General features: G+C 36.7%; 5 protein-coding genes across 6 annotated transcripts; 3 read left to right on the plus strand and 2 right to left on the minus strand.

The window, feature by feature from the left end:
* Positions 1-1784: 1784 nt before the first annotated feature.
* Positions 1785-16008, plus strand: pip5k1ab (phosphatidylinositol-4-phosphate 5-kinase, type I, alpha, b). Its single transcript, XM_046847549.1, has 16 exons — positions 1785-1889; positions 6393-6421; positions 6806-6886; positions 7173-7303; positions 8917-9034; positions 9152-9304; positions 9467-9766; positions 9992-10218; positions 10607-10690; positions 10987-11035; positions 11136-11217; positions 11320-11487; positions 11597-11699; positions 11822-11881; positions 11975-12059; positions 12450-16008. Exons 1-16 carry the CDS (start codon positions 1844-1846, stop codon positions 12450-12452), a joined length of 1719 nt encoding a protein of 572 aa, XP_046703505.1. The 5' UTR covers positions 1785-1843; the 3' UTR covers positions 12453-16008.
* Positions 16009-17863: 1855 nt separating this feature from the next.
* vamp1b (vesicle associated membrane protein 1b) lies at positions 17864-23456 on the plus strand. The gene is made up of 5 exons (XM_046847948.1): positions 17864-18475; positions 19271-19418; positions 19983-20141; positions 21929-21980; positions 22566-23456. Coding segments are annotated over exons 1-5 (378 nt in total). The 5' UTR covers positions 17864-18473; the 3' UTR covers positions 22583-23456.
* Positions 23457-24158: 702 nt separating this feature from the next.
* On the minus strand, positions 24159-29014 carry tapbpl (TAP binding protein like). Its single transcript, XM_046847947.1, has 9 exons — positions 28737-29014; positions 28367-28567; positions 27988-28266; positions 27234-27422; positions 26488-26655; positions 26251-26354; positions 25470-25716; positions 25183-25253; positions 24159-25018 (listed from the first exon to the last, which is right to left on the minus strand). The coding sequence occupies exons 1-8, from the start codon at positions 28780-28782 to the stop codon at positions 25183-25185; spliced, it is 1305 nt and encodes a 434-aa protein (XP_046703903.1). The 5' UTR covers positions 28783-29014; the 3' UTR covers positions 24159-25018.
* Positions 29015-30590: 1576 nt separating this feature from the next.
* Positions 30591-46960, minus strand: LOC124383792 (mannan-binding lectin serine protease 2-like). The gene is made up of 20 exons (XM_046846097.1): positions 46865-46960; positions 45894-46104; positions 45558-45738; positions 44796-44918; positions 42887-43021; positions 42713-42784; positions 42402-42604; positions 38757-38959; positions 38008-38357; positions 37193-37280; positions 36325-36538; positions 36012-36192; positions 35745-35864; positions 35510-35625; positions 35353-35428; positions 35130-35261; positions 34830-34910; positions 34494-34693; positions 31641-31855; positions 30591-31433 (listed from the first exon to the last, which is right to left on the minus strand). Exons 1-20 carry the CDS (start codon positions 46879-46881, stop codon positions 31088-31090), a joined length of 3264 nt encoding a protein of 1087 aa, XP_046702053.1. The 5' UTR covers positions 46882-46960; the 3' UTR covers positions 30591-31087.
* Positions 46961-47295: 335 nt separating this feature from the next.
* Positions 47296-56947, plus strand: LOC124383771 (holocytochrome c-type synthase). Of its 2 annotated transcripts, none has more exons than XM_046846066.1 (9): positions 47296-47397; positions 47707-47876; positions 50301-50419; positions 50498-50646; positions 50747-50895; positions 51974-52093; positions 55820-55906; positions 56024-56231; positions 56276-56947. In XM_046846066.1, exons 3-8 carry the CDS (start codon positions 50317-50319, stop codon positions 56220-56222), a joined length of 807 nt encoding a protein of 268 aa, XP_046702022.1. In that variant the 5' UTR covers positions 47296-47397; positions 47707-47876; positions 50301-50316; the 3' UTR covers positions 56223-56231; positions 56276-56947. The 2 variants fall into 2 exon arrangements, with proteins under 2 accessions (XP_046702022.1, XP_046702023.1); XM_046846067.1 differs by having other exon boundaries at positions 47325-47543.
* The last annotated feature ends 15142 nt before the right edge of the window (positions 56948-72089 follow it).

Genomic DNA, 72089 nt, shown 5'->3' on the forward strand with positions numbered 1-72089 from the left:
AATGAATAATCTGACACTTTTATTTTTATTTAACATACTTTCATTATTGATAGTTAAATGAAGGGAAATCTTAATACTACAGCATAGACAGACTACTATACAATGCATGCTTTCAATTTTGTGGCAGAGTGGAAAGGAATCACCTCAGTATACTATTATAATCAGAAGTCCACAAATTCCTCGGCGAAGAGTGTGGTTGAAAAGAAATTCAGTTTATTTGGAAAAAGTAATGACTCAAAAATTACTATTTTAATGCAAAGCAGTTGTTAGCAATTACAGCTTCAAGTACTGTAAGAAAGAATTGACCTTTTATAGCAATGTAAAGTCAACATCTAACCCATAACTTATTACTGCACTAATGTTTTTGCTTTATTTCATGACCTTGCATTAATGGCTTCTCATGTAGAATATATGAATACTCTATTGACCAACCACAATGTGATATTATCTTAGTCACCTATCATACCATCAGTGTAACAAGGCTGGAGAAAGCATGTAGGCAGTCTGGTTTTTAGATGGTCATAGATTGTTATAAGCATTTTGCCACAGATTAAGACACTGAAAATATGGTCTATCCCAGATAAGAAAAAAAGAAAGCACAATTATAGAATCTGGGCAGAGAGAATGTCTTTTAAATGCAGTCATTGGTTATGTCAATAACCCACACACATGTAACAAAACAGAATGCACTAGTGTTCTTTGTTCATAATGTATGTGACTAAACCGGCTTCTCTATGTTTAGATCTCTCTACAAGATTTAGTTTGGGTTTCACCGAGCTTTAAAGCAACAGTCAGGGATTTCAGCAAAGTGCTGATATTAATCATTACACATATAGTTTTTTTTTAGGGAAAATAATGTTAAAAATTATTAATGGCAAATCATGCGAGATAATAATTGTTAGAATTCTTCAATGTATTTAAAAAAAATTTGACATTTTAATTCCATCTCTCTTTCATACATAAAAGGTGTATTTTTGTGAATTGCTAAATGATTTTATTTTGTTATTAAAACTACCAGACTATTGAGGTCACACATGGGAATCAACCAAATTAGTATTTTAATACTTCTGAATGAAGAATTCATATAAAAATATATAAAAGCATAAATGTTACTGGACGGTATGATCATATCCCCACTTCACAGCTCTGGGGGTCACCGTTTGATTAATGGCTTGGGTTGTATGTACAGACTTCAGTATGTAATTGAGGGTTCTACAGTTTTCTTGCACCACCCAAAAAACATTGCAGTGCAGCATATATGCTATAACCACAGCAAATAAAAGTTTGAAAGGTTGAAACAAGTGTTCCTTAAAAAAGTACAGGTGATGTATTTCAGTATATTAGTTTGTAAAAGGGTACTATTATATTAGCACCCATTTCATGCCAGTTTATCATGGCCTAATGTTTAACCTATAGTGGAACTGTTATTAGGAACAGTACTTTTGAGTTTACACTGTCTGATTTCTTTCTCTACACTGCTGGTTGGTTTCCTCCGGGTATATTTGAAAGCATTGAAATAAACCATGATGAACTAATTCAGTTTTCAGACAGTAGTCACAATTTCCTGTTGGGTGTTTCCACATTTAGTCTTTAGCAGGTCGTATTTTTAGCTTTAAAACGATCAATTTTTTCTTTCGTCTCGCCACTTAATTCTTTCTAGGGGTGTGTGTGCGTGTGTGTGTGTGTAAATAGTTTGCTCGGTGTCACTCGTGTTACGCGGTTCAAACAGGGTTAGTTTTGGGGTGTGGCCTAAATATGTGACTCCGCCCATCTACGTCACCAACAGGGAGCGCGAGCAAGATTCTCGAGCGGAACTGGAGGCTGTTGCTCGAGTCATAGGAAAATGGCGACCGCCGGTATTGCAGACCCGGGCTTCTCTGCCCCCCCAGGTAACCAAATAATAATCAAAACTCTGCTTATAACTGTCGAAATTGCCATCGCGTCTATAGATAACTTTTAAAGTGACACTATTTTGCTATTCAAAAAATATTTTAGGATTTATTTCTATACAACACGAACCCGTCCAGGATAAGAGCTGAACGCTTCGAGTTGTTTGTGTCTGAAGTACTGAGTGATGAAACGCTCACCCCGAGCGAACTCAGCTCTGCTTTCGAGCTCTTTTCACCACACCTCAACGACTACATAAATGCTAAACCACAGTATGTTAGGACTGTTAGGGATATCAAGTTATTAATAGGCTATTGAACAAAAAATGTTACCATGGGGAGGGGGAGACCATGTGTTTATGAGACTGAGCTAGCTGATAACTTGTGGAATAGCAAACCCAGGAGTGGCACGCTAGCCTAGACGATTTTACTGTTTATAACCTGGAAAACCGTTAAATAAATAAAGGCAGGTCAAGTGCGCCTTTGTTTTTATTTAATTCGCTCATCCAACCTAGATATAGTCGGAGAAATCACATCACATTTCCCAGAGACTCGACTGCTCGCTAGCGAGCTAACTGGTGCTTGAAAAACCTGTTCGCTAAATAACGCGATCATACATTATTTCCGCTTATACTATTATTCAAGGCATGTTAAATATTTGTCCCCAGCCTGTATATAGGCTGTTTAAAGATTTGGCTGGTTTAATGGGTTATACCCAGCTCTATTGTGTCTCTATTGTAGCTAGCTTTGTTGTGGCTGTGTTTGTTTGGCCTGTATAGTAGGAGCTTTCCATTATGTCCCAGTCAGTGTTCGGTATCTCATCTCAAACCACGATCAATAATAAATCAATAAATGTGCTACTTGGATCGGTTTTTCTTGCCTCTATCTCTCAGCATTGGAAAAATATCCCTGTATTCTTGCACGTGTTTGCTTGCATAACTTCAGCCATGACCAGTTCATAGTGTCTGAATTTCCAGAGCAATTGTTATGAGGTAGCTGGTGGTCAAGCAGATGCCACATGTATATAAAAATAATTTGGCTTAGTATAAGTTTTGTTTTGTTGTACTGTAGGAACTTTCATTTTCAGTAGGAGTACTAGAAGTATTGCTCTGTTTTCAAATCAAATAATCTTTAGTAGTAACTGATTAGACTTGGATTTAGACCACAAATACTGGATCAAGTCTTGTGATCTTTGTTGAGCCAAAAGGATTGTCCAGTAGCCATATTTCTGGAGCGTAACCAACAAATCTCTACAAAATTTCCATCTTCCTACCCAAACATGTCAAATGTGATTCTGTCCACCATCAGCAGACCTTTTGTAAAGCAGATTCCAAAAAGACAATGACTATTATAAATGAATGTGTCCTTTTAGTGTTACTTTTTGCACATTGTTGATGCATCCTAGTATGTATCAATCTTATCTGACTAGTAAACATCTTCATCTTGCAGTTTTTACTTCAAACTAAGTAGGCTTTTATTGTCATTCCATCCATTTCAGTACAGAAACAGCGTTCCCCATGAGCAAGGTGCTACGTAAAACAGCATAAATTCCACAAAACCATGGAACTACACCAACCTAACAGGGGCATGACATAAAGTGCACATGTGCAACATTTAGTGCAAAAAAAACCCAAAAACATAACAGTGAGATATTGGACACAGCATAACAGACCAGTACAGATTTATGTTGAAATCAGTTGTCTTTTATAATTATAAATACTGAACAGTTTGTGTAAACACATTTTTTCTAAAACACCTAAGATGTTCTTAAAGGTCACTTGCAAGGCTTTCCAGTCATATGTGGTAGGAAGCAGAGCAGGAAGTGTTCTTGGGTGGTTGGTAATGCTGTTTGGAAAATCAAAAATGTCCTGGAACACTGGCTTTTCATCATGCATTAGATGTAGTTTATCCTATCCTTTTTAAAGAGGTGTCTTACCCCTACAGACTTGAGGACTCCCTTCTGGAGGATGCTGGCCTCTCAGAGAAGTACCGTACATGCATGGTTGTGCTGTGGCAACGTTTGTGTTTGTGTGTGATATAAGTAGAGCTGTTGCTATCGACTATTTTAGTAATTGAGTATACTATTGACTATTTCAACGATTAAACAAGTAATCTGATATGGGTGCCTTTTGTTTACTGAAGAGCAATACTAAATATACAAGAGAAAATAAGATGCGTTTCTTAAAATGAACGAGTAATTTGTTTCGTTTTTGAGAAAAACAACATTTTGCTAAACATTGCTGAAATTGCATACAAGAATATCTGTGAAAACTAAACCCGTTTAATTGCCATATTACAACAAAATACAAGTATATACATTAAAAACAAAAAAAAAATTATTTCAGAAAAGGGTGGGTAAACACACTGTATGGTGTTTTTTTTGTTTTAGTTTAAAGTGATCCCAAACTTTAGAAACTTTATCTCTTTCTTTGGCCTAAATCCTATGGAATCCTAAGTTAGCCTAATTCTGACGTTTTTCTCTCTCGCAATTCTGACTTTTTTTCTCGCAATTCTGTAAACAGCCGACATTTCTGGCGCATCCACCGGTAACCGTGTTGTGGGCCTGAAGTTTGAAGCTGTTGGTGTATGAACGAGGCTCCTCTGCTTCATCTGTCTTGTTCCGTCTCCTCCAGAGCTGATTTTTAGACAGAGTTCTCTCCAGAGATCAGAGGCTCACTTTGATACCATGCGATTCTATTGATTGTAGCCGATATAATTTTCAATGTGTAAATCTTTCTGGCACTGGCATAGGGGGTGATGCTGCCCGATGGGCTAAAAAAAAACCTCAGAATGGCGAGAGAAAAAAGTCAGCTTTCCGATAGAAAAAAATTAGCCAGTATTAGGCGAACTTCCCCCTCTCTGTTTTCTCTCTGTTTTTCTATTTTTCATTCACAGCGCTCCAGAGTGTAGCGGGTGGTGTGTCAGTAATGATGGTCCGTGGGAAACTAAGCAGTGCTTAGTTAAATGGATTATACATAGAATTTTTGTAATTGAATTACGAGAAATTGTAACAACCGCAGATATAAGTAAAAAAAAAAAAAAATCCACATATTGATTGTAATGAATTTGGTATGAGGACATAATGGCTTTTTATACCAAGATTTTTGCTGATATTAGTTTTCACAAAAGTTTCTCTTATTACAAAAGGATGATCAGTGTTCCTGTAGTTAACCACACAATTTAATAAGCCAAATATATAAACCACAAACATTATATGTGAGCTTATTTGAGTAGTCAATAAGTTACAGTAAGCGAGTGTTAATCGAGACAGATTAGACGCTGTTTTGATGTAGAGTGTAATTAGTCAATTAGGCCACCATGTGGTGTTTTGGGCACCTGTGTGTGTGCACGCAAGGTGTAATTACAGATAAACAGCACTAAATGAGTATTTCTTGGTGTGCAGTTTAGCTTACAGACTGTTGTACACTAAAATAATCATGTCAGCTTTCTTTGATCAAGCACCTTTAATAATTCAGTTTGTCATAGCAAAAATGATCAGAAAGATGCTGATCTAAAATTCACTTAACATTTTTTTATGTTCTGGCCACATTTTAGTCAGTTGACCTGCTTTAATTTTGAGGGAAATACTATTTATAACCCACATGGAATTCTACTTTTTCCACATATATAAATGAGAGAAATCATTGCACATTGGGTGCAGAACAGGTTGAGTTGGATGACATGATATTAAACAAGTATGTTTCATAAAGATGATTATATAGGAGATATTACAGCTTATTGTCTGGCTATAATAACGTTCTCGGTCCCCTTTTTAATAACTAACAGGGGCATCCAGTCTGATTTACTTGTGGCCGGTATTACTAGAGGTTTTTGTTGCAGTAATTCAGCAGTCACAACTGTGATCTGCCTGTATCTTAGTCTTTAGTTGCCCACCAGGTGTGGCTCCTTCTTAGCTGGAATGAAAACCTGCAGGAATGAAAACCGGACCTTGTTTGTGTAAGATTAGACACCGATAATGTATCAGCTTAAAAGACTTGAATTTTCCTTGTGGTTGAAAACTGAGAATTTTCTAGCATGATACTGCATTGAGCAAGTGAGCCTACTCACTAGAGCTGCAACTAACGATTCTTTTCATAACCAATTAATCTGATAATTACTATTGTTATTTTGATTAATTGGATACAAAATTGTGATGTTTTGCCTATCATAACTGTAATTTAGGGTATAAAAGTGTACTTAAAAAAATGCAAAAGCCACATATTGAGATTAATTCTTAAATTTTATCCATCTTATAGTGTTGGCTTGTTGAGGAGTGCATGGGAGATTTCTCCTTAAATAAATTCACTCATGCTGGGAGAATAGTATGCAAGGCGAGGCAATTTTTGTAAATCAACATTTGTCTTGTTTTTAATGATAATTGCAGATTGCAAAGTCAGACTGCAGAAAGTATGCCAGGAAGCATGATAAATGCATCCTAAAAACCCTTTCTCAAAAGCTTTTTCTTCACAAATCCCGTGCCTATATTAATTTTTTACTACATTATAGGGTCCAGTCGGAAAACAGCTTCACCAGAGGTGAGTGTTTGTTATTTATGTGTAAGCTGTAAAATATTTCCATATTTTGAAACATGCTGACATTGACAGTTGTTCAAGAATATTTCGGGTTTACTGGTAGATGATATTAGATGTTTTTGGCAGTAGCGTCACTGACCTATATATAAGTTTTTGAAAATCAGTAATGCAATTTTCTTTCTACAAATAGAGAGGCTAACAGTAGGATGTGTGGATTATGACCATAAAAATAACAGTTTACTTCATGGAAACATTAATTAGGGAGGATCAACATTAAGGAAATTCCAGGCAATGAATGTGTCTGCCTTTCTAGACTGGATATATGGGTTTTATGTTTTTCGTTTATTCTTTTTGTCTCTCTCTCTTTGTTTAAATCCTACTCTGCAGGGTCCAGGTTCATCTCAGAGTATGAAGAAGATTATCGGCCATCGAGGGATAGACCCCACTGGAGAGACCACTTACAAAAAGGTCAGTTGAAGTTAGAAGGACCAAACCACGAGGAGTGAGGTTTGGAACAGAGTATTTAAGATAAAAATAGCTGTTCATTAAATTGATGTCACCACACTACCTCGCAAGTCATGCATCACTTTAGCCCCCAGCCTGGTGGGATGAGGTTTAGTCTTTCAAACCAGATTTCTAGCTGTTGCTAAAATGAGTCTGGGACTTAATGTAGGCAAGATCTGTTTACTTGCACAGAAGGATCCCATGCAGGCTGTTTAGACTCATTTTCTAATGTTAACATTTTTTCCACTAGACGACCTCTTCTGCCCTGAAAGGGGCCATTCAGCTTGGTATTACCCACACTGTTGGAAGCCTGAGCCAGAAAGCTGAGAGAGATGTTCTTATGCAGGACTTCTATGTGGTAGAAAGCATCTTTTTCCCTAGGTATGCGCTTTCTCCACTATATTGATTTTTGTCAGTTATTGTGTATTACCTGCATAATATCATATACAATTATTTTTAAACATTGGGCATTAATACTGATGGACATACTTGCAATTTTATAGTAAAAATGTATGAAACAACCAAGAATGTGTTTGATATTTTTTCTTTTTCTTTTCTAAAGTAGCCAACTTTTGCTTTGCAAACTCTTACCATTCTCCCAGGCAGCCTCACGGGGTAGTCACCTGCAATGTTTTGAGTTCCCAGAGGTGTTAAATGCTTGTTGGCTGCTTTTCTTTCACCCTCCGGTCCAACTCATCCCAAACCATTTCAGCTGTATTTACATTGGGTGATTGTGGAGGCCATGTTATCTGATGCAGCACTGCATCACATTTGGAATACAAACGATGGTCCTACCTAGTGCAAAACAGATGGGATGCCCTGTTGCTGCAAAATGTTCTGGTAGCCATGCTGGTTAAGTGGTCTATCAATTTTGACTAAATCATCAACAGTGTCACCAGCAAAGCACCCCCATACCATTACACATCCTTCTCCTCCATGCTTCTCCTAACAAAGACACAGTGATTAGAACCAAAAATAGCAAATTTGCACTCATCAGACCAAAGGACAGTTTTCCACTGAAAATCTGTTTATTCCTTGTGCTTCTTGGCCCAAGGAAGTCTATTCTGCTGAATACTTGTTCTTCTGAAGTAATGGTTTATTTGCTGCATTTCGATCATTAAGGAATGACTCGTGCTGTCTGAACTCCGAGAAGCATGCATGTAAATCGGCAGTTTCTGAGACTGAGGCAGTTCTTTCTAATAATCCTATCCTTTGCAGCCGAGGTAGATCTTGTTCTTTCTTTCCTTAGATGGTCCTCATGAGAACCTGTTTCATTATAGTGTTTGATCGTTTCCAGGCTGATACACATCAAGTTCTTGAGATTTTTTGGATTGACTGGACTTGGTTAAATAAAGAAAAGACATTCCATCATTATTTTAAGAAATTGAGTGTTTCTTGCCTTATAAGGATTTCTACAGTAGTTATAGTAGCCCCCATGGGGCTATTGACTCTGTACCCAACAATTCCTCTGCAGAAGACAACTGATGGTCTAAAGAACATTAAGAAGGCAAGAAATGTCACAAATTAACTCTTAGGTAGACACACCTGCGAACTCAAAACCATTCCAGGTGACTACCTCATGAATCTGATGAGAGAATGCCATGAGTCATCAAACTGTCATCAATGCTAAATGTTGCTACTTTGGACTATCTAAAATATAAAACATTCCGGTTTGTTTACCTTTTTTTGTTTCTGTTTATTACATAATTCAACTTCTTTAATAGCTTGTGCATGTTTGTGGGTGTCCAGTACTTGTATATCCTGCCTAAAACCTTTAAACAGTACTGTTTCTACATGCACACACATGTGATTGTTAAAGAATTTGCCAAAATCTATTTGCTTTAAAAGAAAATTCAGCTTTTAAAAGACTGTAACCTTCAAATGCTCTTTTCTGTTATTACATTTTGCCAATTATAGGATAGACATGGCACATTTTGTTTGTTGTTGTAAAGCATCGTGCTATTTATGCCATCTGTCATTTCTTTCTCTCTTAGCGAGGGCAGTAATCTAACGCCTGCACATCACCATGGTGACTTCCGGTTTAAGACTTACGCACCGATTGCCTTTCGTTACTTCAGAGAACTCTTTGGCATCCGACCTGATGACTACCTGGTCAGCTCAAACCCCTACACTTTTGCGCACACAACCATTCCAATATCATACATAATTGTTGGCCGGTTAAATTTGTGCTTGCTCATTGGTTGTATATGTTCTAATTTTTCTTTGCAGTACTCTCTGTGTAATGATCCTCTAATAGAACTGTCGAATCCTGGTGCGAGTGGCTCGATCTTCTACGTCTCCAGCGATGATGAATTTATTATTAAAACAGTCCAACACAAAGAAGCTGAGTTCTTACAAAAACTACTGCCAGGTTATTTCATGGTGCGTAATTTTATTCAAATTCTCCTGTGTAACTTTTTCATTTAGTATGTATTGTTGATGTCTGAAGAAAAGTGTGTGACTGGTGAGAGAAAGCTGGACTGTGCTTAAATATTAAAATATGGTCTCTGAAGGCGTTTTGTTATGTGCCCTTTTTCTTCTTAGAACCTAAACCAAAACAAACGGACACTGCTGCCCAAGTTTTATGGACTATACTGTGTGCAGTCCGGGGGGAAGAACATACGCATTGTGGTGATGAACAACCTTCTGCCATGTTCTGTACCAATGCACTTCAAATTTGACTTAAAAGGCTCCACTTACAAACGCCGTGCTTCTCCCAAAGAGCGGGAGAAAAATGTTCCCACCTACAAAGACCTTGACTTCATCCAGGACATGCCTGAAGGAATTCAACTTGAGCCAGACAACTACAATGCTCTCAGTAAGACTATCCAGCGAGACTGCCTGGTGAGTGCGTGTTCACTTGTGTTGTAGCTTGTTCACTGTAAATGCCAAGTGTACTCTGGACTTTGTTTGTTTGTTTGTTTATTTATTTATTTGCACAGACTAAACGTTGCATTCATTGTCTAGTATTTGTGTCTGTGAATAATCCCTGCAGTTTGTGATCATGTTTTAACATTGTTATTTACAATAGTAGTGCTGGTGTTGATGACTTGGGGATTTGTGTTTTAGCTGTTGCAGAGCTTTAAGATTATGGACTACAGTTTGCTGGTTGGAATCCACAATGTGGACCAGGCAAACCGTGAGCGTCTTGGTGTAGGGGAAAGCTGCAGGCCGGTGGAGGGGACAGTCACACCTGACCAGAAGAGGCCTCAAGCCCAGAAAGCTTTGTACAGTACAGCTATGGAGTCCATCCAGGGAGAGGCACGTGGGAAGGGCACAGTGGACAGCGAGGACCAGTTAGTCATTCGCTTCTTTACTTTAGCCATGTTTGTGTGAGTCAGTATGCTGCTATGAGATTTCACGTGTTTATTTGTACAGATGAGACAATCATTTTCCTCTTTTATTGAGTCTTTTTATAATTTTATTTATTTATTTATTTATATATATTTTTTATTTTTATTTGTATTCATAATTACATTTATAGGATTTGGCAGACATTCTTATCCAGAATAGCTTGCAATTGTCTAATTTATTCAACTGAGCAGTTGTGGGTTAAGGGCCTGGGACCCAAAACATGGTACAGGGCAGTACTTTGGAGCTTCCCCTTGAATGGTGGGCCAGTTAATACATTTATTATTAGTCCCTGCACAAATAAGGCTCTTTCTTCTCTATTTACCTGTTCAGGTGGGGGGGTATCCCAGCTCGGAACAGTAAAGGAGACAGACTACTGGTTTACATGGGCATCATTGACATTTTGCAGTCATACAGGTAACTACACATTTATGCTCACTGTAGTTGTGTATTGGGGTATCCCAGCTCGAAACAGTAAAGTGGTTTCCTAGGCCATGCAGTAAAATAATTTTAAAATGTTAATATACTAATGGTCCCGTTCACTTATTAGTGGAGTCAGCAAAGAAGTTGCAAATTGGAAATATTGTTGTTTTGATGTAACGAGAAACTTTTAGTTTAAAATATTTAAATATGAAACATGAAGCTTTAGCATTTTTATGTCAAATGTTTATATGATATGATTTTGCTATGTACTTTAAATTGTGTTCTTGTAGATTCATCAAGAAGATCGAGCATTCCTGGAAAGCACTTGTTCATGATGGGGTAAAATATTTCAGCAATTGGATTCGAAATTTTAACACCGTGCTGTTTAAAATGCCTCAGTCTTATGACTATTCTATAGTAACTTTTTTTTTTCCCCCAGGACACTGTGTCTGTTCACCGACCAAGTTTCTATGCAGAGCGATTCCAGCGCTTTATGTGCAACACAGTATTTAGGAAAACATGTAGGTCTCAAAATTATCTGACTTCACCGAAGCTTATATATCTTGTAAGGTTCACTCTCTTTTAGTACTTATGCGTTGGTGCTTCTCTCTTTCTGTTCCCAGTGAAGTCATCACCATCAAAAAAGAGTCGTGGAGGTTGTCCGAGTGTTGCTAGGAGGCTGCCCATGGGCACTGCTTTCCCCAGTGCCCAGTCCAGCAGCCACATGTTTCTTGATTCTCGACTCATGTATCGTTCACACTTTACCAACACTGACACAGATGCTGAAATTGGTGAGAAAGGGGAGAAATTATGTAACTGAAGTCTAGTTATGTCAATGTTTTTCAAGCATTGGTTACACTGAGTCACCCAAATATTGTTGTGGTATTCATTTATTTTCAGGTATGCAGTCCGACAGACCTGACCTTCTCCCGAGCATGCCTTCTGGAACCTCTACTGAATTTGCAGAACCTGATATGCCTAATCCCTCAGTGCCCCCAATCAGGTATCAACAAATGAATAATAAATAATTATCTTAAAACATTTTTTTTTTCATGTGTTATTTAAACCTCTCAATTTTAACCTTTCCAAATTTTGCTTCGTTGTATGTTATGCTGCATGGTGTAGGTCAGTAGGGGTAGAAGTGCACAAATCTGAAAGCACAGAACCTGATAACACTTTTCTCAGGTAACACTGATATTCATGCTTTAACAACATGATCCTTTGCTTCACTTCATGATAGTTGAGAGGCTCATTACTCCCCCTACCTTCTCTTCTTAGTTTGGAAGCTGAAGTTGCTGATGAGCAGGGTAATGAAGATTCCATTTCTCTCAAAGACATCATCCCAGAGACCAACATTTGTTTTGTAAGTCTAACCATTAACCATTTTTATCGTTACATAAAAAAAAATAAAGCTTTTAAATATTCTGATATGCAAGGTGAGACTAAATGTTTGTGATACAGAACAGGAAAACGATTTGTGTGCATAATGCAAAATATATTTATTTTAGTAATTTATTTTCTATGTTTACGGAGGGGTTGGAGAAGGGGGGAAAATAAAGCTCTTTGCAACTCTGGTTGATTTGATTACTATAGTAGCCGATTTGAAACACGTTAAATAATTAAATCAAATTAGGGCAAGTACATGCATTTCTGCTGTTGACGCAGTATTGACAAGCCTCTCCCATTTGACGTACACGTGCATGGTTAAGAGTCTGTTGTGAGAAAAATAAATGCCACTTTTTCTTTATTTCAGTAAGACCATCTGAAAACATGATTTAAAGGCCGAAGAAAATCGGAAAATGCATATGAAGTATATCCTCAAATCAACTGAATAAGAAGCGGTCTCTCCCTGTGGGAAGGAGTGGAAGGAAATTCCTAGCCTTTGGAGTGTCACCCCAGTGGGTATGGGCAGGAGAGCATGAGCAATTAGACTCTCTTCTCTTTCTCCAACCCAGGGTATGCTGCTATAACTCCACCTGCTGACTACATGATTCCTTCCTGTGCTTCAGAGTCATCTCCGGGCTCACACTGCACATTTGTTCTTTTTCATTCAAACACTCGGTTTTGTTGCTCGTGCATACATTTACTGAGAAAGAAGACTGGTGAAGTTATTTATTCTATATATATTTTGTCCTCAACCTTGCTCTATTTTTGCAGCAGTTATTATAAGACTTTGTGAACAAATTATATTGTATTTCATACTGGGTGTTAACACACTTTTTGTGTCAGACAGTATTAGTTCAATATTCTGATGACTTATTTTAAAATGATCTTCAGATCTGCCGAAACACATCATTTAAAAACATGCTGGAGCAAACCAAGCTGCATGACATTGTTCACCAATTAGTTACTCTTGGCTTGTTGTGAATGGAGTGATCTCCAAGCCGTTGTAAGCTTAATCTTTGACTTCAAAATTCAATCCAAAAGGGGTTTGTTTTTTGTTTGTTTTGTTTAAAACACCTAAAATGAAGAAGCAAGTATTGTGCTTGTCTGTTTTGGAAGTCTCTTAATCTGTTTCCTTATATTTGTGTGCCAATCCCATTTTCTGTGAACTTTTTGTTCAACTTTTTGGCTTCTATTTTCTTTTTTTCATTCAAGATTTTGTAAGCTTTTTTTTTATTTGGTCAATCTTGAGTGTTTCCACCCTTTTAAATGGACCAATCAACCGTGTAGATTCATAAGTGGATATAAGGCTTGCTTATTTTTATGCTAGTGGCCTTTAATCCATTATGTACTGTATTTCTGTATATATTTGTGTAAATAATCACTTGTGTTTGCATAACTAATATAAAGACTAATATGCTTTTATGAAGCAGTATGTATTCTGAACTAACAAAGTAACATGTTTAAGTTCTTGGCATGCCTTATGTCTGCTTCACTAACTGCACTCTTATAAGAGCCTGCTAATTTCTGCTGGATACAGAAATTACCTACATTCGGTACATTACTGATGCAAGTGGTCATTTCATTGTGCCTAATCTTATTTTTGCCACATTTCTTTACCTCATTTAAAAGTTTCAGCTTTGCATTTATTGTGCTTTGCGCTCTTCTCCCTGCATTACATTATAACAAGCCTTTTCTGGAAACACTTATTTAACATATCTATGTTGTCCAGTTATATACATTTTTGTAAGGTGAGCGTTATTTTGCACAAAAGGTGTGAAGTTGCTTTTGTGTGGTTTTTTTTTTTTTTTTTTTTTTTTTTTTTTTTTTTTTTATTATTATTTTATTTATTTATTTTTTCCCCTTTGGTTTTGGGTAGCAACTCAAACTTGGTGTATATGTTAAACTATATGTAATGTTCTGTTCAAACTAAAGGCAGTGTCCATCCACCATGAACATATTTTATCATGTGCTTTTTCATAGCAGATATTTTGAACGAGTGCAGTGTGGGACCAAATGTTTTGAAAGATTTCTGTGCAGAGTTGAGCTGCTTTGCAAGATGCTAAGCGGCTGAAGGCACACGAGTTATGTTTGGATGTGCACTAACAGGGTTAGACTTGATTTTTACTTATGGATAATGGCGTTAAACTGATTTGGTCACATAGACATTTAGTCTTTTCTAGAGTAATTGTTGTGCTCTTAAAGATCATTAAGGGGGAAATCTACAGCAACCAACCTGCTGCTTCATCCAATTCTTTCAAATACACCAAGTTGGTAAAGGCGCAATTTGGGTCGCATAACACTACTGCTGTTTCTGGCGTTTTGTCTCACAGATAACTCATCTCCTGCATTGTTTCATCTTTTCATTTTCATGCCTATTAAACTCCCATCCGCATAAAAAGTGCATTCTACATGTAGATGAGCCAAGCTCGTTCTTCAATAGTAAGTACAATAGTCACTTTTTAAGACAGTCTTGTGTCATGGACATCTTTTTAAAAATGAATTTTAACAAATTTTGTAAGCAGGTTTTATCTTAAATTTAATATGAATATTATTTTACAGCAGTAATGTACAACTAATGGTGAATAGCATTCATTTCATCACAGTTCGTTGGGGCTCAGGATGGTTAGAGTTTGGGCCAACAAGGAGCTAGATGTCTATAAGGATTCTATCTGAATCCAGTAATCCTGTACTTTATGTTGTAAAATACTGAGTGAGCTGCACTAAACTGTGCATTAAATGGAGAGAAGAATATTTGTTATTGCCAAATAAGGTTTTAAAATGGTATTTGTATCTAGGAGGATACAATTCGAAAATCAATATTTGTACAAAATTTGTGAAAGTGGATACAGTTGGCTTCTTTGTTCATGATGTCCCTGACATTTTCTTCTGAAATAGCTGTGGTTTATTTTGTCTCTGGTTCTTGTGTTGTTTTTGTTTGGTTTTTCAACCCCATTCTGAAATTTTATTGAGAATACCCAGTATTCTGATTCTAGTAAAGTAACATGACTTTTAAAAGGACAACATTCTGTGACAAAACAAGATGTACTAAAGTGGTCAAAGCACTTTATTGCTGTGATTTTTTTATCTTTAACTGCATTGTATTTTCATCAGCGTGCAGTGGAATGCCTTACTTCTATTTCAACCAATGAGTCTGCTTCAATTTGTTAGTATTTTTGTGATATTGATTTGCTTACATTTCTGTAGACCTGAACTCCAGTGCCCTGATTAAGGCAGGATTACCTCGTCATATGACGGGTGCCTGTAGACTCCCGTGTCTCTGTTTAAATTTGTGTTGCTCTTGAGTCTTTTTTGCAGTATTTGAATTTTACTGACAGAGACTTGTGGTGAAACTGATTAATGCACAACAGACACATTAGTCTTGCACAATTCACACAGGATACTATGCTGGCAATGAAGACACTACCATATGAACTATTGCAATATTACATTTCTGCCAGCTTATCTTTGGGTAATTATTTATTAGGAAAACGTTTTTGTATCTTGTATGATTGTATGAAACCTAATATTCTGTGTACCATAGAGAAAAGTTTGAATGCTGTAAAGCACAAAAAAAAAAAAAAAAAGAAAACTGTTTTTTTTTAACGAATTGCATTTCTGGCCAAGGTTTTAGTCTCCCATTGTACACTGTATTTGTTGTGTTTAAGGTGTTCTGTATTGCAATTTTTTTGTAAAAAACAAAACATGAATGTCTGGTGGTTTCACGAGGAGAATAATTGCATATATTTTTACTCCGCTTGTGTATATTGTGTATATGTATTGTATATAAGCTGCACGAAAACACCCCCACCCATTCCCTTATGTTAATCACCTGCCTATTCTGCCAATTGAATGTGGAGGAGGGTTTTTTGTTTTGTTTTCATATTGTCATTTACATTTTCAAATAGGCTAATAAATTTGTAAACTTTTTGGTGGCTTAGTTTCTTCATTTTCATATATAAAAAAATGAATAATTATACTGTAACACTTTTAATGTTGCCGTATAAGGCAGGAGTGTTAAATAGCCACAAGGAGATGGACCTGGTCAGCAACAATATTCTTCACAATGATTTGAATTATTTGGTGTCAAGTAATACAAAACGGAATTATTTATTTTGACAGGTTTTGCATTGTTCAGTTGGCTTCTGTAATGTAAGTGTTTGCAGCCCACAGTTCTGGTCTACTAATTCTTTCGGACAAGCAGTGTTCTTATAACAGCACTACATTTCACTGTATCACTGCTTTTGTTCACAATAAAATTACTATTCTGGTAAGTTCTTTACACTGATTGTTACGATTCCTACTATGGACTGTTATTCTGTCTGTATTTTTGGGAAGTAGTGTTGACTGCGCAAAAACGAACAAAATAATCGACCACATGTCATCCATTTTTGTTTATGTTCCTAAGGGACAATACTATTGAAATAAAACTTAGCAAAACAAGCAATACAAATTAAGTGTCATCTAAAAATAACCTGTACAGCTATTATTGTCTAAATAACTGGCAACAAATGTGAGTACACCCTAAGTGAACATATCAAAACTGTCTAAAGTGTCAATATTTTGTGTGAGCACCATTAATATCCAGCACTGCCTTAATCCTCATGAGCATGGAATTCACCAGAGCTGCACAGGTTGTTGCTGGGATCCTCTTCCACTCCTCCATAATGACATCACAGAGCTGCTGGATGTTAGACACATAGCGCCTCTCCACCTTTTGCTTGAGGAAGCCCCACAGGTGCTTAATAAGGTTTAGGTCTGGAGACATACTTGGCCACTCCATCACCTTCACATTCAGCTTCCTCAGCCTCATTTTGATGGGGGTTTTGGGTCATTTTCATGCTTCAGTGTCACCAAGCATGTTGGAATCCATGTTTAAATCAATAACCCACAGTTCTCCAGTATCACCAGCACTCATGCAGCCCCAGACTACGACGCTACCACCACCACCACCACCATGCTTGACTGTAGGCAAGACATTGTCTTCTTGGTACGCCTTACCAAGGCATCACCTCACATGCTGGACCATCTGAGCCAAACAAGTTTATCTTAGTTTCATCGGACCACAGGACATGGTTCCAGAAATTCAAAGAAATTTGAGAGCATTGGCATTTTACTCAGGAATGACTTCCATCTAAACACCAATAGTGGATTGATAGATTGATGGAGCATTTTAGCGACGCCTGTCTTTCTCTGTGGAGGACTTCTAAAGCTAATTTAGAGTGGCCACTGGATTCCTAGTCACATCCATCATAGGGCACACGACACATACACATACACCAAAATGCATCCAAAGCCCCTATCAGCAAACCATTTGCATATCATTTCACATATTGTCAGAATTGCTTACGCCTTGCTCTCTGTATGTATACAGTAGCTGTGTGCAGGTTAGCTTGAAGACTCATCATTTCGGGGGTGCTTTTAAATTGGAGTGATTTATCGAGTGGAGTAGGACTAAACCCCCGCAGGATGAGCACAGGACTCTGTATTCTCCATGGAAGCCCCTGACTTGCATAATGTAATCAAACTATGAAATGATGCCAGAAGCTGAAGCAGCTGAGTGGAACTTGTTCCATTTGTTTTTTTAAAGAATGGGTTGAGTGAGTGTTTTGGTCAGGTGCAGTGTGGGATATGGATAGAAGAGCTTCGAGAACAGTGCTTTATAAGCAGCAGTGTATAGGGGAAGAAAGAGGAGGAGAAGGGGAAGGTGGGGGAGAGCGTTCTAGTCAGGGCAAAACAGCAAGCTCAACACGTATTAGCGCAGAGAGAGAGAGAGAGGGAGAGAGAGAGAGAGAGAGAGTCTGTGAAAGGCGGGGGCTGGGGGGGCGACGCATCATTGCAGTACTGAGAAGAAAGTCCTGCGCTAGTCCAAAAGCCCCACACGCACACACGCATCCAGAAGAGGAAGAAGAAGAAGAGGAGGAAAAGAAAACGGCCGTGGCGTTAACGACCTGAAACCTCGGAAGCCTTTTATGTTGACTCCGCAGCATCTTTCATCCTCTTTCAAGGAAACGTGTGTTGCCTCCGGACTGTGTGTGTGTGTGTGTGCTGGCAGGACTCGGTTGACACTCGGTTGTGGGTGAATTATAGTTGCTCGTAATGCGCCACTCGGGCTGATGCTCTCGCTGCAGCAGTGAGCTCTCCTCTCTGTTCCTCTCTGTTCCTCTCGGTTCCTTTCTGTTCCTCTCAGTTCCTCTACTCTCCCTAATCTCTGCGGGGGTCCTCGCGCACCGTCCCATCAGAGCTCTCTCCAGTGTTCATAGGGACTTTTAATCCTCGTGTCATCCTCGTTTCTACTTTGCTGTTACCTTGGTGATTCAAAACCCTCCATTTTAATTTATCTTTACCCTCCTCCTCTTCCTGGTCTTCACCAAGCCAAGGCGCTGCAGAGAGCATGTGAGTACCAATGCGGACATCTGCTGCTGCTCACAGCGCTCTCTCTCTCTCTCTCTCTCTCTCTCTCTGTGTGTGTGTGTGTGTGTGTGTGTGTGTGTGTTAAAACCACTTATCGTCTGCTTTCTTGTAACTTTAGAACTCATTATTTTACACTCGTTGTTTTAAGGAGTACGTGTGTATTGCGCAGTTATTGCGGGAGAAGCTCAGGTTCACTGAACATATACTGCTGCTCTAGAACAAAACAGCTGTCCCATGGTAGCTGCTGAGCTGCTCAGAATAGAAAAATGGTTACTAGTTTTTAATTTATAATATATATATATATATATATATATATATATATATATATATATATATATATATATATATAATTGTATTATTATAATTTATTTATTTATATATTTGAACAAATCCTACTCAGGTATAATAAAACCTCTCCTGCCATGGGAAAATGCGCACTTTCGAATGAGATCAGTGCAGTAATGGACTTTGTGCGTGACTGGTGACTGTGCTTGGGTGTCCTCATTATTCACAGTCATCCAGTGTACAATATGAAATAGGATTAGAAATAGGACAACATTTTTACAACTAGGAAAGTCCAGATTTTAAGTCCTACATAGGTAAAGCATTGCTGAGTTCTACCTCAATAAATACACACTGGTAAGCGAATTTATAAGGCCTTTATAAGATCTATATGGCGTGTTCAATAAGAACACACACAATTCTGTAAGGTGTCCCTAAGGCAGCTGTTCTCAGTAGCCAGGATGTATATTAATCCTCAAATGACTTTATGTTCAGGTCCGCTCCAGCTCCAGATGCTGCAGCTCCTGCAGGAGCTCCCGGGGCTCCTGGGGCAGAAGGAGCACCAGGAGTAGGCCCTCCTCCCCCTCCTCCCAACACCAGCAGCAACCGTCGACTACAGCAGACACAGGCGCAGGTGGAAGAGGTGAGTATGCCTGGGGAAAAGGAAGGGAAGGAAAAGGGGAAGGAAATGCATTTTTGTACTAAAGCCTGAGTTGTCACTAGTCCAATTATTATTATATTTATATTGAAGAAGAGTCCACGTTTAGTATTTATTATTTTGTAAGCATAATACCATCTATTTTTGACAAAGAACTAAGTAGCAGGTTTTTACTAAGATTGCTTGGGTGTTTAGAGTCTACAAGTATTCATGTAAACCCTAACCTAAGCACTTTGGTGAGGTTCTGAGATGCCATGGTATTGTGTTTTGATAGAACTTCCAACTTCATAAAACACATTATAAAATTTTAAATGTCTTTAGCCTTATGTATTTGCAAAACCTTCTACCACCACAAATCACAGACCTGGCTGATAGATCGTTGTCAATTCAAGTTTTGAATTAATTTTACAGTAAACTAAGTACTGCAGTAGATATTATATTAGATATTATAGATTATTCTCCAATAGTTGCCAAGCTTCAATCAGCTTCATTCAAAATAAATGCAATGTACCATTAATAATATGCTAATAGGTATGATTTTCTGTGAAGGTTGTTGATATTATGCGTGTGAATGTGGATAAAGTCTTGGAGCGGGACCAGAAACTGTCTGAGCTGGATGACAGGGCTGATGCACTGCAGGCTGGAGCCTCTCAGTTTGAGAGCTGTGCTGCTAAGCTGAAGAACAAGTACTGGTGGAAAAACTGTAAGGTGAGGAACATTAACAGCAGACACCATGCTATTTAAAACTGGATCTGGCACTTTAATTATATCTTTATAAAAACATATAATTATTTAATTCATTTATATTTAATCACTTGATTTATTTGGTTAGCATTGTGATTTATAAAAAAAAAATGTAATTGTGTGTGTGTGTGTGTGTGTGTGTGTGTGTATATATATATATATATATATATATATATATATATATATATATATATATATATATATATAAAACAGAGAGAGAGAGAGAGAGTTAAGCAATTAAATCTCTGACTCATGCCTCCTCTACTTGCCATCCTAACCTCGAGAGCTATGTCCTCTGCAGTGTGTGTAGTGATAGTGATAATTAGTTAATGAGTGCAAATGTGATCCCCATGGAAATTACAGTACTTGGTGTAGATACCATCAGACCTGTTTAATGAAGCAATTACCTAAGATTATTGGTAATTATTGAATTTGTATTGTTAAATTCGTATTGTAAAACGAATTTAACAATACAAATTCTGGAGTGTTATGCTAAGGCAAACTTTAAAACTGGTTCTATTTAAGTTAAATAAACATGCATTAACGATTTATTCAAACAAGAAAGAGTGTTTTTTTGATTTTAACATAATTGCATTTTTTTCTGCTAGGGCAAAATGTATTTTCCATGCATGAATCAGCATGAATCAGAGGCATTATCCTTTGCCATTTGGCATTGCTTCACCATTCTCTGATGCAGCCATCAGCTGTTTCTGCTCAATCCTTAGTCAGGATATGTCTTAATTAAACATGTAACAAGTTTTGGGCCCAAACTTTATCTATTGATGGATATACAGTATATAGTGGCTTAAACCTACCATCTGTAACATTTTGGTAAGAATAATATTTCTATAATGTTTCCAAACTGCAGAGAATCAGACCTCAGTCCTGTAATATTTATTCATGGTCTATACAAACATATATTAAATGCCAGCTGAGATAGCCCAAAACATTATCATACCTGATCTTCAGGCAGAAGCGAAGTCTGGCCACGTGATATAAAGATGAGAGGAGCAAATAAGTGTCAGGGCTAATATGAGAGGTAAATAGTTATAGTGTGGATATAATTTTTCTGTCATTTGGTAGGAATCTATCAATAGTGATTAATAGTTTTTTAGATGTATGTGATTAAATGAGGTTTTATAGTTCACTCTTGGTTATACTGGGTGTGAATAAATCATCTGCAGGCCTTGCTGTGAGTATGTATGACCACCGTGTAACCTAAATCTGAATAAATAATGAAATACATGGAGAACACCCATTCGGTATTAAAATACAAAGAACACACAGACTGTATACTATGTAATCTATATAGACTTTATACAGATACTGTACACAATCTATATAAACCTTATTTAGACTGAAATCGATGTGCAGTTATATTACATTATTATGAATACATTAATCAAATACATTTTCTGTAATACTGACGAAACTCAAATCTTACATACTAAATATTCAGCACAGCATTTTTGTTATTATGATTTTGCACATTATACTTAAAACACATTATTTGGTTCAGGACACAGCCTTGAAATCTCTCTGAATGTGTCACTTGCATTTTGCAGCTGTTGCTTGTATCCATGCAGTGAAGAAGCATTCTTCACATTATGAAATGTTCTTTTGCAAGCAACTGCAAAAATCCTAAACAACCAGCACCACATCTGACTGCGTATCTGTATGATGCTGTAATTGCGATGGAGCATTTGACTTGTAAAACATTTGCTTCCCTGTTCCTTTCTTACTTTCTTTAGATGATGATTATGATGGGCATTATTGGAGTCATAGTCGTCGGAATAATCTTCTGTGAGTTGCACAATATTTATCCTTTTCATAATACTTAAGTACAATTAAATACAATAAAGTACATTTTTTCAGTAGACTAAGAATGTATTATAAAATTAAACATTACTTACATGTTAGTTCACGGATAAACTAATAGGTTGAACTAATACATATATGTAGATATTTCTGCCTTATTTGCAAGGATTCCTCTTGTAGGCATTGCTAATTACTCTAAAATCATATCAATCTTTTTTGAAATAAGTAGCCTTTAGGTAAATAGCAACAGTGTCATTTTAAATGCCTTAACTTTGCTTGTAAAGAGTCAAGGGCATATAAGATTAATGTCCAGAGTCAACTTTTCCAGCACAAGTTCAATAATTTATTCAGCAATGCATTTTGTGCACTTAAGCCTGATCATTCAGTAGGAGGATCTTACAGTCAATTAAACACATGGCTACAGAGAACGGAGGCATATGTTCCTATAAACTGCTGTATAGCTTTTTCTGTATTTTAAAGGTGCAAATGTATGCCATTTGATGATTTCTTAATCTTTTTTTCTGTCTTGTCCCCTCCTTGGTTCTTCTCCATTTCTTATTTTCTCTACAGTGTATTTCTTCTCATGAGCTCACCTGATCATAAGGTGACAGAGATAAGAAAACCAGTTAAAGGAGGGAAAAGAACAACAAAGTATTGTGAAAAGCCCACTCATGAAGGCCATGCATTTTGCTGCACCCTCTCTCCTTTTATTATTAAGACCTCTCATTCCATCAAACTGATACTTTTCAGTGTCGCAGTAGCCATCAGATTTACAAGCTTCCTGTTCTCCCATAATCTGCTATGCTGTTCATTGACTGACATCTCATATACACACACACACACACACACACACACACACACACACACACACACACACACACATGCACGGTGAGTGTTTCAGGGATTAGTCCGATCAAAGGTGGGATGCTTGAGCCTCTGTTGCTGACAGTGTACCAGTGAATGTAAATGAAATTGCATAAAATGAGTGACAGGGTAATTAAAGACTAGGAAGTCATGAGCCTGTTTCTACCTGTAATGCCAACGTACCCGCTGCTGAATTTCTAAAGCCTTTGGGAATTAATTAACTAATTTTAGCATATATAACACACGCTGCTCTTTTCCAACTGTCATAACCATTTTTACTATAACCCCATCTGCTTGTATCTATTAGTGTCAACTGGAGAAAAATACTTTTTATTGTGTATGTGTAATTGTCATTGAAAGCATTGCTAATAGAAACTTTTTTTGAGATATATAGATGCTGTTAGAAATATAATTTGTCTGCTTCATTAGGAATAAGGAGGCAGATGACAATATAAGGAAAACATAAAGGCAGAGGGGAACACAGGTATGACGGTGAACAGCTGGGGAAGATTTATTTTGTTGGTTTGGGAAAAATCATATATGCACACACACACACACACACACACACACACACACACACACACACACACACACACACAGTAACAATTATTAATTCATATGTGTCTAATGACTTGCATGGAAGATTAGACACATTGCAAGACTTCATCTCCTCAAATCCTACTGCCTAATGTACATCCCAGAGAGAATCCTGTCACTGCTTCCATGAAATTTCATCAGTGTACAAAACATAAGTTCTCTGAGCCTGCCAAAACATACGATTACCTGCTGCATTTCAGAAAAAATGCGACAAGGGGAAAAAATGGATTGACTTGCCATGTAGTATGCTATTTTAAATAAAACGTCCTACATAAACACAAATTTCATTATTTTTCTATGCAGTATAAATTGCAAGAGCTTTCAGTTTCCATTTTGATGGTTGATTCAAAGAGTTTGTATGGTACATTGCTAAGTGTAAATGGCATTTATGAAAAAATGTAGCATTGACCAATAGGAAAGCAAATCCCTTATTACCATTTAGAGAACCCAGAGAAAAATTTTGAAGCATGCCTATTTGCTCTAACACTTTTGCTGATGCCAATAAAGAAAATGAAAAAATAAATACTGTGAACTGGAGTGGTGTTTATGTGATTTTTTTTTTAAGAAACAAGAGAAAAACATTTAAAGTCAGTCAATGGTTAAGTGGCATATTTGCTTTAAGAATTGTGATTTCAGACACTGGGTGAGGGATATTTTGAGAGGTATTTTTAATCATGGAAAAGAAGCAAAGTCAAACAAATGTTTTTTTCTCTGAGTGGGGTTTAATGAAGTATTTAAAAGAGAGAGACATTAGAGGCAGCAGCACATCTTTAAAAATATTTCTGTGAAGAAATGATTGCTATGTTGAGAACGTGTGAAAGCAAAGGTGTTTTTTGACAAATGTAGAGGTAACTATTATTAGCTTTGTAACTACTGTCACCAATATTATTGTGCAGTTTTTGTTTTTCCTTACAATAAACCTAGTTTGTTGTTGCTGTGAAGAGTAATGTTACTCAGAAAAGTCAATGGAAGTCCAGTTTCTGTTAGGGGGTGTATATGATTACAGTGTTCACATTTAAACGTAACAACATTCAGCACACATTTTCACCATTCAGGTTTACAGGTACACCCGTACAAACACCTAATAAAAAGAACTGTTTTATTTCATTGTACATCAGTAGTCACTGAAAAGTCAACTGTAAGGCTCATAGATGCACACAACAACACACTCACATGCACACACACACACACACACACACACACACACACACACACACACAGCTAATTAACACTACATTACACTGAACCTTTACAATGACCTCAATAAACAAAAGGAAATTTGGTGTCTTTCAGACATTTAAATAAAAAATAAAAATGTTTGCCTCATGGATAGACTTTAAGATATTTCTAACCTTAAATCGTTAAATTGCACACACACACACACACACACACACACACACACACACACACACACACACACACACACACACACACACAGAGCTTGGAGGAAACTGGAAAAAACAACAACACAGACCAAACAAAAGTGAAGTTGCACTGAGCTCAGGATTAACCCCTAGGTCCTGGAATTCTGAGCAGGCTCTGTCTGTTGTACCATTCAGTGCCTATAAATATACAGAAAAAGATAACTTTGTATTTGAATTACATATCACAAATAATCCCTAGCATCACCCCTTAATTCATATACATTTCTTGACCAAATTATTATTTATAGATTTCATAACCCACATGCTATATGCTAATCTGTAGAAGAAAGTAGTGTACATACCTATCTTGATGCTTGATATAAAAACAAGATTGATAAAATCAGTGTCAGCAAAATCACCCAGTAATTCTCCACTGTTACATTCGTCAAAAGAAAAAAAAAGGTTTTAGATGTCAAACAAAAACTATACAGTGATCAATCTTAAATTAAATTATTCACTACAATAATTAGGAATGTTATATGTACACATGCTTTGTATTGTGTTTAGCAAATCAGAAATATATGGACATGAAATACATGTAATAAACTAGATCTATTGCTCATGTCATATACATGTCAAATAACCTCACCCAGACTGGCTAGTTGACCTGGCTCAGGTGTTAGTACTGTCAGATTAACATCACTGGGAGTTTTTAGGCCAAAATGAGAGACCCTGCAGGTAAACACAGTGCCAATAGGGTGTTTAGAAGGGTGGACGATGAGAAAGGATGAGAGAGAGTACGTCCCATCACTGTTCTGCCGATGACTGGAGAGAGATGATTCATCTGTCAGGGAGACGTTCTCTGTCTCTGAAGGGAGCTGAGAAAACCACTCCACCTGCACAGAGCCAAAGGAGAACCAAATAAATGCCAATTAATGCTTTTGACAAAAAGGTTTTTAGTGTTAAAAAAGACTTTTTATGAGTAGTGGTCTAGCAGCTAAGGATGCTGTGTTCTCACTGCTTTTGACTTGGTTTGACTTGATTATGCCGGTTCAAACAAGGTTCAATTGGAAACAGTCAAAGGAAAAGAACAGCAATAAAGTAGGAAATATGGCATTGGTACTATTTCTAAGTATTGTCTGTAATTGCCTGATAAGGTATGTCTTCAGGACATACTTAAATGTTCAACAAACTGTTTAATTTGAAACTCAGCCTCCACTAGTTTCGAAAGAAACTTCTTTGGTGGACCAGAACAAAAAGAAGTAGAAGGCAAAGGCTACTTATGGAAATGTGGATTGCCGCATAGTGAAGACCTTTTGGAGGTTGCAGCCATGAAGCCACAGTCATATTTGAGGTTAACAACAAATTAAGGATTATTTATACTTAATGTAATAACAGGTCATTTTAACTGACTGCATGTAAATACACACCTTTACATCTAGGGGGTAATAACGATCACAGTGACAACTCAATCTTTTCGGTGATTCATCCGGGAATGTTATTTTGTTTTCTGTGAAAAAAACTCTGGGAGGTTCTAAAAGAGACAAGAATAAAGAGCATCAGATGAACAGGTGACAACCACCGTAATGTATTTTCAAACTGCCGGCTTTCACATAAGAGCAAAAACAAGTGCCCGTGACAAGTCCACTTTCTGACAAGAGACTCACGTATGATGTTCAGCTGAACGATTTGCTGGGTTTGGAAGGGTTCAGAGGTAATTGTACAAATGTATGTGCCCTCATCTGAGACCTTTAAATTCTCCATGGTAAGAGATGCATTTCCCTCTCTGACTAGTAAGGTTGAGTTTGCACTTGTTTCATTCCGATCCATTTTCACTACCAACCAGAAAACAAAACATTAGAAAAACATTGTTTAGACATTGTGATATGTACTAATTATGAACAACAAATATTGCATTTGAATAAATATAAGCAAGAATTTGAGTTTTTAAATAATACAATTCACTTTATATTTTGTACTATTCGAATTATGTGCATATCATATTTATTGATTGGATATACAGTAATCCCCCGTTTATCATGGTTGTTCCGTTCCAAAACCACCCGTGATAAACAAAAACCACGATAAATGGACGCCACCCCAAAATCTTTTTTTATTTTATTGTTTAAGCTGTTAATCATCCTTCCACACACTTTAAACAGAAAACATTTGCAAGAATATTACGAGATGAATTTTGTGTAAATTACTAGAAATACAGTTCACTGTATCACATAAATTTAATTATTTTAACATAAAACTCCATAAAAACAATTCCCTATAAGTTACTTGGTCTGTCGTGCTATCAGCGAGAGACCGGGAAAATCAGCAAAAAATCAGCAAAACAAAAAAATGCAATTTCACAATAAACCAATAAAAAGCGGGGATTACTATATATGCACAACCATTTACTAACCATGCGTTCCTGCTGCAGTCTCTTTCATATCCAGAATGGTCCGCCCATGTCCTCTATACTGCCAGCGCCACTCAAGACCCAAATTTAGCTCTGTAGGGGTGTCCCTTTGCCTATAACCACAATCTAACACAATGTCTTGTCCGATAGAGACCGCAATGGAGGGCGCACGAGAGAACACCACAAACACAGCTGCAAAAGCGAGAAACATAACAGACTGAGCATTAAGGAGAGATTATGGAGAAGTGAAGAATGATAAAATACCATGTTTTTGTGTGATTTTTTATACTGAAAGTTAATCTTTTCCATTACATATAAGAAGATAATTTCATTCAAACTGTAGAGACACTGAAACTGTAGAGACATTACTCTCAATTCCACTCCATGTTTTAACTATTTACAAATACCAACATGCTAAAAATTACAACATTTACATCGATAACAGAAGGAACAAACAGGGGAACACAGCTGATAACAGTGTTTTGAATCTCAGACATATTTGTAATAAAGTTTATCACAATAAATCGCAAAAATCTTTAAGTACATTCTGTAATTTGTAGCATCCCTTGCATCCAATGCTATATACCAAGTAAATAATATTAAAGTAGGGCATGCACTTTTTAAAAACTTTACATGCTGATTTGTGACTGCAGGTTTTCAATGCACAAGCCCTATGAATTTTACCATTATACAATCATTAGAATAGAGAAACACTTATAATTTTTATACAGAATAAAAATAATAAACAGAATAATACCATCTGTGATCAGAGTTCCCCACTGGCTGAGAGGAAGCTGAAGTTTGCTCTGCATTAGTGATGCAGCTTTCGATTCTGCCTCCTCATTGGACATCGCCTGTAGCACCAGAGTGAAGCCGACCCCTCCTCCTTCAAGCTGTACTGAGGCGATGAAATGGGCAGGTACAGAATCCGATTTTGCCCCTCGAGGGATATAAGAACTCAGTTCACATATCACTTCCTGTTCATTGCAGTCAGCATGGAGAAGAGACTCTGCTTCAGGAATCTCCACTGATGAAGCTAACCCAAACAAAAGGCAAACAGGCAACATGAGCAGGAGCCAAACGTATGAATGCTGCCACAGCAAAAATAACACATGGAAAACAGTATTGTAACTTACTCGTGGTCTCAAAAATCAGGTCATCGGGGTTAGGAGTGACAGGGGGGATGTAGGGGGTGATGGTTTCAGGCGAAAAGTCAGAGTTCATAGGAAGGTCTTTTAGGACCACAGTGGCAGGCGAGCGTATAAAGTGAGATCCAGTCATTCCTCCCCCTTCCTCAATGTAGGAGCAGGACAGTACCACATCCGCCACCTGCACACCTGAGAGAGAGAGAGAGAGAGAGAGAGAGAGAGAGAGAGAGAGCAGTATATTACAAACAACGAGGAAAAACGACATTACACTCACATAAAAAGAAAACACAGAGGTTTCAGTAAACACTGATGACAGTGTTTGATTCGTAAATTCAAGTGAATCAGATGTAAAACACACCGTGTGCCACCGCGTGCTGAAAAGCCAAAACAAAAACTGCTAACATGACAGATTACTTTTATCAAAACGCAAAACACTGTAACTGTATAACCCCAGCGCCCTTACACTGTAAGGCTGTAACGACTGTAACGAAAATAATCATACAAAAACATTAAACTCGGGTCTGATATCTGATGTATTTTAAAGATCCCCTAATTCATTGCAGTTTCACTTTTCATTTAAAAACCAAGCTTCCGCATTAAGAGGAGCATGCAGTAAGTAGGCGTATGTACACAGTGTGTGTGTGTGTGTGTGTGTGATGCCAGTAAGCTGTGTTTACATGCGCAGTGTTGGATCATAAAGTGAAAGTGAAAGTAGCTTTCACGTCTTGTTTAACGTGCTTATGGTAACAAAATGGGAACATGCATTTTATTTAAAAATGTGCAATGTCTTGTAATGCATTTTATTAACATTTAATATGATGAAAATAATGATTATAAAGTAGACTCGTCATCATCATCTTTTTTTTTCTTTCTGTTTTAAACGACTCAGTAACCAGTTTATCCTTTTCAGGATTGTAGCGGATCTGGAGATTCAATTCATTACTATTTGCATAGTGCTTTTTAAAATGGACATTGTCCCAAAGCAGCTTTACACATATAAAGCAGTTAGTTAGTGAGATAGATAGATAGATAGATAGATAGATAGATAGATAGATAGATAGATAGATAGATAGATAGATAGATAGATAGATTAGCTTTCATGAGACTCCTCAAGAAATACAGGCATTCTTGTGCTTTCCTAACCAGAGCTGAAGTGCCCACTTGATGAAGATGTTGGAGTTATGCAAAGGAGCACAGTCGTGGGTGAACAGGGAGTAGAGTAGTGGGCTCAGAACACAGCCCTGTGGGATGCCAGTGTTCAGAATGAGGATTGAGGATACCTGGTTGCCCAACCTAACAGATTGAGGTCTGTTGGTGAGAAAGTCTAGAATCCATCTGCAAGTGGAGGTGCAGATACCCAGGTCACTGAGCTTAGTGATCAGTACAGTGGGGAGGACCTTATTCGAACGCAGAGCAACTGGGCGAAAGTCATTTGCCGAAAGTCATTCACTTACCGTGGGCCAGTGACAGGTTGAAAATTTCAGTGAAAACCTGTGTCAGTTGTCCAGAGCATGCTCTGAGAACACGTCCATAGTTATAAGCTTGTTACACATAAAAATGTGTAAGTTAAACTTTTGAGATTTGTATTTTTTTACTAGACAGTAGATGATTGATGTTGATACTGCAGAGACTGTGAGCTGCATTTCTTTTCTTTCTGGACATTTTGAAACATTGCTCCTTACCCTTTCACATTTATAAACATGAAATTACGAAACAGTCAAACATTAACTTTAGTCAGAATTACCGTTTCTTCTTCTGCTAATATTTGTGCTCCAGCTGCATGATAAATCATTTTCAGGAACTTTCCCCCCAAATTCCAAAAAACTATAGTCACACTTGGCACATCTGATGAGATTAGCTATTATCAAAAGTGTTGTGTAATGTCTTTTTTGTTTTCTTTCATATACAATTTGTTTGTAGCATATTGAGATAGTTACTACAAAAGTATATTACAAAATGTATGTGAAGTTTAAAGTAGTATAAGCTAGTATAAACTAAATGTATGTAAGGTTTACAAATTGGACCTTACATACATGGAGATTTGACTGAGTAAAAAAAAAAGAAATCAAATCAAATAAAAGGTACTATTTGCATTATTGCAATTTTGTATGGTTATATAATGAATATGTGTCATTGTCATAATCCACATAGCTGTTTATATTGAAAAGTTGTAGCTGTGACTTGAACTGTTAGGTGTAAGAAAACAACACAGTTAAGATAAAAAGCACCAGTCAAGGATAATTTATTTTGTATCCATACATTCTTTTTGGTTGCCTTATAATTTTTTTTTACTAAATAAAATGTACATTATGTAACATCCCATTACTTTATCACTATTTCTTAATAATAAACTAAAACAGAATCCAGTTTAAAGATGTTTAAATTGCAAAACTGGTGCACTGGTCATCACTCACACATTTATTAGTTTACAGAGACATATGCAGATCTTAGAATTCAAACATGATCTTTGACATTTTATTAGAGCTCTGATCCTATGTCTACATGTTGATAGTCATGTACATACAATAGTTTGTTACTTAGTTAATTGGTATCTAGTTTATGAGCTTGGCAAGCAAAAAGATTTACAACTCTGCTGAATTTAATTTGATTATGGAAGACACACATGGTTAAATTTAATTATCTAATGGTCAAAGGGCAGAGCTCTCCAGAGACTAATCTAAACATTAAAGTTGTAAAAATACACTGCCTTTAGTTTTCACTCATGGTGTTATTTATCCAGTTTATATATTTTGACACCAGAGTGTACACTCCATATTTGCCTGGTTTGCCACATTCACTGCCCCAACTAACAATACCTGTCGCCCAGAACACACCATTCTTTTTTGTAACAAGTGGCCCTCCACCATCTCCATTACATGCATCTTTTCCACCTTCAGGTACACCAGCACAAAACATGTTGTCTGTCAATGCCACTGGGATCTTAAAATTGTCAATGAAATTTTGGCATGTCTGGTTGTCCACAAGAGGAAGGGATGTATACCTGAGATACCTGGATAATTTCATTTTGGCTGTCTCACCAAATCCAGAAACCCACCTAAAAATGAAGGACAATGTTAGGGGCATTCTTATGTGTAAAACACATAAACTGTATGTACTGTATAAAAAAAGAGTAACAGTTTTTTATTTATTTATTTATTTATTTATTTATTTATTTATTTATTTATTTATTTATATGCCTAATTCAATAGGAATTTATAGGATGTAGCCTATATGTGAGTGGTGCTCCTAATAACAACCTTACCCAGTAAGACCAGGTGTAAATTCAGCTCCTTGTGGAGGCAAACACAATGGCATAACATCAGCATTGTACAAAATGGGCTTCTCCAGTTCAATCAGTGCAACATCATTGTCATAGTGTTTACCATCTGCGTTATCATACAAGGGGTGGATGTGTAAAGATTTGATTTCTAAAGGTAAGAATTGAGAGTTTTGTATATTTCTGACTGCAACATATATCTAAAAACAGGAGAAAACAAACAAACAAAATGGAATTAACATTACAAAACAGTTGTTTAGTGCAAGGGGAATAATCTCTGACAAATACTAGTGTTCTGTGTGTTGTGCAGGGCTTCTATTAGTTAATATTGAGATTTTGTGATATAGTTAATATATATAATTTTATATACACAAAAAGGTTAATACTATTTTTAACTAATGTGTACACTTCCAGTAGAATGGTGGCACAGTGGGAAATCTCAGAACCCCAGAGTCCCCAGTTTGAACCTGTGCTAAGGTTGCTGTTTGTGCAGAGTTTGTATCCACTGTATTCTCTGTATTCTTGTGTCTGTCCCAGAGGTGGGAAGTAACAAAGTACAAATACTTTATACGTTACTTCTCTATTTATTTTTTAGACTTTTTACTTTTACTCATTTAATTTTTACACAAATATCTATACTTTCTACGACTTCCAGTTTCAAAACAGGCTCGTTACATTAGTTTTAATCTATTGCGTGCCGTTTTCAGACCATCAGGCTATTTCATGTCATTGCGCGACTTTTTTCAATCTACCACTGGTGTATTATATCCTGGCTCTCATGCACCACAGACGTAGACTAGTTTATGAAGCTCACAATGTGCAAGGCAGAACGCAACGAGAAGTTTGTTTTTTATGTGGATGAGACAGAGGGAGTCAGTGATGTAAACATGACTGAGAAAAGAGACATTCCTGATCACCTGATCATCATCTATTCTCTGCTTGTGTTCTATATGGTGGTTGTTCAGCCAGGATACGTTCATTAGATAAAATTTCAAATTTGATTTGTGTTAATATATTAATTAAGGCTGTTAAAATGCAAATAAATGTTAACGGCACTGTTTTTATAAACCTGCGATTAATGCAGCGCGCATTTCTGTTTGACCATTTTTAATAAAAATATAAATTAATCAGCACAACATGCGTTTATTCATGTCTTTTTTCTTTGCTCAAATATAAAGAATAAATAAATAAACACCAAAAAAAATTAACGCATTTTTTCCTCATAACGCCGAAACGAAGATAAATTACTTTTTTGATCACACAGATAAGAGCAATACATCATTTGAAGCTGTAAAGGGTCTACTTTTTTTGTACACACTCATAATAACAACAAAATGTTGTGCTTTTGTAAAGTAAAGAAACAGACAGGGGTGCTTTCTGCCATCTCTGTCTCCTCTCTTCACACAAATAAAACAGTAAATATTTGCCTCACAGACATAATAAATATATGTATAGAAAGCTCGAAGACCAATCACACTGAATACAAATATTCTTTTATTGTGTAATCCGTATGAAAGTTATAAGAGGTGCAGTTTCTCTGGTGTCACCTCAATAAACATCCGTGTGGAAACATAGCAAAGGTTCCATTTGGTGTCCTGATAATTTACGTAATTTAAAACACCATAATTACTTTAAAACGTTTACAAGAATATTTTGTCTTCATGCTCTATGTTGAGTTTGGTTTCACTAATAATAAACATGCATTTGCATAAAGAATCAATATTTGTCCATGCCCATGTTGATTAAAAGATTAATAAACTGAAAAGTATTAATTTAAGCTACATTGAGAACAACGCGATTGAATATTTCATTCAATTAACGGCCCTAATATTAATATATCGCGGCGTCCAGTTACCAGCGTGACACTAAAACAGGTAGTAGTAATGGCTACTTCTTACTTAAGTACATGTCAGAGCCCAAACCTCTTTACTTTAACTTGAGTAAAAAAGGTATAGTCAGTACTTCAAGCATTTGGAAACTCTAAACTGAGACTAGGTATGTACATGCCCTATAGAGTGGCTTCACAAAGATGGTACATTTTTGCTTCATCTAGTGCCAGTGATAAGATCAAGAAATTGCTTTGATTCTGACCTGGACAAAATGGTGAATTAATGGATAATGTAAAAATTTTGTTTACATATAAATGATAGCCCTACAACACAGGCATTTTATGGCTATTTGCATTAATATATAGAGCAGTTTTCTATTGTCTGACAGGTTATGAAAAATATGCAAGTGTACAAATTAAAAATATCCAGTTTGGTCTCAGCAGACCAGAGCTTCTACGCTGCTGGTGTTTCTGCTGAGCCATGTTAGTGCTGAATATAGAGTCACAGTGACTTCCATAGCAGATCTGTACAGCAGATGCTGGGGAGGTGGACTGTGGAATGGAAATGTGCATAGAGTAGGCAGAAATGGCACTCACTTAGTTTAGTCAGAATACTAAGTTTAGTTTAGACACTAAAGTTATGTAAATGGAGAAACACTCACAATTTGCTAAGACACCAGCTTCAAAAAGAACCAGTCAGTGCACAGATACATTTTCATGACTAGACACAACTAAATAATTCTGAATTAAAGTTCTTAAAGTGTACTTAAAATATGTACACTGCAAACCTTTCATTGTCATCTGAAAAAAGATAAATAAATAATAATATTTTTTTTGTGCTTGCATTTTATATTCCAGTAGGCCAATGTTAAGGATAAAATATGTGTATGTGATAGTTAGATATGTATATAATTTTTCTTTTAACTATTCAATTTTACACAAAACCTTTTTTGAAAGTTTTAAAGAAATTCAAGGTTTTAAAAAGCACAGCACTAGGTTACACAACATACCTTCATTAACTTGTGGTCAATAATCTTGTTTTTGATCATTAGAACACTTGCTGAAGTCAAGATCCATTTCTTTGCTATGACAGCACCTCCACCATGATTGTGGTTTATATAGGCATGCCAGGGAAATGCTCCCTGTGGAGCACGATGGCCACCTATTACCCTCTTTTGACGTTCCAGGCCGACCACTGGGTGCCCACACTCTTATAATCATGCAATTCACACAGACAACAAGAAAGCATTTACAAGAAACCTCCCTAAAATTACATATTTTCTTCATACTGACATACTGAATGTAAACATTGTTGTTGTGATTTGTAATCATACACTAGTGTTTACCCAAGACACATTTCGGAGACACAGGCATGACATTGTTTTGGTCATCTTTCCATTTCTTATCTGCATTGCAGGTGTAGGTTGCTGGGCAAAATAATATAAGTTAAAAACATTATATTTATTTATTCAATGTTATAATTGAATAATTAAATATTTTTTGGAAAGATATGAATATAGTTTATTAGCTAACTCTGCCTCTGTGGTTTTATAAAAACTGTAACCTAATTGAAACTTGAAGACACCTATACTTATTTTTCCTGCAGTTTTAATACATTCAGCTGAGAAATAAAACATACAACTTACCTTTGTATGTGTCAGGAACAATGTATGGCCTGTTGCATTGCCACTTCATAACAGATCGATATTGATTGTTAGCTCCAGATATTAATTTCACTTCTCCATTTAATAAGGGTGGTGGGCTTTTACAATGTACAACTATAATTAAAAGTAAAAATGCAATTTTTAGAATGACTATCTATGTGACACTAATATATGACATTTAAATATGAAATGAACAGTTACTCACTTTGGCACTGAACAGGTAAACTCCATTGGCCATTAATCTGGCAGTCAAATGTGTAATTACTGAACTCTTCCCCTTTCTGAAATAAAGATTATCTTAAATGTGTTGATTAAATGTAAAATGCAATCCATCACTTTGCAAAAGTTTTACTTGTTCTTACTATAATGATTTTGTAGCCTATGTCACACTGCGCAGTGATCACATCTCTGTAGTAGTATGTGGGACGTACTGGTATAATTCTGCTGTTTGTATTTTTTGGAGACTCGCACTGTACCCCTGGATATCACACAACACTCAACAACAATCAACAAATCACTGTAGAGGGGTAAAGATAATAAAAGTTTATAGTCAGCTACAGTGTACGAACCCAACTTTACAATATTACATAAACGTACGAAGACATGTGCGTTGATCAGCATCCAACTTGAAGCCATAATGACAAGCACAAATGAATGAACCCATGGTGTTGATGCAGATTTGAGTGCAAGGAGCATCTTTTTTACACTCATTTACATCTGTATGAATACAACCAGGCCATCTTATAAAAAATGATGTACATTTAAATTTTGTATTCAAATTTAGTTTATTTATTTATTTTTTACTTTATTTAACGTTATCATGGTTTTATCATATTTAAGAATATAGTCAAATGCAAAGCATACCTTTAGCATGGTAAAATGCAGAGAAGCCAATAGGTAGCATAGGCCCATGGTTCACTTCATTTGTAAGAAGTGAGAGCTTTAATTTAGTGTCAGGTATATTGATGGGAAGGTTTCCTGGATGATGTTGGTTCTCTAAATCCTCGTCACCACAGTACTTCATTTCTGTCTTGTTATATGTTATCTAAACATTTTCAAATATGTAAAACAAACAAACTTCGGAAATTTGTTAGTAATCTACCCATATATTTAAAAAGTGAACAAATGGCAGTGACACTGTAGAACAAAACCATATCAGGAAATACACATCATTTACCGTGAGAGAATCATTCCTGCAGTCTTGTGATGGCTTGATTTTGAGATAGTTGAAATTGAGTTGAATATGATATCCAGGAGGCACCTCCAGATCCCAGTGTTCATCAAGAGGAGCCAAATAATGTTCAGGGTAATTAGGAGAGTGTACCTCACCATACATAACTGACGTGAATACAAAACGTAATTTTTGCATGTTCATGAAGATTAGAAAAATCCTACCAAGAAGAAAGGGGGAAGTTTTATTAACCCATTCAAGAGAAAATAACTGTCAGAAAAGGGTCTATGTAGTAATTCATTCAATGGATGATAAAAGAATAGGAATTTGTCACTATTGTTGAAGAAAGCCACCAATTCTCAACTCCTCTGTCCGAGTTTTAGGTCACTCCTTAAATTAATTCAATGGCAGTAAAAGCTATTTGTAGGAAAAGCAATGGCAAGTCTGGGCACTTTGACTAAAACTTTACTAATGGGTAATGTACTAATGTATTCTAATATACAAAACAGGCTACACAGCCATATAATGTATATATAGTTCCATCAGCCTCAACCATGAAAAAAAAAAACTACAACACATATAAGATCTACATATGTTTTTGTGAATCTAGACATTTATTCAGGCAACATTGAGCCTACTGTGAAAAATCTGTCCTATATTAATATCCTGTCTAGACACAAAGACAAATATTTTATTGTAACTTAAAACCACAACAGGGAGTTATAGTTAACTAACTATAAATATTTATTTATCTCAGTTACGTAGAAAAAAACATAGATTTACACAGATTATTATGCCATCTGTATATAATTCAAAGTGCTATGATTTAATGTGATATTTTATAAGCAGCATTAACAAAATTTATCACACTTACCATATTAGTTTCACATTGAAGTCCATTATTGCAGTCTTTAAAAACAAGCTAATAAGTAATGGATAAATGAGTAATGAGTAAATAAGAGCTCAAGAGCAGTATAAACATGGGTTAAGAGATTGGTTAAGATAAATAGACAGAAGACCTATAAAAAGGACAAACTCCAGTGGTTAAAGTTGATTTAGGAAAAGGACAAGCTAATATTCACATTTGCATTTACAGGGCTCCAACAGATCAGAAAAAAAAGACTCAGGATGCATTTGCAATCCAAAAGAGAAAATTATTATTTTTTTTATTTTCACAATGTAACATGGAATTTGAAACATAAAAAAATCAACAAAAGAAAAAAGAACTCTGTATTAAGCTGGCCAGAAACTGGGGTTCATTTGGTATAATAACAGATCTACTTTAAGTTTGATGAGTCTCCCACAAAATCTACATTAGAAAAACTAATATAATAATTAAGACCAGAAGACCAAAATAAAATCAAGCACAATTAATGCATAAAGTTATGATGCACAAGCATTTTATCACACTCTATACAACTGCATTTGGCAACTTAGCATACAATAAAACCAAATGACTAGAACTTAAAAAAATTTAAATATCATTCATATAAGTTTAAAATGTTATAGGCATAATATTTTATTGGACAGTGATTTATTATTCATATGTGTGATGTTTTAACTTATCGAATTAATAGAACAAACAGTACATTTGATAATTACATCACTACAGCAAGTAGAATTACTTTAATTTTTTTTAGACAAAATATACTACCACAAGTAACTTGTGAAACTACTAATCATTTTCACTCATAATCTTGTTTATCCAGTCAAGATAACGTGGTACATAGGTATACACTCCATATGTGCCATTTCTGCCACAGTATTTCGGACCCCAGCTAACAATACCTGCTGCACAATATACACCATTTTCATGTACAACAAATGCTGACCCACTGTCACCAGTGCATGAGTCCTTTCCACCCCCCACAGCTCCAGCACAAAACATATTGTCTGTAACATGAGGAATGTCTGAAGATTTTTTTCTTAAATCATTAAAGGAACTTCTGCATTGGATTTGCGTTACAGTATGAAGATCAACATACAATAAATTTTTGGAAACATCATAACGTTCAGTTACTCCATAACCAGACACCGACCTAGAATGTATAAACAAACAGCTATAAATAAATATATAAATATTAAATTATAATATTATTGTATAATTGATTATATTACACAAATTTATATGGATAAATTTAAATCTAGTACACAGTACATCAGCATTAGTACTGAATGGTAAAGGTTTGAGAGTACTACTAATCTTTGTGCTAGATTTGGATTACAACTTATTCTCTAATTTGTAAACATCCCTATATATATATATATATATATATATATATATATATATATATATATATATATATATATATATATATATATATATATAAAATTATGTCTCATAATGTACACACATATGTTCTAAAGGTAGAACTAACCCAAATACATGTGGTTTAAAAAAATTATAAACATGATACATATGGATGAAAAGTTCTTACCCTTCACGATTGCTCAGATCAACATGTTTTGGTGGTAGACAAACTGGTCTGATTTTCATATTGAATGTGATGGGTGATGTGAGTTTAATTAGGGCAATATCGTTGTCATAATCTGTAGTGTAGTTTGCATGCACATAAACGGATGAAATATTAAGGGCGATAAAACTTCCCAGTTGGTCTAAATTATTATGCCCAGCATATACCTGCACAGAAAATACAAGCTTTTGATTACCACTTATAATACACAAACCAACATATCCAATCAAAATCTCAAAAACAACCTTCATGTGTGTTCATCAATAAAGTGGAGAAAGCCAGGTTTAAATGCAAATGCTTACAACTGTTTGCATTTTTTAGAGAGCAACCAGTGATCTGGAGTATTATCTAACATGGAGTGGCCTGCCCAGTAAAACTTTCTTTTGGCTTCTCCCGTTAGGGGTTGCCACAGCGGACCATCGCATGTTTGATTTGGCACATGTTTTACGCTGGATGCCCTTCCTAACGCAACCCTCTCCATTTATCCGGGCTTGGGACCGGCACTAAGGCTTGAGCAACCCTAATGGCTAGGGTTGGTTCCCTGACCGGGGATCGAATCCGGGCCTCAGCGGTGAGAGCGCCGCATCCTAACCAACAGACCACCAGGGAACCTTGGAGTGGCCTGCCCAGTAACCAGACCTAAATCCTATTGAACTGCTCTGTGATGAATCACAAGGGCAAAAAGAAATATACTAGTTATGAACACCTTTGGAAAGTTTTACAAAAGGCATGGCAAAGTATTTTAGCTGAATGTTTGGAGAAAAAAACTGCCCGGATGCCAAGAATGTATAAAGTGGGTATTCATGTAAAGGGGTGGATTTTTCTGTATTAAAATTCCACATCTATACATTTATATATTTATTTGGCCAAAGTATATTTCATACCAATAAATTACCTACTCTGTTGCATATAAAGAATAGGAACACTAGTGTGTCTCTCAAAAATCATAAAAAACTAGGTGTCTACTAACTTTTGACAGGCTCTGTAAAGTAATTGTATGTGCAACATTTGGCCACCTGTCTGATGTGCTTATTAACATCCCCTTTGTCAGATATTGCAGCTTACACTTTTTAATCAAATTAGGAGTCTTTTACTTTATAAGTCCACAGCTCAAAATATTCAATTGCCCTTTTACATACACCAGCTGTTCACATTTGTGATGTGGTCACAAGTAAAGCGTTCGTCTGATGCAGACCATGTAAGTAAACGTAACGGTAGAATGATATCACTTCTGTGACAGTTATTCGTTCATGCCAGTTTAAAGCCCCATATGGGGGCTTTGCTTTGCCCTTTTTGGCAAGCTTATAGACATGACAATCTTGCTGGATTGTGCAATATCTTTTAGATCTTTTAATAGAATTACCTGAATCCCAACACCACCAAGCTGCCACTTCTGGGCCACTGAGCAATTACCATAGGAAGTAACTCTCCCTGGATAAAGGTGCCAAATGCCATAAATGCAGATAGATTGTATTATGCTCTATAAATGTTTTCATTCAGACCTAATTAACCTAATCACAGTTGTTGGTCTGCTAGATTAGTCCTCATGTGTCAACTAACTAAATAATTAATTATGTTCTTGACTTTCTAACATTATATGCCACAATTACAATATAATTATTTAGCATTTTAAGTTAATAAAATATAAAGTATCTGCATTAACATTTGCAATAAAAAGTATTTATTTTTTAACAACAAACAACAAAATATGGGTGCCCAAATTTTTACAAATAAAATCTCAGATTTTCTAACATGGCCTTTTTCGTAGTTTTTTATAGCCTTCTGGTATCTCTCCAACTTTAAACTCACCAACCCACAAGGGCCTGCCCTTAGTATTCATGACATGAATAATGAATAATGAATAATGAATGAATGAAGACTTATTGCTGAAAACCTTTCATTGTAATTCTATGGAAAGCCAGTTAACAAATTTGCAGAAAAACATTTATTCTAATTTACATACAGTATCTTACAAAAAAGAGTACACCACTAACATTTCAGCAACCATTTTACTATATCTTCTCAAAGGACAATACTATGGAAATTAAACTTGGATATATTTTAGAGTAGTCAATGTGCAGCTTGTAAAGCATTATAAATTTACTTTCCTCAGAAAATTACTCAACATACATTCATAATTGTCTAAATAGCTGGCAACAAAAGTGGGTACACCCTTAGTGATAACAGCTTTACATTGTGTAACCATGCAAAGCCACATGTCCAAACATCATGTTTATGTTTTTGTCTGCTTGACATCACCATACAAATTAGTATCTTGTATAAGAAGAAGTTAAAAGATGATGGCTTGAGTACAATTCTCTCATACTGACCACTGGAAATTCAACATGGAACCTAATGGCAAAGACTCTCTGAGGATTTGAGAATTAGAATTGTTGCTCTCCACAAAGATGCAGAGGCTATAAGAAGATCAGTAACATCCTGAAACTGAGTTACAGTGCAGTGGCCAGAGGCATACAGAGGTTTTCCAAGACAGGTTCCACTCGGAACAGCCCTCACAAGGGTCCATCAAAGAAGTTGAGTCCTTGTCCTGTGCATCAGGTGCAGAAGCAGCCTTCCAAAAAACAGAAGCATGAGTGCTGCCAGCATTGCTTTAGAGGTTGCAAAAGTGGAAAGTTCGCTTAACAGTGCTCGGACCATACGCCACAACAAGTCGGTTTGCATGGCTGCGTCCTAGAAGGAAGCCTCTTCTGAAGCTCGTTTACAAGAAAGCTCGCAAACATTTTGCTGTCCAAGAGCATTAATTACTGGAACCATGTCCTGTGGTCAGATGAGACTTAGAGAAAATTGTTTGGCTTATAAGGTGTCTGGCATGGGTGGCAATGCCCGGGTGAGGAGTACCAAGAAAATTGTGTCTTGCCTACAGTCAAGCAATGTGGTGGCAGCATCATGGTCTGGGGCTGCATGAGTGCTGCTGGTGCTAGGGAGCTGTGGTTCATTGAGGGAAACATTGATTCCAACAGGCACTGTTCCAACATAATAACAACTCAAAACACGCCTCAAAGATGACAACTGCTTTGCTGAGGAAGCTGATGGTGAAGGTGATGTTGTGGACCAGTATTTCTCCAGACCTGAACCCTATTGATCACCGGTGGGGCATCTTCAAATATGTGGAAGGTGGAGAAGCGCCAGGTGTCTAACAACCAGGAGCTCCGTGATGTCATTATGGAAGAGTGGAAGAGGATCCCAGAAAAAAACTGTGTAGCTCTGGTGAATTCCATGCATTGGAGGATTAAAGCAGTGCTGGATAACAATGGTGCTCACACAAAATATTAATACTTTGAACACAGTTTTGAAATATTCAATTAGGGTGTATTTACTTTTGTTGCAAGTTATTTAGACAATAATGACTGGATGTTAAGTTATTTTCAGAGGAGAGTATATTTGTACTGCTATACAAGCAGCACATTGACTACTCTAAATATATATCCAAGTGACAGTTCTATTGTAATGGCCCTTGAAAACATATAACAAAAATAGTTGCTAAAATGTGAGGTGTGCACAGGTGTGAAATTGTATATTTGACGTCGCAAGACATAAAAATAACTATTAATGTTAAATATGTTGTGGAGGCATTGTGTTTTTGAATACCTTAATTTCTTCCTTTGGTGTACGAAATGTAGTACCGTAGTTGACCATATTGTGCGCTGCAGTCATTAACCATTTTTCTCCAATAATAAATCCTCCTCCCCTATTTATATCATTAAGAAGGTGAACCTGCCAGGGAAATGAACCAGAGGGTGCCTCTTTTCCTCCCCATATTCTGCCAAAACCAAACCTTTGTTGACCACATACTAAACACACACACACACACACACACACACACACACAGCTTTATTATATAAGGCCATTCTTTCCTTTTAAAACGTAATAAGTAAAATGTTTTGTCGTAGTCAATGTACCATAATGACACGAAGGAAGGATATTGTTGCCAGTTGACCTCCATTTTTGGCTAGCACTACATGTATAGTTTCCTGTATTTAAATGATCGAAATAGATAAACATATAAATAATTTGAGCAAACTAAATAACATTTCTTAATAAATACAATGTAACATAAAAACAATGTTTCTCACCATTCTGTTTTTCCTTGGAAATGTAAAATGGTTCATTGCAGTGGTACTGAATGATGGACAGGTATTCATTTTTAGAGCCTTTAACAAATTTCACATGTCCGTTCACCAAGCGTTTTGGTTGCCCACATTTCATTACTAGAAACAGAAAACAGAAGTTTTCAAAACACAACACATATGAAGTGGTCTTTTTTTTTTGCTAGATAATTTTCTATTATTTATTAAAATATCATTAATACAAATATGTGTTATCTACTGAGTGATTTCTGCTGTAAAAATTGTCTGCCAAGTTGATGTCACAGTGTGGCATTTCTAGCATAGTTACAATCCAATTTAAACAAACTCAATCATAAAATCACTAATGCTAATAATCACATTTCACAGTTTTCACTCTTAGCTAATGTAAAAAACAAAAAACAAAACAATAAACAGCTTTTTTTCTCATTCACCTTTTTCCTGTGATTTTCAATGTCTCATTAAAGAGAAAGCCAATAAAGCAGTAAAGACAATAAACTAAACTAAAAGCTTTAAAATTTTATTCCTCTTAAAAACTGCTCTCACTTACTCCTTACTAATCCTATTTACTTCCTGCTTCACCATCTCCACATCATCCAGCCTTCTCTCTCTCATTTTCCTCATTTATCAGCTGCTCAAAATACTCCCTCCACCTTCTCAACACACTCTCCTCACCACTCAACACATTTTCATCTCCATCCTTTATTGCTCTAACTTGCAGCACATCCTTCCCAGCTCGGTCCCTCTGCCTGGCCAATCAGTACAAATCCTTTTTTCCTTCATTAGTGTCCAACTTCACATAAAGCTTCTTATATGCATTTTCCTTGCCTCTAGCCACATCCCTCTTCACCTGCTGCCACATCTCCTTGTCCCCCTGCCTTCTTTTTTCATCTCTCTGCCGATCCAAATTCTGTTTCACCAACCTTCTACTTCCAGCTTCGAATTCATCCCCCTATCAGAAACTTTCTTCACCTCCACTATACTCTTATTGTACTTTTCCTTCAGGATCACCCATTTCTCTTTCCATACACGCCATGATAAAACAGTTTAAACCCCCCTCCAACATTCCTGGCCTTTCCCACTTGGTCTCCTGAACACAAAACATGTCTTCCTTTCTCCTCTCCATCATATCAGCTACCTCTCTCCCTTTACCAGTCATAGTACCAACATTTAATGTACCAACCCTAACCTCCACTCTTCTACACTTCTCCTTTCCCTGCTGTCTCTGTAAACGTCTTCCTTCTCTCCTTCTCCTCCTTCAGCCAACAGTAGCCCAATTTCCACCAGTACCCTGTTGGCTAATGATACCTGTGGCAGTTGTTGGTAAACCGGGCCTCGACCGATCTGGTATGAAATTTTCGTTCATGATCCACATATTTAATTTGTCACATGTTTTACACTGAATGCCCTTCATAACACAACCCTCCCCATTCATCTGGGCTTGGGACCGGCACTAAGAGTGCACTGACTTGTGCAACCCTAATGGCTGGATTACGATGCAGTACAGAAATACAATATATTAAGATGCAGTATGAGTTACAGTGAGTTACTTGGTTCAGCTAGTTAGCAACCTATGAGATGAGCATGTTTGAGCAAACAAAAAAAAAAAGTAAAATATGGATATAAAAATGGATGCTACATTGTCGTTTGGGTAACGTTAAAGCAAGGGATAAACCTCACTATGTGCTGTCTGAACCTATTAATCAATATGACAAATAAAACAAGCTGTCAACGAAAGGATTAAGAAACTGGTTCATGGTGGAACCAGTTTGTATTGTAATAAACAGCAGTTCTGCTGTTATTCAGAATCAGCCATAACAATCAGTCCTTACATTTATTTATTCATTTATTCATGCACAGTGCAACAGTCAAGCAACAGTCACTGTTGTTGTTTTACCATCACAGGTGTGGTTGTTGTGGTTAAGAAGATATCCATGTGGACATCTGCAGCGAAATCCTCCAATGAAGTTGCTGCAGAGGTGGCTGCATGGATTACTCTGGCTTTCACATTCATCAATGTCTATATAAAGAGCATAGGGGACAGATAGTCAAAAACAAACAATCTATATTTCTAAGGCACTCTTGCACTTAAACACACAGCATCACTTATCTGACTTAGATGTCATATGAGGGTCAGGCTTACCGTCTCACTTCTTAGATGTATATTTACAAATATAAATAATGTATATTTGAATTAATGGGCTCTGGTTTACAATGCAGTGGAGACCCTAAAATAAAGCCACTAGGTTTGACACCATCTTTCATAATAATTTAAAATTTCCTCTTGTAAAGGGTTTCACTGCTTCAATCAATTTGCATCCTGAATAGATTTGCGTAGTCCACAGTGTTCCCAGGATGGGCTCTGTATCCACTAAAAAGGGTTAGTGATGATTATTATTGAATTACCATTTAAAATGATTTATAAAAATGTAGTAATTTAGTGACAAATTATATATATATATATATTAAAAAAAACGTGTATTGTTTACATCTACATCCACTCAACCATTTATAAATAAGAATTATTGCAAATCAGATGTCAAACTTTTCTGATTTTCATAATGGTAATGGACATAAGGGGGTTCACATAAAAATGTGACATATTCTATGGCTTTCACAGTCAATAGACATGAATACTGTACTAACTTGAATGTTTTACCTTGTATTTGGTGAAAGGCATTAAATCCAGTATGAACCTGTGGAAATGAGTCATCTGAATAAAAATAAATGGATAAACAACCTCCAGGAGCAGAGTGAAGTTTAGGATTAATAGAAGACTGCATCTCCATAAAGGACAGGGTGCCACACAAAGACTTGATCAGCTCATTGCCACTGAATATCTAGAGGACAGAAAGCTGATGTGTGAGATTCTTGGGTGAGGAACATACAAAAATAACATTAGATTAAAAGAAAATAGAAGTATGTGTGATTGACAAAAACAACAACAGTTAATAAAATGAAATCTACAATATTTTCAGCACAAGCAATAACTGACCATGAGAGCATCATGTTCACAGTTTGTACTGTTCTCCAGGTCCAGGTGAATGAGGTTTAGAGATACAGTAAATCCTGGAGAAGCACAGCGAGTCCAGTTCATTTTGCTGCTATTGGGATATGCCAGTGGATGATCAGTAGAGTTTACCCATCCCTGAGCTTGTGAATATACTAGTTGAGGCAGCAGCAGCAGCAGCAGCAGCAGGTGAACACTGAATGTAAAAAAAATGAAAAGCAGTTTGCTAGATTTCACAGTAAATCACTTTGAAAAGTGATAGAAAATCACACTAAAAACATTTTCACTCATTCATCTTCAGTAACCACTTAATCGTAGCAGCGTCACAGTTGATCGATTACAGGAAACATTGGGTGCAATGCAGGAAAGGATTGAATCTATGCCCTGGAATGCTTTTAAGAGGTGGGATATGTCTCTAACATGGCTTGATGTAAACCAACATCCCTCGAGATATAAGGAAGGCAAGCATAAAGTGTCTTCTTCGTCATGTCACTCTGGGGAAAGAATGAACTTCCCCCACTGTCCAAACTTTTAGCTGAAGACTAACAAAGACTGAAGACTCAATTCCTCAAACATTTGAATCAGCACTAGTTAAAATACCCCCTGACTTGTATGTTTTTCTTGCAGTACAATCTTTCCTAAGCGCTTTAGCTCAGTGGTGACGATGAATCTGAGACCATGACCTGCTTAACTATTACGGAGATGTTTTCAATTGGGACTATAAACAACTTCTGTACGTCGTACTGAATGCCGTCTTATAGTAAAAATATAAATGGAGATGTGTGAGTAGATATTAGGTCAAGAACAGGAATGAAAAGGACTTACAGTTAAAGTTAGACTTAAAATTAATCCAAGACTAAAGTTTAGGCAAGATATTATTTAGATGTGTAATTAGTAGTGTAAAAATCAATACAGGAAAAGGTAAAAACCTCTATATAAACGCAAACTCTACATACCTGAATATCATCATCATTAGTTAGAAATTGTATTCTGCTGAGTAGATATGAACTCAAATGCCATTTCCCAGTAGTAATGTTTAGTAGAGTTAATGTATTACTAACATTGATTCAAATATGTTTACAATCATTTTGTGTGCTAGACTGGGGGACATACTAAAATGCTTAAGTGAAAAAAAAGCCACATTAAGCTTTTTCCTTAACGGTTTTCTATGGGAGAAATTCGTATTCTGGGCTCATGTGCTTGTCTGTATATAGTTTGCTTTTAATATTACTTTATGATTCAATAGTTTGGTCTTTAAAAAAAAAAAAGTTGTCTTATAGAATGTCCCCTAGACTGGCCAGGCAGACAGAGCAGGGTTCATGTTGTGGTAAAATGGACCATGACGCCATGTCCACGGTAGGTGGCAGTAATGAGCGGTGAAGCGTTTAACGTGGATTAAAAGAAGAAGCAGGAAAGGATTGTGGGTATGTTATCGTCACACGGCTAAGAATTGGACACGCTGCATTAAACAGTGATCTCTTTAGAATAGGTAAGCACGAATCCGGGAATTGTGACAAGTGTGGGGAACCGGAAACAGTGAGACACATCTTGTATAAGTGTCCAGCATATGAAAGGGACAGGTTCCAGCTGATCCAGGACTTAGGGTTAATAGGAGTGGGCAGTATCTCTTTAAAGGTATTGTTGGGATGCAAGCACGGGCAATCGAGATCTCTTGAGCTGTTGTTTGAGTACCTTAAGAATACAGGGACTATAGACAGAATATAGGTAGTTATTTATTTCCGTAACCCCCCTTTTTATTTTTTTATTTTTATTTTTTTTTCTTCTTTTCTTTTCCTAGTCAGTGTTCGCTCCACACTCTAGATCAGTAGGTGGCGGTAATACACCTTACGTTGGTCTGCCAAACCGCCATAAAACACCACGAGAAGAAGAAGAAGATTGTGGGTAGGTGCCGGCTGTCCTGCAGCACGTTGACATTGGGAATTGATTTGCATCGTGTGATTATCAGAGGTAAGAGCTTTATACCTGACTGGATCGTGAATTATTTACTGTGGTATATGGGGCAGATATAGATGTATACATTGTAGTTAAAATAATCTGTAATTAGCTAACTGATAGACAGTTTATAAATAATGAATCACTTACTCGCTTAATGCTCTGTTTGTTTTCTTTAAAGCGTTTTAGATATTATTGTTTGATAGTTTGTAATCGACTCCATTAATAATAACATCTAGATTAAACAGTTTGGATAAATACAATTCTGGAAGGTGAGAAGATGCCTGAGGAATGGAGAAGGAGTGTGCTGGTACTGATCTTTAAGCATAAGGGAGATGTGCAGACCTGCAGTAACTACAGGGGAATAAAGTTGATCAGTCACACCATGAAGTTATGAGAGAGTAGTGGAAGCCAGGCTGAGAGAAGAGGTGACCATCTGTGAGCAACAGTATGGTTTAATGTCGAGGAAAAGCACCACAGATGCCTTATTTGCTTTGAGAATGTTGATGGAGAAGGACAGAAGAAGTTGCATTGTGTGTTTGTGGATTTAGAGAAAGCGTATGACAGGGTGCCGAGAGAGGAGTTGTGGTATTGTATGAGGAAGTCTGGTGTGTCAGAGAATGTATCTGAGGGTAGTGCAGGACATGTATGAGGACAGTGTGACAGCAGTGAAGTGTGCAGTAGGAACGACAGACTGGTTCAAGATGGAGGTTGGTCTGCATCAAGGATCGGCTCTGAGCCCTTTCCTGTTTGCAGTGGTGATGGACGAGGTCAGACAGCAGTCTCTGTGGACTATGATGTTTGTGGATGATATTGTGATTTGTGGTGAGAGTAGGGAGCATTTTGAGAAGAGCGTGGAGAGGTGGAGGTATACGCTGGAGAGAAGGGGAATGAAAGTCAGTAGGAGTAGGACCGAGTACATGTGTGTGAATAAGAGGGAGGGCAGTGGAGTGATGCGGTTGCATGGAAAAGAGGTGGTGAAGATGGATTTCAGGTACCTGGGTTCAACAGTGCAAAGTAATGGAGAGTATGTTAGAGAAGTGAGGAAAAGAGTGCAGGCAGGGTGGAGTGGGTGGAGAAGAATGACAGGAGTGATTTGTGATAGTAGGGTATCTGCAAGAGTGAAAGGGAAAGATTATAGGACTGTGATAAGACCTGAGATGATGTATGGTTTAGAGACAGTGGCATTGAGTAAAAGACAGGAGGTGGAGCTGGAGGTAGCAGAGCTGAAGATGTTGAGGTTTTCGTTGGGAGTGATGATGATGGACAGGATTAGAAACAAGTTTTTTAGAGGGACAGCGCATGTAGGACATTTTGGAGACAAGGTGAGGGAGGTGCAATTGAGATGGTTTGGACATGTGCAGAGGAGGGACATGGGGTATATCGGTAGGAGAATGCTGAGGATGGAGCCACCAGAAAGGAGGAAAAGAGGAAGAACAGGAAGGAGGTTTCTGGATGTGGTGAGGGAAGACATGCAGGTGGTTGATAGAGGCAGATGTAGAGGACAGGGTAGGTATGGAGACGGATGACCCGCTGTGGCGACCCCTAATGGTAGAATCCAAAAGAAGAAGAACAAGAAAAAGGATAAATGGCTCAGGTGGTCCAGGTTCGGTTCGTTCAGGTGGTCCAAAGGGTCTAGGTTTAAACTATGATTCTTTAGCTCACTTTGGTCTTGTTTTGCTTTAAATTTGATCTTATGCATGTCTTCAAGTAACTTTTTTTTTTTTAAGTTTCTGTAATTAATTGATTTATACATCCATGTCCATACAGATAACCTGTCATATTGTCTGGTTTTTGCATAATTCACCTTATTGAAAAGTCAGTAGAAACCCTAATTTCAAGACTGATTATTAGTGTTTATAATTATATGTACAGGAAACATTGTTACACCATACTATGAAATTTTTACTCCGTGAATCCTTTGACAGAAATTACAGATATTAGTAAACACAAATGTACACAGTTATGATGCAGTTATAGTGCAAATGCAAGAAACAGCAGCGTGTGTGCATGCATAAAGTGTTCAGTGTGCAATGTTAACATCAGACAAAGGCATGTGCAAGTTCTGCAAAGTTAGATTTGGTCCATCTTGGTATTTCCCAATGTGAAGGGTGTGTATGTGACTGCAAAATATGGAGAGATTTGTAATGGTTTTAATGGGTATAATGGGTTTGTATTGTATTACCCCATGTGTGTCGAGTAATTTTTTGCATTTTATGCAGTTGGGCATCCAGATTCCAATATTTATTCTACAATGTTTTAATCTTTGATAATTATTTAAAGATATACAAACTGCTTAGTGAGTTTAATAAAGATGGTGGTATATAATGCCGTTTCTAGTGGAAGCCATTAGAATTTCTTCTAGAATTTTTTCAGGAAAGACTTTTTATGTATGTATGTATGTATGTAACCATTTATTCTTATTTCTTTTCACTGAAGAGTCCAGGTCTTCAGGATGGGTGGCTCAACGTCCAGTCCTGCTGCTGTTAAAGCCGAGGCTCAATTCGGCAGCAGCCTCCCCCCGCAGGGATGTCCAATGCACCAAGCTCATCAGGAAAGTAAGTCTGTTGTAAAGCTCGGCATTCACTGATAAATGTAAAACATTTATTTCACGTGTAACATGTCTAATATTCAAGGTTCTCCTCCACCTGAGTGCCCCATGCATCAGGCTGCATCTCAGAGCACAGCTGCTGCAGGACCAGTGCATCAGGAGAGGGCCTACGACTTTGTGGAGTGCCCCATGAAGGCTGCGGAAGGAACGTCTGACATTGATCCAACAAACATGGTACCTAAACGATCACTCCCAGATATAATTCTAATGCTGCTCGTAGGTCTGAAGTGATGTAAGTGTAAAGTGGGCATCTTGTGTGTCTCTGTTTTCTTAGATGCCACCACCAAACCAACAGCCAGCTTCTGACCAGCCTTTTCCCCTGCCAGTTAACAGAGAGGAGTCCAAAATTCCTAGACATGGAACAGATAAAAACTGGGTGTATCCCTCAGAGCAAATGTTCTGGAATGCCATGTTGAGAAAGGGGTTTGTAACATTTTACTTGCATGCTGATTAATATGCTTTTAATTAGAGGTCAACCGATATGGGTTTTTCCTCGGGTCGATGTCTTATTTAGAAATCAGGGCCGCCGATGAACGATATATGATGCAGATATGTTTGGCCGATTTTTTTTCTTTTTTCTTTCTTCATTACCTAAGATCTAATTCTTAATTAATAACACATAATACAGACAATAGCTTAAACATTTATTGAACAACACAAGCCTCTACAATCAGTGTACTGTGTACTGTTGAAGGCTCACTAACAAAACAGTTCTAAATGTTATTCTCAAGCTCGAGTGTCGGTCGGCTTTAGTTTTTTTTTTTTTTACAGACTACTGCCACCTGCTGGTATGAGAGTTATGTTCTCTCACGCAAGCGCAGAACGTACACACGCATCGTCAAATTGAAGCTAATAAGCTAATAGGTGGTTTTTTTTTTTTTTTTTGCTTTTCATTAATTTACAGTCACAAATTAGCATTGGTGCATAAAACAAACAATCCTAAAGAGAGTGAATGTTCTCAAGCAGTATGGACTAGTCATCTTCAGATTTATGACAGATTTTGTCTGATTTATACTTTTGAATACCTTGATTTTAATTTTAAAAGCATTTCTTATTAACGTGTATATGTTTAAAAGTAGCAGTTTTATGTATTTTTTGAAGAACAACTCTTCATAGTGTATATAAAATCCTGACTGTGTAATTTTCGTCATGTAAGACATAGAGAAGCAGTGATCAGGTAGATCAGCTTAGTGTTCGTGGTTGGGGTTACAGCAGGTGGCTCATTAAACATGACATAAACACCATGAAGAAATACAATATAGAACCTAGAAATAGAAAGTACAATCTCTTTAATAACATTACTTAATATATTGCTCTGTTTTTGTCACTAATGGTAAATGCAGCTCATAAGAAAATCATGAAATAAGCCAATTAGAAGAAAAATAATTTGACTGAGGCTTTAAAACATTTCTTGCATCTACCAAGTGATGAATTAATGTCAGCTTGCAGACACTGAAACTTGTTAAATTAATAACTTATTAATAATTACTTGCTTGTGTAGGTGGCATTGGAAGAATGACAGTCTTTCCCAAGGTGACATGACAAATATCATCAAAATCCACAACCGAAACAATGAACAGGCCTGGGAGGAGATCCTGAAATGGGAGGCCCTGCATGCTCGGTGAGTAACATGTTTTTATTGTTGTTTGTTTTATATAATAATAGTACACTCACTCTTCAATTCATTAGGAACACCTGCTCAACTGTAGAGTTGTAGCTTCATGTTTCTGTATTCTGAGATACTCACCACAGTTGTTAACAATAGTGCAGTCCTGTTCCTCTGCTAATAAATAAATAATATACACACACACACACACACACACACACACACACACATATACAGGGAGTGCAGAATTATTAGGCAAGTTGTATTTTTGAGGATTAATTTTATTTGAGGATTTAATTTGAACAACAACCATGTTCTCAATGAACACAAAAAACTCATTAATATCAAAGCTGAATATTTTTGGAAGTAGTTTTTAGTTTTAGCTATTTTAGGGGGATATCTGTGTGTGCAGGTGACTATTACTGTGCATAATTATTAGGCAACTTAACAAAAAACAAATTCATACCCATTTCAATTATTTATTTTTACCAGTGAAACCAATATAACATCTCAACATTCACAAATATACATTTCTGACATTCAAAACCAAACAAAACAAATCAGTGACCAATATAGCCACCTTTCTTTGCAAGGACACTCAAAAGCCTGCCATCCATGGATTCTGTCAGTGTTTTGATCTGTTCACCATCAACATTGCGTGCAGCAGCAACCACAGCCTCCCAGACACTGTTCAGAGAGGTGTACTGTTTTCCTCCTTGTAAATCGCACATTTGATGATGGACCACAGGTTCTCAATGGGGTTCAGATCAGGTGAACAAGGAGGCCATATCATTAGATTTTCTTCTTTTATACCCTTTCTTGCCAGCCACGCTGTGGAGTACTTGGACGTGTGTGATGGAGCATTGTCCTGCATGAAAATCATGTTTTCTTGAAGGATGCAGACTTCTTCCTGTACCACTGCTTGAAGAAGGTGTCTTCCAGAAACTGGCAGTAGGACTGGGAGTTCAGCTTGACTCCATCCTCAACCCGAAAAGGCCCCACAAGCTCATCTTTGATGATACCAGCCCAAACCAGTACTCCACCTCCACCTTGCTGGCGCCTGAGTCGGACTGGAGCTCTCTGCCCTTTACCAATCCAGCCACGGGCCCATCCATCTGGCCCATCAAGACTCACTCTCATTTCATCAGTCCATAAAACCTTAGAAAAATCAGTCTTGAGATATTTCTTGGCCCAGTCTTGACGTTTCAGCTTGTGTGTCTTGTTCAGTGGTGGTCGACTTTCTGCCTTTCTTACCTTGGCCATGTCTCTGAGTATTGCACACCTTGTGCTTTTGGGCACCCAGTGATGTTGCAGCTCTGAAATATGGCCAAACTGGTGGCAAGTGGCATCTTGGCAGCTGCACGCTTGACTTTTCTCAGTTCACGGGCAGTTATTTTGCGCCTTGGTTTTTCCACACGCTTCTTGCGACCCTGTCGACTATTTTGAATGAAACGCTTGATTGTTCGATGATCACGCTCAGAAGCTTGGCTATTTTAAGACTGCTGCATCCTCTGCAATATATCTCACTATTTTTGACTTTTCTGAGCCTGTCAAGTCCTTCTTTTGACCCATTTTGCCAAAGGAAAGGAAGTTGCCTAATAATTATGCACACCTGATATAGGGTGTTGATGTCATTAGACCACACCCTTCTCATTACAGAGATGCACATCACCTAATATGCTTAATTGGTAGTAGGCTTTCCAGCCTATACAGCTTGGAGTAAGACAACATGCATAACGAGGATGATGTGGTCAAAATACTCATTTGCCTAATAATTCTGCACTCCTGTATATATATATATATATATATATATATATATATATATATATATATATATATATATATATATATATATATATATATATATATATTAGTAGTGTACTTGTCTTGCAGAGCGACTTTATCGCCAATGAGGGAACTCGGATTTTAATTATGTTCAAAATTATGTAAACGTGTGGCAAAAGCATTTATTGTTTCACATTGCTTCGATTGTGCACAGAACAAAATATCAGTTTTCTCACATGCTTAGAACAAATTGTGTTTAATACGCCACGCTCCACGCTCTTCTCAAAATGCTCCCTACTGTGTTTAGTACCAATCGAGTAGCGCAGTGTCCCTATCTTGTGATATATACTGCGCTACTATATATATATATATATATATATATATATATATATATATATATATATATATATATATATATATATATAAATAAAATATACTCAATATAATAAAAAAAGGCAACCAGGCATTTTATTTAAAATTGTTTTAAAAATGGTAAATTGTTGTTCACAAATCTTAATGATAATCAACAACATTAATAAAAAAAGACAATCAATTTTATGTTTAAAAAGAGGTATGTACCAATCTGTGAATTTTATATGCGGTTACTCCCCTAAAATATTATTTTTGTTTGTTTGTTGATTTTGTTTATTTATATGTGCATGCAGACACACACACACACACACACACACACACACACACACACACACACACACACAGAAAGTTTTCACAGCGCTTCACTTTTTTCCACCATGTTACAACCTGTCCAAAATAGATTAAATGCATTATTTTCCTCAAAAATCTTCCCCATAATGACAACGTCAAAGAAGTTTGTTTAAAATATTTGCAAATGTATTAAAAAAATTTTTAAAAATAAACAAATCAAATGTACATAAATATTCAAAGCTTTTGCCAGGACACTAAAACTGAGCTCAGGTGCCTCCTGTTTCCACTGATCATCCTTGAGATGTTTCTAAAACTTGATTGGAGTCCACCTGTGGTAAATTCAGTTGATTGGACATGATTTTTTTTTTTACCATTTTTATGTCTAACAAAGACACTTCCTAATGATGTAGTCACCTATATTGTTGAAGAGTTCTTAGAGGTGTTGAGTACTTGACTGCTTTTCCTTTACACTCCAGTCTAACTCATCCCAAACCATCTCAGCTGTTTGTTTTTTTATCTGATGCAGCACTCAGTCACTCTCCTTTTAAAGCTGTATATAACACAGAGGTGTGTTTTCCACTTTGTGCAAAACAGATGAGATGGCATGTCACTGCAAAATGCTGTGGTAACTATGCTGATTGTGAGCCCTCAATGTTTGACTAAATCACCAACAGTGATTAGCATCAAACCTCCTCCACCGTGCTTCACAGCCAGAACAACACATTCAAGAACTGTCTGTTCACGCACTGTACGCCTAACAAAGACAATCTTAAATTTAGATTTATCAGACCAAATGCCAGGTTTTCACTGATCTAATGTTCATTCCTTACGTTTCTTGGCTCAAGCAAGTCTATTCTGCTTGTGGCTCTTCTGAAGTAATGGTTTCTTTGCCCCAATTTGATCATGAATTTAATTAATGATTGAATGTCTCTTCTCTTTACTTAACTAAGAGTTTCTTACTATTATATGGATTTGTAAAGTAGTTATAGTAGCACAATCTCTTCACATCCTCCACTGATCAAGACAACTGATGGTCCAAAGAGCATTAGGAAGGCAAGAACTGTTCCCAAATTAACTCTTGACAAGACACGCATGTGAAATGAAAACCATTCCAGGTGACTAATTTGTGAATCTGATGAGGAAATGCCATGAGTTTGCCAGTTTATCATCAAATCTAAATCATATTCTGGTTGTTTAACACGTTTTTGTTTGCTACATAATTCTGTTCATGTTCTTTTGTAGTATAGATGTATTTGTTCAGTTTAAAAGATATTTGTTGTTTATATATTCTAGTGAGTGTCCATGTGGCCCATCATTGAAACGGTTTGGTGGCAAAGCAAAGGAGTTTTCCCCCAGAGCCAGGATTCGTCATTGGATGGGGTAGGAATCTGTATACTAATCGATGTGATGAAATAACTAACATAAGTCAGATTTTCCTGAACACTGTTCTCCATTTTTTTTTGAGCTGCGTTTCAGTTCAACTTATTTTGTGTGCAGATATGAACTACCGTTTGACCGACACGACTGGATTGTGGATCGTTGTGGAAAGGAGGTCCGGTATGTGATTGATTATTATGAAGGAGACATTGACCAAAACACGTACCAGTTCTCTGTCTTGGATGTGCGTCCTGCGTTTGATTCTTTTGGGGCAGTGTGGGACAGAGTAAAGGTGGCCTGGTGGAGGTGGACATCGTAACTCCTTATAATAAAATAAAATAAATAAAATAAAATAAAATAAAATAAAATAAAATAAAATAAAATAAAATAAAATAAATAAATAAATAAAAAACCTCTCATGGAGACTCTTGGATTCACATATCAGGATGTAAATAAAAATTTAAATATTAAAATTGACAAATCTGTATTCTATACACTGATATCAATGTAACATAACAGACTCCTACATGTCAGTGTGTTTTTGACATTTCAGTTCTGAATAGTTGCAGTATAGCTTATGATCATTTTTTTGTATTTATTTAAATAGCAAAATAAATCCCTCTTAAAGGTACAATTAAATATGCACAACTTTTTATTATTTGAATTCATTCTCTAATAATTTGGTTTGAAGTTGATGAAATGATGTTACTAAGCAGATTGATATTAAAATGTTGAATTTAAAGAAAACAAGCATTGTTTTGGGGTTTATCCAAAAATCTCAATGTTAAATTACGCAAGATTTTTTGTTGTTTAGCTGCTACAATTTTTGCCTGTTTGTGTGGGTTTTAGTTACCACTGGTTTGTTTATGTGCCCTCAAATGCATTCTTCTTTACCAAATACTGTTAAGTTGATTGTAAAGTAATGTTATAAAGGCTAGTTTTATTTATGCGTTAGTGATGCATGCACTAAATCTGCCCATATCAGTGTGGTTTGTTTAATTCCTGGATTTTCCAAACTAAATAAAAATATAACTTGACTACAAATTATTGCATTTGGAATGCTTGCAGACTGACTCATGGGTCAGTCTTTGGGAATTTTTCACTCTTCACTTTATTGGTTTACACTATTTAGCATGTCTGAGTTGCTTCTCATGCTGAACAGGAGTCTATTGCATAAGGTTGATGTTTGATTTGTAAATTCAACCACTAGATGGCCACATTTCCACATCCTTTTTATCATGTTGACAGTGGTTGTCATTTAAGATACTTTATTTACAAAATATATATTTTTTTCCCTTCTAAAACTGTCATTTTTAAATTAACACTCGTAGCTTGCACAAGACAACTTATTGTGCGCCATGTTTCTTGTATTAAAATGTTAAATTCATACATGTAAATCTATCTTGCAGTAACCTCAGCAGTGTACAAAAGCATGAAGAGAAAAGCCTAAAGAAGTTAATAATAATAATTAATAATATGGGAACCTATCTTGTCATGACAGTAATGGCTTGTAGAGATTGGGTGAAAAGTTCACACAGGTCACGGCTGTTTATTTGTCATATACATATTGCACAGTAGTGTAACTAGGTTTCAGTAGGCAGTGTCCCTTATTCTGACAGCATAATTATGAAAGTTACTCATCTGAATATATAGATCTTGTTCAATGGTGCCAAGTGGGAGACTGGAGAATCTGAAATGTGTTTACGAGATTAAATATAATCAGGTGCCTGTGGATTATTGTTACGTGTGTGTGGGCAAGATTTTCACACAACATGATAAAGCCTCAAGTCTTTCAAGATGTATAGTTCAGGTGTGCTTGAACATCTCCCACTCAATAAAGTTCCACAAAGACTTTGTTTTGGAATGGTTATTTCAGCTGCTGTTTTACTGATTATGCTACAAGAGGCAGATAAACGGTTTCCTCCACTCTGAAGATGCGTGTGCTTGCTCAGATATGTGCATGTTACATTTCCAGCAGGACTGCTGCTTGGCTGAGAGCCACGGACCCATGGCGTAGGGCAGAGAGCAGATATACAAACAGCCTGTGGCACTTCAGATTGGCTGGCTGATTCCCTGCACCCCTCACCCTGACCAAAGCTCTCTCGCCTGGTTTTATTTACATACCAAAAGACGCAGTGCTGTGCCAAGAACAATAACAAGGCTTTGTCACAACTGTAATTAGCTGAAGTACACTGTATGTGTGTATATGTGAGATAGTGACTTTTAAGAAGTTAATAGCAGGTAATTAGTATGTATATTTTAAATAACAATGTGTTATCTAGCTGCATTCATCTACACTTGCACATAAAACAATCCAAAGCAAATCTATTCAAGAATTTCTCTTTCTCTGGGGGGCTATAAAATCCTTTTGCTTGTATAACAGTATAAAAGCAAACGCATGTATGCATGCAACAATATTTTTAGCAAACAGTTTGCCCAGTCAGTCATTTTGTTCAGCAATATAAACATTCATTCCTGACCTATGGTAGCCTATTCTTCAGATTTACCCAGTGAATAAGTCTGCAGACTTCTATAGCAACCACTGGTACATGTTTACATGAACGTTTATATTTCCAGCAGACTCTCATACAGAGCTGCTCACATCGAAAACATAAACCTGTTAGTTCAACATGTCAAAATCTAAGAATATCATCAAGCTAAAACCTTATAAGAGGAAAATTATTACAGCGAGAGTTTTCACAAGTAAATGGATATATCTTTTTTCTTGTTTTTCATATGCTCAAGTCCTATACTATTTGCATGTTTATTAGAGAACGGTCGCTGTTCTTTGAAAAGCACATGCCTTCCATCCTTTTCACATCACTTACGTCAGCTGCAAATACGTGTCAAAAACATTTGACAGAATTGAAGTTAACGTGCACCATGTTCTAGTAGAATGTAAAAATAAAGGACATTTCCATTCTTTTCTAATAAATCTTCCATTCAGGGAAAAGAGGCAGCTTTAAGAGGCTTTTCACTCTACAGTCCTGCAAGCTGATATCCAATTTAAGAATTTTAAGATCTGATTTAAGGATTTGAGGCATCTTCCAACCTGACATGGTAATACCTGTTTTTGCTGAAGATCTTAGAATGTGTTTTCTGAGATGCTCCTCAATATCTAAGTAGTAATAAGGATATAATGGCTCAATTATACCTTTATTTCATTTGATTACAGCTAAACTACAATACTTATGAACTGGTGTCTCTTATAGACCACTCTCCCTACATTAAACTTAGGCCATTTTAAATACCATTTTTCCTGTTATTATACATGCCAGATTAGCAATAGTAATTTAATTCATTTCAATTTTGTTTGTATAGCGCTTTTAACAATGGACATTTTTGTTAAAGAAAAGCAAGCCAGAAGCACACAATGCACTCATGTTTCATTGGTACATTTACTCTACATATACATGGATACTTTACTCCTGGGATAAGCCCAAAATGATGATATATATATATATATATATATATATATATATATATATATATATATATATATATATATATATATATATATGTAAGAGATAACATTCTGATTATATAATTTCACATTTTACCAATGCCACAACAGTGTTATATTTTTAATGGCGCTTTAGAAAAGAAGGCTTTTGTATAATATATATAGCATTATTATAGACAATTCTGCATACCACTCCATGTCATACTTGTCTCTTTCAGCTACCATTGATTGCCCTGAGTTCTGCAGAGCTAAGTATGCCTTGCCTTCATCAAATCAATAAACAAACAAAAAATTATTCAGAAGAAAATGAGCTCTCTGTCTGTCGCACGCCTTCTTCCACTTTGGAATGATTATCTCATAATCTCTCCATAAAATCGTTGACATCACTTTGCCAAGCATGTCTATGCAATATGAAGCTTGAATGAAGGATGTAAAATGAATGTAAAATGTCATTATTGCAATAAATCCACTATATTGGTGACATTTTATAGATATAAGACACAAGACAACGTCTTAGGCGAATGCTTAATACATCTTTTATTTAAGCTTTCCAGACATTAATGACATTTTGTAGGAATATCCATTAACATGTTGTGCAAACGGTCCTCTATATTATAAAGCAGTGCACGGTTCAAATATTAGCTTTATTTATAGCTCTTTCTGACAAGAATAAGATAACAAAAGGAACAGCAATAGAACAAATAATGGTTAAAGGAAGTACTTTATTTAATGAAACTGCATTCCTCTTCTTACTTCAAACCCATCTGGTCACTTGAGATGCAGGTACACCTGCCCTCCAGCAATATTATTCTGTGCTGGAGAAATCCACTGATGAACATTCAACAACAAAGGCTTCCAAATCCCTCACCCTGCTTAATTTATGCACACACCATTCTGCCCGAGGGCTTTTAAATACTTTAAAATTTTAGAGAATTTGGACATCACCCTCTTAGTTTGTCATGGTCTGCTACATACGTGTGTGTGTGTGTGTGTGTGTGTGTGTGTGTGTGTGTGTGTGTGTGTGTGTGTGTGGTGGGGGGGTTACCTCGACTGCACCCCAACTGCAACTTTGGTGAGGAGCCAGCTAAAGAATTGACAACAGAAAGGTTTGCTCTACCATGTATTGAGTGCTGCACAAGGAATGCACAAGGAAAAACAGGGGATGAGGATTTTTTATGTCAATGTCTATAAGCCATAATCAAACCAGTTCCAATTTGTGTGTGAGCTTATCACTCAGTTGGGAGTGATGCGGGCTTGACTTTTATGGTGTAGTCAACCGACAAACACTATGGATAGGCTCAGTCTAGCATTGCTATTTTAATGAGGCCTGATGAAAACAAGACGCTGCTAAGTGAAGGGGGAATATCAGCCTGTGTATAATCAGTATAGCAGTGATAGTGTTATCCCTTCCTGCTCTGCTGGATCGATACTGAAGCCAACCCCCTTTTGACTCACCAAGTCAGTGTGATCTCATTTGAATTCCTCCCTAGTCTTATTCCCTCAGTGTAAAAAGACAAGCAATTATGAACTGTATAAATACTGTATATATGCACGTATACTTGTGTGTCTGCATGTCTTCTTATAATAGATTTGATAAGAAGCAGCTGCTATATAACGTTAACTTTTTGAAAACCTTCAATTACTTGTGGCCACCTTGACCTCATTTGCTACCATTGCAAGCTTTATGGAGTGTTTGTGAGCACACGTCCCTTTGCATCATTGTTACTCATTATTCCTGTTGAACTGCAAGACATGTGCCTTGCAAACACTAATTACTTTCCAGATTAGTTGCTGGAGCAATTAAATGCTTGGAGTATACATTGTGAATTGTCCCTTCCCCCCATCAGTGGTATCTCTTGTCCATGTCACCACTCATGTGGAACTAATGTGAATTGAAGTGGTCTATTATCATACAGTTCATATCTTATTTTCTCGAATACCAGTTATATGAGCAGCCTTAAATTTATATAATGCTACATTTGTAATGACCATTTGCATTCCCCTACTGAATATTACCAAGAAGAATAGGAAGGGGTTTTTTGTTTAGTTTAGGTTTGTAATTTCAGTAATGGTCTTGCTAAACATACTTGTTTGAACTAGATTGATACTCATCAAAATGACACACATATAATTTGTTACAGCAAGATGTAAGGACGGTTGGACAAAAAAATCGATTTCACTCACTCTCTTTCAGTAACTGCTCATCCTCTGTGAACCTCTGTGTTCACTCTGGACCGGGAACCTTTGCCAAGTGCACTGGGCATGAGGCATTAATACATACATATTCAGATACGTATTCACACATTTTACCTTTAGCCAGTCTATCAACTTACACGTATTGGAATAAGGCAAAACATTGAGAACAGCAGAATGCCCACATAGATGACCAAAGACATGAATGGATGTACATACTGTAACTTAAACTAGAAATCATAGAGCTGTGTAGTGACAGTGCTTCAATAAAAGCACTCATTGATTTTTATTTTTTGTAAAATTAAATACACTGTTTGTGATTCTTGTGATTCAATATTATATGGACAAAAGTTTGTGGACATTGGATCATAACATTAATGATTTGAAACATCCCATTCCACATTTAGTCCCCATTTGCTGTTGTAATAACCTCCACTATTTGGAGAAGATGTAACACTAGAGGTTGGAGTTTGGTTGTGTAGATTTGTGCTCTTTCATTCATAAAGGCATTAGGAAAGTCAAGTACTGATGTAGGGTGAGGAGGCCTGGTGTTCAGTCAGCATTCCAATTCCTCCCAAAAGTGTTCAATAGGGTTGAGGTCAGAGCTCTACAGCAGGCCACTCAAGAGATTCCACTCTAACCCATGTAGCCCATTTTTCCACGGAGCTCGCTTTGTGCACAAGGGCATTGTCATGCTAGAACAGGTTTTAGTCTCCTGATTCAAGTGAAGGGAAAAAAATATTATGCTACTACATTCAAAGACATCCTTTACAATTCCACAGTTTGGGGAAGAACCACATATGGCTGGAGAAGTCAGGTGTCCCAACACTCATATAGTGTATCAGTGTTGCTTTCTTTCACCCCTTATTTTATTTTATTGATGTTGAATTAAAAGCAATTGTTCTGCAGTTTAATTTTGCATATCTTATAGTTTGGGCATGATTTTTCATATCAGACCATGTGGGGTAATTTTAAGATGATCTTTTACCAATAATGAGTGGTTAACCTGGCAGCACTACCTGTGTTTGCAGCCTCAATGGATTCATTACTGCACTAAATTCTTATGTGGCTTGCTGGATTGGACCATACTTTGAAAACGAAGGTGCTTACTCTCTGCACTGACACTGGCAGAAAAACATAAGTATAACCGTGGCATGTTCATGCTGCTGGGAGCTTGTGATAGATGACAGTAGGTGAAGCAGCCCATGGCTTGATCTGATAGGAATCCAGCAGGACAGATTGATTCATAGCCACTAAAATACAAACACTGAGTAGGAAGAGAGGTTTTCTCTCGCATTCTCTAGCTCCCTCACCCCATCTCCCACATATCTCTGTTTCTTTTTTTTTTAGCCAAATTAAGAGCTGCTGCTCTGCAGAACAGGAACAAATGCACAGATAGGAATTTCTTAACACCCTCGCGTATTATCTCGACAGGTTTCTGATAATAATAGTTTGCGTATGTGTGGATGAGTGGGTATAAATGATAGTAATCAGAGGGTACAGTAGATAAATAGACTCTGCGATGGGTCAGCATTTGGATACTGTGCAAAATAGGTACTGTGTGCCAGGAAGTTGGAACCCTGGGCACTTCGGTTGAGATTAAATTCACAATGCGAGTGGAAACCAGTCACACTGTATTTAGATGAAATGACAGCTGTATGTGAGTCACGATTTGGATTTATTGATAACATTAATTTTCACCTGGCTGTACTGTCATTCCCCCAAAAAACCTTTTGCTATATAATTATTAATGATTTGTTTATTAACAACATTGTTTCATAGGGTCTAATAATTGTAGGTTAATTATGATTACATGTTTACATCAAACAATAAAAAAAATCCATGCAAAACTTGTTGTTGTTGTCCTTCATATGATTTATTCATAATGTGCCCAGTGCTCAGCTTGAGACAAATGTTCGTCCTGCTGAAAAAAAGAAAAGAATACAAGAAATATATTCCAATGAAATGGGTAATTTTTTGGTGTGTATTATAATGTGACAGTATGCACCCGCCTCCTAGAAACAGTCTGACATTCACACTCTGTCCTCTATTATTGAGTGTATTGTCTTAATTGTGGTGGTGGCATAAATGCACAAGCTCATTAGCATGCACTTTCAGAGGCTCTTAAATTATGCATTACAAATATGTACCATTTACTTTAATTGTGCTGGAGAAGCAGGTTTTGTAATAGTAGAAATAAGTTCAGTATCAGAAGATTCGATGATACAGTTTCCAGGAGGTAAACTGTATCCTGTTGCTCCTACAAGCTACTCTAACATTAGTCTATATAATTGGGTAATGCTTTATTTGAAAAGTGCCAACAAAGAGCATTTATAAAACATGAGAAAGAACAAATTGTTTTTGTGAAATGAACTTATGAATATGTATTAATATGTAGCTTCATCTTTGGATGAATTATCATAGAGAGAACAGGTCTCATAGATGTGTGGAAGTTATAATTACCTGCACGGATGATATCTAAACAAGTGGTTGTACACATTCTAACATTATAGTTTTATATCATAGTTTGTTGCTTAAGAATAAATTAGTAATATATTTTGGTGACATTAGTGGCTTCTTAAAAAGTACGGATTATAAAAGATCATTAGATCCCATGCTCCTGAGCCACATAAATACAAATACCTCCACAAATAACAAGCGATAAATATTTCTTAATACTTTATAAATGTGCAATTAAGTTAAAGATAAAATATTATAGATGAGCTTCTCTCTTATCTTTCAGGTAAAGACAACCTATCTTTAAATAAGCTGTCTTTAAATAAGCTGTAACAAATGGTACATTTTATTATTGAATATCGAAAGGATATTAGTGTGTAAACATCATCAAGCTTCATGACACCGTGTATAGGACTTCATTCCTTAAATTATTTTTAACCACAAGAACATAAATCAGTCAAAAAGTAAAAAATAAAAAAATAACAAAAAAGACCCATAAAAACAGATCCAAAGGATCAATCATACGTAATAGGTTGGAACACTATTATGTGCATGTTAGGGTTTCAATCCACTAACAGACCTGTGCATAAACAAAAGACAGTTTTTTTTTTTATAAGCAAATTTCTATTTATTGCATAATCACAAAGTTTTTACCTAAGATGCAAATATAATCCTTCATGCAATCTTACAAATCCGTGTCACTTCAACATGTAAACATTCCCAACACATTACACATGCAGTCTTTCTCATGGCATGAAACTCTACTCAGCCAGTTCAGTTCAATGCATTTATTTTTGTATATGTCATAAAGCATAAAGCTTTCAGTGACATTGAAATGAAAAAACTCCACAATATGACATAAGAGAAGAAACCTTCAAAGGAAGTAGATCCAAAAGGAAACTCATCCTCATATGGGTGTGCTTTATAAATCATTACTCTTCTCCTATATAGATATATTTATCACTGTACATACCTAACAAAGTTAATTGACTTTTAACATTAATCAAAAACACAAAAAGAAAAGCAATTGATTGTAGGCAACATGTGGAAATAAATTATGTTCAAGGCTTTTTCACTAGCATCTTAATGTCCAAAACCACTTCCTGGCCCTTAAATTAGATGAGAAAAATAGGGTGGGGACGGGGAGCAGGTGGCTTGTGAATACTCAGTGTAAGCTGCTGCAGTTGGCTGTCGACATGGCAACAAGTAACATCAGGTGACATTTTTATTTGTGTGTGTTTCACAATCTTCTTTTTTTGTCTTTTGCCTAAATGTCTTTTATTACATAATTAACTTGAAATGTTTGGACATACTCCTAAGATAGAGTTGCAATTTAAAAGAAATTGAGGAGCAAAATGTGTTATTTTGTTATTGTGTTATTGTGTTACTTGGCAAATCCTAATTATAAAGTTGAAATTAGTTTAAAATGATAACATAGTATTGATGAATTGATCTTGATAGTATCTTGGGACAAATGTAAGCATTTGGATAATAGGGTTTTTCAAGATAATGAAAAATACATAATGTGATGTGTCCAATGTGTCAGAAGTGTCCAAACCTTTGAGTGTTTGTTTTTGGCGATCACATCGTATAATTTCATTTCAATTCAATTACTGAGTATTGTGAATGATTGTCATGGTCCTATGCATATAGACATGTATGTGAGAATAGGACTTTTTAAGAGTGAGCTCATGTGTTTGATATATGAGTTGCTCATCAATCTACATGCTGTTTATATGCATATACATATACGTATATACATATATATATATATATATATATATATATATATATATATATATATATATATATATATATATATATATATAGGTATTGATATAACATGTAATATATAAAAAGGTTATTAATTTAACTTTTTTTGCTTTCTGTACTCAGTAATGCAGGTTCTTTATTTGAAAGGCCAAGAGAAAACAATTTACATGTCTAACCCCTTCTATTTTGTTTATCTGTGTAAAGAACAGCAACACAAAGCTATTCTGCTTTGATAAATACCAGAATGAAAGTCTTATTTTTTTATTTTTTTGCTGTCAGAGTGGTCGGACAGCAGAGAGTGCTGTTGCCCTGTTCAAAACCACCGTTTCCACACATGAAAAACTTGTCACTCTTCATTGCAAGTTTCTTTAAATATAAACTCGTTAATGAAACTGGATGGACAGATTAATTTGAGAATTATGTATAATTGGACTTCTTTAAATAATACTTTCTGCCAGAGCATATTTAGCAAGGGGAGAGAAAGAGCTTATCAAGTCACCACTTCAACACATGCTGCTAACTATGTGAATATAGCACATTAATATGCAGTCTGTTTAAAGGCATATATCTGTACAGCTTTTTAATTACACACCCTGTAATTGTATATTTATTTACCCATGAGGACAAAGGATTAGGTATAATATTTTTTTCTGTTTTTCCATTTCTTCAACAGTAGAGAGAAAAAATGATCAGACAAGTTTCAGAAGAGTGGACTACTTTCAGAACTTTTGCTTTACATTAAAAGATCCCTAATAAGTCTTACAATACATACTTTACTTCTTCCACTGATTCCTCCAGTCTTATTACTGCCCTCTTTTCAGGCCCTCTGCTTGACTTATAGGGGTGATGCCCTTTTTGGCATGGCTCCCTCTTATGCAGACGATCAGCTTTAGCTCCTTGCAAAGCTCACAGCCTGTAGGCGTGACTAGTCCAAGTGGAGCAGCTCTCTGAGTGAAAGCCTCCATGTCCGTGGGACTGAGACAGTCTTTCTCTGCACTGTTGCCACTTGAGCCAGGCTCCTCTCGAACAGATGTATGTTCATCTTTGCTTGTAGCTATGGAGGTATTTGTGAAAGTACAAAGGGTAGAAATTTAAGCTTTTGGAAATCACTTCAGGGACAAAGGGAAATACAGTACATAATCACTAGCCTATTCCGGTCAGTATTCCAGAGAACACAGAAAAAAGGCTTGAAATGTGTCCAAGTACTAAATTCCACCTACAAGTTCCAAACTCACATCTGGTCAGAGTGTATGAACATAGTCTTTAAGCTGCCTGAAAAAATGATTGATTTGCAGTCAAAATAATTATGTGACTAATAAATCATTAATCAGCTCACAAGTTCTTCATTTGAGTAAAAGGTGCATTTACAACCCTATAAAGTGCTGACCTGGATGTGGAGCCTTATGTAGAAGTGCAAGTTAATGCAAGTTTTCTGCATATTTATGTTCAATGACATGGGGAAATGATTTCATAAGGATATTTCTAAAACAAATTAAACCGAGTTAAGAATAATTTGACATTTTAGCACTAAAGTGGATATAAAGTCAGCTTTATTATTATTATTATTATTATTATTATTATTATTATTATTATTATTATTATTGTGCTGATTGTACAACAAAATGAAGTAATGAGATAGATAGATAGATAGATAGATAGATAGATAGATAGATAGATAGATAGATAGATAGATAGATAGATAGATAGATAGATAGATAGATAGAGATAGATGGGGCATACTGTACTGTCCTGAGCTTCATTCATCTAGATAAAGCTAACAATAGAGTGTCACTCACAATCAAATTCTACACATATGCTGTATGATTTTCTTTACAATATAATGTCAAATTCAGGTTTAGGAGGGTCACACACACTTGCTTTTAAAACATCACACTCATCCAAATGAAATCGTATTAAGTGAATGTTGTGTTTGATCATGTGTTGAATGTAGGACACTAAAATGACTGTAGACTGACATCCCTGTTTAGACTGATGATCCCAGAGTGTGGGGTCAGTCCTCTTCCCATCATGCATCAGACACCAGACAGAGGGCTGCTGAAATAATCAATGACAATCCAATCAGGTGTGTGTCATTTTGCCTTTCCAGCATTGCCGCAGGTCTGAGAAAAACCAAGAGAGAGACTTTTCTGAGACTGTCAACATCATTTCATTAGCCACAATTCTCTTAGCACTCACACACTGAAATAACAAAGACATGCATTCTACGAAATAAAACAAAAAATTAAGGCCTTTTCTGGATCAAAGTCTTTACAAACCAAGTCCTTTCTTTTTCCTTTGTAGCCTTTAGATATCCAGGCTGTTTCTTTCCATCTCTAGATTTCTTACTTGTCCCCGCATGGAAGTAAAGCACAAGTGCATGAGGCTTTGTAACCCTGGCAGCAGGGTTTATAGTGGAGCGTGCCTGTAGCTGCTTGAACAAAGCAGGAGAATGTGTGCAAAGCGGGAATCTTCACTTGTGTGTGTTCACTAGCATGTGTGTGTGTGTGTGTGTGTGTGTGTGCGCGCACCCTTTTCCTGGAGCAGTTCTGCAGAGCTTGATTAATCAGCCAGAAGAATGTAAGAGCTCCCATTATCCTGCCGCTTCGCTCTGACTGCAGCCTCCCAGACCTTGCTGCTTTATTTTTTTGCTTATGCATTATCTGGCTAACAAGCTTATTCTGAATAGCACATTGTTAATTCCAGAATGAATAACATATCCTGTCAACTTTAGTTCTCTGTATTCGACTCCTGGTCACCCCTTTAGCCTGGAGGTACTTCTAAACATACTGGCTTTTGGCTTTCCATGTATTTGACGATGTATGGTCTGATTAAGATCCTGTATTTGGCAATTGTTTAATACATGTATAATGTTGATTAATGGGGGAAAAGGTGTATAGTGTTGCCATGGTCTACTAAAGGTGTAAAGATGACTTTTTCTTTTAAAGAGAAATTCCGATGGGATTATTTTTCAGCTGAATTTATGATTAGTCAGACAGCACCGCTTATTTCTTTGAGTTTTCTCAGAAGCTTTAAGCATTTTGTTGCACTCTTGAAATGCATTTTGTTGTGGTGAGAAAAAAAAATGTCAGCTCACAAATGTATTTACTCATGAGGGGAAACTCATGACGGAAGCTATTAGTCATTTCCTAATTACTTATTCCCACCTCAGACAGAAGCCACCAAACTAAAAGTTTTCTGCCTGAGCATATTTACCGAGCACTTATTTTTGGCAGAGCTCTTGAAGATGTGCTGTGTTTAATTGGCGTAAAAAGAAATAATGGCACTCTACACCCACCTGCTTAATGGCATGCTGGCGTCTGTCCTGTTTGCCTCATCATACCCAGAAAATTCTCCTGATTATAGTACTTGATGTGATGCGTTTTGTATGTTCAGGAAAATCTCAGAAAATGATTTGTATGTGGGGAATATACAGTTAAATAAAATATGTGGTCTATTTATACAGACATTATATATACAAATTCTGTATATACTGTGTATCAGTGTTTAAATAATGCATTTGAAAGAAGTATTGATAAAAGTGTGGGTGTTGTATTTGTTCTGTGTGTGTAAATGTGTGTATATTGAACACTGACGGTGTAAACGTGTATATACTGTATATGTAATCCATGTATATATATATATATATATATATATATATATATATATATATATATATATATATATATATATATATATATATATATACATGGATTACCGTCAATGTTCAATATACACATGTGTCTACTGTACATCTCCTGCGATGTGTCTGATATTATTTCTCGGCATTAGTGTCCTATTGTTTTGTTCTTCTCTGAGGTGACTGTGGGGTGCCTTCACCAGTCCTTCACCACCTTCATCAAGTTACTCCAACTTTAGTTCCTAGAAAAACCAGATGAACAGCTAAAAGTATCAAACTCACATACAAGTGTTGTCACCAACAACACAATATGTAGGTAAGGCCAGAGATGCTCTCTGTCTGCCACATGTATCAGATACACAGCCAATAGAGGAGGACCATATGTATTTATGAGTTTCTATTTATACATTTTATGTGTTTGTGAAGCCGAGAGAAGCGAATGCTTCTGTGCTCAACGTTGATTTAAATGGACATGCCGTTCATATCACGCGCACACACACACACACACACACACACACACACACACACACACACACACACAGAGTGAGAGGGCGTGTGTCTATGTGTTAAAAATATATCATAGCTGTATTTTCCATTTAATTTTTTCCCAATGAAAAAACTTTTAAATCAATGTTTATAAGTCCAACATAAAAAAGATGTACTTGAAAGTACTAGAATATGCTAAAAATATGTGTGATGTGCTTGTGTGTGTGTGTGTGTGTGTGTGTGTGTGTGTGTGTGTGTGTGTGGTATGTGTGTTTGTGTGTGTGAGAGAGAAAATGAGAGAGCAAGGGGAGTAGGATGTGTCAGCTGTGCATTACCATTTCCCCTTCTACTCTACTGCTTTTAAAGATGATGAATTTTGATTATGATTGGGTGAGACTAATGCAATATGAAGCTCTCGCTCACCACTGTGACGTGTGTGAGCTGAGACTGATTATCTGTCCTTGCCAAGGGAACAAATGAAAACTTGACCCTCCCATTCAGCTTAGACAGGAGATTTATGTGCTCTGAAACTGGGTATATAACTTAAGGATATGCATGGGCGAATTTGCTCTCTCAAAACAAAAGCCACAAAATTGAACTGAATATTCATGCGAAAGCATCTCCCATGAAGCGCAATTATTTGCATACATTTTTGTGTCAGCACTGAGATGATGGAGAGGAAGATGGAAAAACAGTTCCCGCTGTCTTCTCGAAGCACATTTCCTTTCACAGTTATTCCTTGAGGAAACATTTTTAAGACAGCACAATGAACGTAGTGTAAAAGCTCATGCTGAGATTTGAACATATACAAAAATACCTATGACATATATCTGCATAAACAAAAAATACTAGCAACAAAAGGATGTGGCATTAGAATGAGCTGTGAACTTCCTCTGTCCAACCTGTTACTGTGAAGAAATGAGCTGTTTGATTTCTTAACAAATGTAATTTGTCAACGTTTAATATGGCAAGCAGGGAGGAGGAAGGGGAGTGAGGCATCTCGTTTGGCTTCACAGCAGAGCTGTAGCTAAATAGGTACATCCGTGTGGATTAGCGTTAGAGACAACACCCCCAGTCTAGGAGCTGGAACTGCCACTACCCTCCCACTGTCAGTCTGGAATACACTCCCCTGATTAAGGGCACTGCCAATTTGAGCAGGAGAGACACACACACACACACACACAGAGAGAGGGAGAGAGAGAGAGAGAGAGAGAGAGAGAGAGAGAGAGAGAGAGAGAGAGATGAGAATTGAAAGATTCAATAACACAATAACTGAGAGAATGAGATGGCACTACCTGTGTGGTAATTTCCATTTCTCTCTATCTGGTCATCTGTCAGTTTAAGAGTCTAACCATCAACAGTTGGATTAAGCCTGAGTATAATCTTTCTCATAGCTCTGTGTGTGCAAGGTTTGAATGTGTGTGTGTATGTTTTGAGAGGCTCTGTGTCTGTGTGTACAAGTGTGCTTGTGCATAGACAGGGGTAGGGATTACTGCAGTTTTTCAATTTCCTACTTCAAGCATCATAAGCTATTTTTGAAAGCACACATGGGCTGCTTGCGAAAGCAGGCTTTGGGAAGGCCAGATTTTGCCAGGCTGAATAGCAATCAAGCCAGAACCCCCTCTGTCTGCTGCCGCTGTTGCATTAGGACTTCCAGGGGAGGCGGCTAGTGAGAGAGCCGCTCGTGTCAACATGTTTTGTGCTTTTCAGTCTCTTATTAGACACTGCCTATTACCACAGACAAAGCCATCCTTAGGGTCATTGACACATGACAGCTGCCACCCCAAAGCCTCAGAGAATAAAGCCACACTGAAGGAAGAACATCCACAAAAGCCCATGTGATAGATTAACAACAACAAACCTGAATTACATGATGATCTTATTTACTGTGTTTACTATATAGCATAACATGCTGCTGCTGCTGCAGTTATCTGTGTCTTGTCCAAACTCTAAGTACATAATGTGCACTCTGCTTAATTGTGTGTTGATGGGTTTCAGTGGCTCAGATTCAGTGGTTTTCAGTGGCTCTTATGGAAATGGAAGTAAAAATACTTCCCTTTCAAATGGGAAAAAGACATCAAATCAATATCAAGGGATCCAGTGGACGTTCATGCAATAGTGGCAGGGAGACATTGGAGCAGAAGGAGTGTACTGTATATCTCTCAACTCAAGCACTG

The sequence above is a fragment of the Silurus meridionalis genome, chromosome 4 (genome assembly GCF_014805685.1).
Source record: "Silurus meridionalis isolate SWU-2019-XX chromosome 4, ASM1480568v1, whole genome shotgun sequence".
NCBI lineage: Eukaryota > Metazoa > Chordata > Actinopteri > Siluriformes > Siluridae > Silurus > Silurus meridionalis.

What these genes read in the sequence shown, in the direction of transcription:
- LOC124383792 (XM_046846097.1), bottom strand. An exon ending in CAACAACCACACCTGTGATG is followed by an intron (nt 43,022 to 44,795) that starts GTAAAACAACAA and finishes TTCTGTTTCTAG; the next exon opens with TAATGAAATGTGGGCAACCA. An exon ending in TGTTCCTGACACATACAAAG is followed by an intron (nt 34,911 to 35,129) that starts GTAAGTTGTATG and finishes TATTTTGCCCAG; the next exon opens with CAACCTACACCTGCAATGCA.
- tapbpl (XM_046847947.1), bottom strand. Translation starts at nt 28,782, where the DNA reads ATGTTAGCAGTTTTTGTTTTGGCTTTTCAGCACGCGGTGGCACACG. An exon ending in ATTACCCCCTAGATGTAAAG is followed by an intron (nt 25,717 to 26,250) that starts GTGTGTATTTAC and finishes GGCTCTGTGCAG; the next exon opens with GTGGAGTGGTTTTCTCAGCT. An exon ending in AGGTCAACTAGCCAGTCTGG is followed by an intron (nt 25,254 to 25,469) that starts GTGAGGTTATTT and finishes CGAATGTAACAG; the next exon opens with TGGAGAATTACTGGGTGATT.
- vamp1b (XM_046847948.1), top strand. An exon ending in CACAGGCGCAGGTGGAAGAG is followed by an intron (nt 19,419 to 19,982) that starts GTGAGTATGCCT and finishes TTTTCTGTGAAG; the next exon opens with GTTGTTGATATTATGCGTGT. An exon ending in ACTGGTGGAAAAACTGTAAG is followed by an intron (nt 20,142 to 21,928) that starts GTGAGGAACATT and finishes TACTTTCTTTAG; the next exon opens with ATGATGATTATGATGGGCAT.
- pip5k1ab (XM_046847549.1), top strand. Translation starts at nt 1,844, where the DNA reads ATGGCGACCGCCGGTATTGCAGACCCGGGCTTCTCTGCCCCCCCAG. An exon ending in TCCGACCTGATGACTACCTG is followed by an intron (nt 9,035 to 9,151) that starts GTCAGCTCAAAC and finishes TTTTCTTTGCAG; the next exon opens with TACTCTCTGTGTAATGATCC. An exon ending in TACTGCCAGGTTATTTCATG is followed by an intron (nt 9,305 to 9,466) that starts GTGCGTAATTTT and finishes TTTTCTTCTTAG; the next exon opens with AACCTAAACCAAAACAAACG.
- LOC124383771 (XM_046846066.1), top strand. Translation starts at nt 50,317, where the DNA reads ATGGGTGGCTCAACGTCCAGTCCTGCTGCTGTTAAAGCCGAGGCTCAA. An exon ending in AATGCCATGTTGAGAAAGGG is followed by an intron (nt 50,896 to 51,973) that starts GTTTGTAACATT and finishes TTGCTTGTGTAG; the next exon opens with GTGGCATTGGAAGAATGACA. An exon ending in TGGGAGGCCCTGCATGCTCG is followed by an intron (nt 52,094 to 55,819) that starts GTGAGTAACATG and finishes TATATATTCTAG; the next exon opens with TGAGTGTCCATGTGGCCCAT.